Source organism: Strigops habroptila, chromosome 20 (assembly GCF_004027225.2).
Source record: "Strigops habroptila isolate Jane chromosome 20, bStrHab1.2.pri, whole genome shotgun sequence".
Classification (NCBI taxonomy): Eukaryota; Metazoa; Chordata; class Aves; order Psittaciformes; family Psittacidae; genus Strigops; species Strigops habroptila.
Window position 1 is genome coordinate 3,808,441 of NC_044296.2, and position 63,972 is coordinate 3,872,412.

At 49.0% G+C, this 63,972-nt stretch overlaps 3 protein-coding genes across 10 annotated transcripts; 1 reads left to right on the top strand and 2 right to left on the bottom strand.

The window, feature by feature from the left end:
• The first annotated feature begins 4,556 nt into the window (after nt 1-4,556).
• DUS3L (dihydrouridine synthase 3 like) lies at nt 4,557-11,661 on the top strand. 2 transcript variants are annotated; one of them, XM_030509313.1, is made up of 13 exons: nt 4,557-4,638; nt 4,773-5,058; nt 5,751-6,335; nt 6,946-6,987; nt 7,086-7,238; nt 7,540-7,656; nt 8,006-8,071; nt 8,148-8,258; nt 8,791-8,887; nt 9,407-9,482; nt 9,762-9,950; nt 10,025-10,153; nt 11,481-11,661. In XM_030509313.1, the coding sequence occupies exons 1-13, from the start codon at nt 4,589-4,591 to the stop codon at nt 11,551-11,553; spliced, it is 1,974 nt and encodes a 657-aa protein (XP_030365173.1). In that variant the 5' UTR covers nt 4,557-4,588; the 3' UTR covers nt 11,554-11,661. The 2 variants fall into 2 exon arrangements, with proteins under 2 accessions (XP_030365173.1, XP_030365174.1); XM_030509314.1 differs by lacking the exon at nt 8,006-8,071 and having other exon boundaries at nt 4,575-4,638.
• Nucleotides 11,662-12,958: 1,297 nt separating this feature from the next.
• TIMM44 (translocase of inner mitochondrial membrane 44) lies at nt 12,959-25,085 on the bottom strand. Of its 2 annotated transcripts, none has more exons than XM_030509315.1 (13): nt 24,921-25,085; nt 23,844-23,951; nt 23,177-23,347; nt 22,664-22,744; nt 21,610-21,759; nt 20,814-20,953; nt 20,245-20,330; nt 19,039-19,131; nt 18,462-18,586; nt 17,506-17,556; nt 15,677-15,766; nt 15,107-15,217; nt 12,959-14,320 (listed from the first exon to the last, which is right to left on the bottom strand). In XM_030509315.1, the coding sequence occupies exons 1-13, from the start codon at nt 24,948-24,950 to the stop codon at nt 14,201-14,203; spliced, it is 1,356 nt and encodes a 451-aa protein (XP_030365175.1). In that variant the 5' UTR covers nt 24,951-25,085; the 3' UTR covers nt 12,959-14,200. The 2 variants fall into 2 exon arrangements, with proteins under 2 accessions (XP_030365175.1, XP_030365176.1); XM_030509316.1 differs by having other exon boundaries at nt 23,177-23,342; nt 24,921-24,974.
• Nucleotides 25,086-26,073: 988 nt separating this feature from the next.
• Nucleotides 26,074-52,250, bottom strand: HNRNPM (heterogeneous nuclear ribonucleoprotein M). Of its 6 annotated transcripts, none has more exons than XM_030509307.1 (16): nt 52,001-52,244; nt 47,686-47,855; nt 40,688-40,740; nt 39,865-39,872; nt 39,685-39,778; nt 36,983-37,180; nt 36,442-36,595; nt 35,390-35,439; nt 34,687-34,747; nt 32,642-32,743; nt 32,026-32,070; nt 31,583-31,657; nt 31,023-31,121; nt 28,026-28,807; nt 27,717-27,768; nt 26,074-26,621 (listed from the first exon to the last, which is right to left on the bottom strand). In XM_030509307.1, exons 1-16 carry the CDS (start codon nt 52,198-52,200, stop codon nt 26,458-26,460), a joined length of 2,307 nt encoding a protein of 768 aa, XP_030365167.1. In that variant the 5' UTR covers nt 52,201-52,244; the 3' UTR covers nt 26,074-26,457. The 6 variants fall into 6 exon arrangements, with proteins under 6 accessions (XP_030365167.1, XP_030365166.1, XP_030365170.1 ...); XM_030509306.1 differs by having other exon boundaries at nt 39,661-39,778; XM_030509310.1 differs by lacking the exon at nt 40,688-40,740 and having other exon boundaries at nt 39,661-39,778; nt 52,001-52,250.
• Nucleotides 52,251-63,972: the final 11,722 nt, after the last annotated feature.

Genomic DNA, 63,972 nt, shown 5'->3' on the forward strand with positions numbered 1-63,972 from the left:
GAAGGAATTGTTCCTCATCTCCATCTAAACCTCCCCTGGTGCAGCTTGAGGCCGTTTCCTCTTGTCCCATCCCTTGTTCCTTGGGAGCAGAGACCAGCCCCCTCCTGGTTCCATCCTCCTGTCAGGCAGTTGCAGAGAGTGAGAAGGTCCCCCCTGAGCCTTCTCTTCTCCAGACTAAACCCCCCCAGGTCCCTCAGCCGTTCCTCATCACACTTGTGCTCCAGGCCCTGCACCAGCTCCGGTGCCCTTCTCTGGCCCCGCTCCAGCCCCTCAATGTCTCTCTTGTAGTGACGGGACCAGAACCGAACACAGGATTCAAGGTGCACCCTCACCAGTGCCAAGTCTCATGGCCTGAGCACACAAGAGCACCCAATGTGCACACACATGCACTGATGTCAGTGGGTAGAGGCAGCCCCACTGAAGGTGCACCCAGGCAGGTCCCAGCAGCAAACCTGCAAGGAGAGCCCCTGGGGTGAACAGGAACATGCACCCCACTGGTGAGCAGGGCAGAGATCAAACCCTTATTCATCAATGACGGGAAAAGACACCAAAATAGAAGCTTGGGAAGGTTCTGAAGCTATTTGGGAAATGAGGCCAAATTTGACTAATAGCTTCAGCCAAAATAGAGAAAATAATTAGAAAAACATTGAAATGTGTAATTTTTAGTTCTTCTTTTCTTATTTCTTTCTTTTGTAACTCAAACATTTTGCTTCGGAAATGATGAAACATTTTAGTCCCAGCAGGATCTTGGAGCATTTCTCCCAGTGAAACGGGAATGTTTGTTGGGTTTGTCGCTTACTGACTGAGTTAAATGTCAGGAGGAAACCTCAGTGTTGCTTTTCCATGTAAAAATACAAATGAGAAACATAAAACAGATTTTATCTGGTGGTGCAGGGCATTGGAAGAGGCCAGCTAAAGGCTTGAAGGCACCTTTCCTGTCCAGATCCTCCACTCCCCTCAAGTCCCAGCAGAGCCAGCCTGCATGGAAGAGCAACAGGGAAGGTCAGAGATGAGAGTCCCTCTCAGGAGCCCAAGGAGCTGCCCCAAAGTGGCCCTGAGAGCATGAAGGGACATCAAAGGCTGGTGTGAAAAGCCCCCTCAGAGCTCTCAGCGTGGGAGAACCGGCGCCTGCGCCGTGCCCAGGGGCGCTGGGAAGCCACATCCTGCCTCTCCTGTCACGCAGAGCAGCCCCTGCCAAGAAACGAGTCTCTCCCGTGACTGGTGCTTTGGCTTCAGCTTGTTTCAGGGGCTGATGAAAAGACTTGGGGTCTTCTCCAAGCTTTGCTAATGAAGGGCTGAGCGCCACAGCCAAGAGGCTCAGGATCCCACACTGCTCCCACCACCCCCACGTGAGCCCAGATGTCCTATACGTTTCCTTCCCTCGCTCCTTCCTCTGTTAGGAATCCCTGTCCACACACCCCATCTAGATGGTGCAGATCCAATGGTTTATTAGCATGGTTTCAGGAAGGAGCATTCCTGCCATAGGTAGTGCAATATCCACAACAGACCCTGAGCTCCAGCATGCCGACAGCTTGTCCCAAAACCATGCAGGCCTTGCCCAGATAGTGACCTTTAACTACTCCATCCCTGGGCCAAGCGCTAAGTCAGCTCTCTGAACAGCTCTCAAACAGGCCTAGAGGGAACTACAGCAAGAGCTGTTTGTCTAAATCCATCACACCACTGCCTGCCCAAAGCCTGGCTCAGCCCTTTTACAAGCATTGGAGGAGCACAGCCCATTTCCAAAGCATCCCACCACATGTCTTCTTGGAGCAGACGTGGCACAGCGGCTTTTGGGGTCCTGATGTGGGGTATGGAGACCCCTGAGAGTGTCCACATGGAGCTATTGGGAGGAGACTGAGACCTGGTGGTTACGGCAGGGAGGGAATTGGGAGCTGGGGCATGAAACTGGAGAGGGGAAACATTTGAGCTTTCATCTTGGAAACAGCTTCCTGATAGTAGATTTATGAGCAATGGGAATAGTCTCCTTTGCAGAAGGCTGGAAGTTCTGCTGCATGGGGCTTGAAAAACAAGACTGGATTAAAGAAGTAGACAGCAGACATGAGGAATGGATTTTGTTTTGACCAGAAGATGGATAGGACCCAATGGTTCACTTCCAGCTCTAGCTCCCCTGCCCCATACATCAGCAGCAATCTCCCACCTGCCTTCTGTGGCGTTTGCCCATTTCACAGTTACCCAGCAAAGGTTGTCAGAACATTCCTGCATTGCTCTGAAAGGCATCCAAACAAGTGTGAGCAGCCCAGGTTTCCATCCCAGCTGTGGAGGTGACCTCTCAGCGCTGCTACAGAGCCTCATTTGTCAGCTAACAAATGGAGTAGCCAGAACCAGGGGCTTGACACATCCGACCCTGGTGCGGGAGCCCGGGGAAGGGGCAGTTTCATTAATACACGTGTCTTGTTTAGCTTGGACGTTGAAGTAGGTGAACTTTTCCTGCCTTAGTTCTCCCTGTTACAGAGATCACACTTTCCTGTAATCAACCTTTCCTTTCTTTCTGCTTTCTTGGCCTTTCCCAGTTGGTTCTTGGGTATCGCTTTTCTTCAAAGCCGCTTTAGTGCTGCTGGAGGATATTGAAGTGACAATTCTGGCGGTCCAAGCACTACACTCACCCATGAAAGCCATCCAGCTCCTCACTCCCCCGGCCCCTCTTCCAACCTCAGAATGGCCTGAGACCAGCAAAGGGGTGAAGAAGCTGAAGCAGCCACCAAGAGCAGCACCTCCCTGTACCAGACCCCCTGACTTCCTTCACCTCCATCCTCCACCAGCCACAGGTGAACACAAAGCTGCTCTGCTGCGCGTGGCTGAGCCCTTGTCGCACTGGCTGAGCTGATGCAAACGCAGCCTGTGTGTGGCTGGGATTCGGTGCCCAGGAGGCTGTGGCTGGGCTGGCAATCCCAGGCGATCTGTGCTCCAGGGTCTGTTGGGAAGTTTGCCCAAGGCTCAGCCTCATAAAGCTGCCCCCAGAAGGGATCAGATATGAGAGTCTGTGGCCTCAGCCGAGTGCAGCGAGGCCAAAGTGCTCCGACTTCAGGCTTATTGCCCCACGACAACAGCAGTGAAATCATTTCATTAATCCCCAGGGCCTCATTTCCTCCCTTCCCGCCCTCAGCCAAGCCAACACTTAAAATAGCACTTTGCATTCCTCGTGTTTCACTTCCAAACTAATGAATACCCCATCAGCCCAAAGCTCTTCTCACCAGCAGCCTGGCTTCATCATGCAACCTGCCCACCCTTGGCAATGGCAGAAGCACCCTGCCAGGCTCCCAGCCCTTCCCAAAGGACATTTCTGATGGAGAGTCCGGAGAGAACCGCACTAAGGCAACAGAAAACAGGAACACACTGAAACTGCAGCCCCACGTGCCGGCTCACCTCAGTCCCACGTGCACACACACAACCCTCATACGCTCATAAACCAACCCAACACTGAGGTAATTCCCCAACACCATGAGCAGAGCTGCTCTTCACCAGCTTCTAGCAGCACCTAAAGGCAACAACTACACATCAGCATCTGCCTCCTCTTGCACCACGATGCAGGACTGAAACCACACTCATGGGAACAAAGAGGTTGTTCCTGATATAGCTAAAAAGGCCTGGCAAGGCCCTTCGAGAGCAGGGGACAGGAGAGATGTTTCTTCATTTGGACTCCACAGCTCTTTCTTACCGTCTCCATAGTGCGATTCAACAAGGCTGTGCAGCTGATGGAGCAAAGGGATGGATGTGAGCCTAAGCTGGAAAGGAAACTTATCCAGGACTGCCCCAAACACATCACCCCATGAGCCATCAGGTCCCCCCACTACGGACCTTCCTTATAGTGCAGGCTCAGAGGATCACAGATGTTTGTGTGTACAGGGACTATGGACCAGGAGAGGCTGTAATGAGTGCCCCAAACACACAGGGCACATGTGGCACCTACAGAGGAGGGAGCAGAGGTCTGCGTGTGCTGTCTCACACTCAGCATGAACTCCCACCCATGGACCAAGCACAAGGGCAGACTTCACACTGCATCCAGCCCCAGGACAGCACCATTGACAACCACCGGGAACATGTGGCAGCACCTCAAGCCTGGAGGCAGGTTTGTGTCGGCTACAGCCCGTGTCAGAACAAACCCAAAGCCGCAGGGGCAGAGCAGCCTCCTCCATCCACGGCAGAGGAAGGCGCGACGGCACACAGCAGGGAGCACAGCTCTTCCCATGGGAACACAAAGCCCTCCCGCATCTCTGCCGGGCTGAGCTTGGAAATGCTTCCAGAGGGTGATGCGGGAAATCCTATTGCTGGGACAGGCGCAACAGAACCCTGCCCGTGGCACAGCTCGGTGCAGGGGGAAGGTGCTCAGCCCCGGCTGAGCACCCAAACCAACCAGACCTTATATTTACTGCTTAAACCCCCAAACACTCACGACCAAACCCTCCCCAAACCTTCCTCCCGGGGTAACCGCTACAAACACCCCGATCCCGCCGCCGGGCGGCCACGGAGCCGCCCTGAGGCAGGCGCTCCTCAGCCGCCCCTTTTATAGCCCCCTCCTGGCCCCGCCCCCGTGACGTCGTCTCCAGCGTCATCGCTGCGCGCGGGCAGCATGGCGGCGGTGGTGGCGGCGGCCCCGGGGGTGGCGCCGGTTCGAGCCCGGTGAGTGCGAGCCCAAGGCGGGCCCGACCCCCCCATAACCCCTCCGGTACGTGCCCGGCCCCTCCGTAACCCCCCTCCCCCGGCCCCCCAAACCCCCGCTCCCGCTGGGGTCTCACGGTGCTGCGCCCCGGCAGGTTCCTCACGTCCAAGGAGCAGTTCCATGCGTACCTGCGGGACAGGGGCGAGCCCCGCGGCCAGGGCGAGGAGAAGGAGAAGGAGGAGGAGGAGGAGAAGGAGGAGCCCCCCGCCAAGCGGGTGAGGACAGAGGGCATCGGTCGGGATGAGGAAAGCCGAGAGGATGCTGGAGCAGAGGAGAAGGAGCCCGTGGAGCGGAAGCGGGCGCGGGGGCAGAACAAGAGCAGACCCTGTGTGAAACCCAACCACTACGAGCAGAACCGGCTGTGCCCGTCGGTGACACAGGTAGAGCACGGGGAGTGTGGGATCCGGGTTGGGATGCTGGAGAGGGGCTCTTCAGCAGGGGCTGGAGCGATAGAGTGAGGGGTGATGGGTTCAGACTGGAACAGGGGAAGTTCAGGTTGGAGGTAAGGAAGTTCTTCCCTGTGAGGGTGCTGAGGCGCTGGCAGAGGGTGCCCAGAGAAGCTGTGGCTGCCCCATCCCTGGCAGTGTTCAAGGCCAGGTTGGACACAGGGGCTTGGAGCAACCTGCTCTAGTGGAAGGTGTCCCTGCCCGTGGCAGGGGCTTGGAGCTGGATGAGCTTTAAGCTCCCTTCCAACCCAAACCATTCCATAACTCTGGTCCCTTCCTGCTCAAGGGCTGCATTTCTTTTTAAGCACATTGAAGATAGTGCTGCTCTGGGGCAAACTCTGGGCAGGGAAAGTGTAGCAGGGGCTGTGCTGGCTGGGAGGAATGAAGCAGGATGAGCTGAGTGGGACAAGTCAAGTTGTCCCACTAAAGCATCCCCAAGTGGGTACATCATTGCCCTTCTGCAGCACGCGCCAGCAGTGAGCTTCCAGGCAGCATCTCATGGGGCACCCAACGTCACCCAGGGATTGCTGGGTGCTCAGAGCAGCTCTGGGCCAGGGCAGACCCAGGCTCAGCTCGGTTTGAAGGTGCTCATGCAGAGGTTTTAACCTCCTCGTTCCTGTTGGAAGGGCTGTGCAGACAAGTGCTTCTTCGGGCCGCGGTGCCGGTTCCTTCACGACGTTGGTGAGTACATGGCGCTGAAGCCACCAGACCTGGGCCACCGCTGTGTCCTCTTCGAAACCTTTGGCAAGTGCACGTATGGGGTCACTTGCCGCTTCGCCAAGGCCCACCTCGGGGACAGCTTCCAGAACATCATCAACACGGAGCTGGCCAAGCAGTGGGAAGGGAAGGCGCTGGTGAGGAACAACCTCTCCAAGGATCTCCAGCACCAGCTGCGCAAGAGGAAGTTCAGCTTCAAGAAGGCTGAGGAGTTCCTCCGTGGTCTGGCCAAGCCCCGCGGTGACGGCAGGAAGGGAGGCAAAGCCACGGGGTGTTCTGCAGAGGAGCAAGAGGTGTCCAATTGCACAACACCCAAGGAGGGTGATGGGGACGATCCCGCATGTCCTGTGCTACCAGAGCAGGGAGAAGATCCCAAAGCAGACGGCTTGCAGAGTCCCAGCCCCAGAGATGATGAGGAGGCTTCCTCCATCCAAACAGTGGGCCCAGTGACAGATGAAGACGTGATAAAACTGCGGCCATGTGAGAAGAGGAAGGTGAGAATTTGGTTGAGGGCTGCTCTCTCTTGTGTACCTGATAAGAGAGCTCTTAGCTGGACGAGAGGCAGGCAGAGGACAGGGAACCACGTTACTGTCATGAGGAGAAGGATGCAGGGATGTGGTGTTGTCCTTGGAGGGGTGAGAACCAAGAGAAGCTGCAGCCCCTTGCACATGAAGGAGGGTTGGGGCTGAGCTGTCAGTGAGGGTGGGAATGGTCTGTGAGGAGAGCCAAGGCTGGGGCTGGTTGGTTTGTGTACTGCACGGTGCTCTCCTGGGTGAGAGCATTGCCTCCTGCCTCTCCTTCTCGTCACCTCCCTCCTTGCATCCATTACCCAGTCTTGCATCCTTCTATATCTGTAACTGCTTTGAGTTTCCTCCAAGCTGAGCAGGATTGAGTGGTTCAGGTTTCTGGTTCTTCTATGCAAATGATATATTCTCAGGGAATAGTTGAGAAACCCAGGAAACCACCGTCCAACAAAACGGTGTTTTCGTGGGTTATCCACTGAGTTTCACCCAAGGCAAGTGATAAAACTGCTAACAGAGCTCTTCCTGTTTAACCACTGCTGGTTCAGCTCTGCTAACGTGCTCCTCCATCCTTGTTTTCCAGCTGGAAATCCAAGGCAAGCTCTACTTGGCTCCACTGACCACGGTAGGTAGATAATTCTGTCCTTTCCTCACAAGTTGGTGTTGCCACGTTTGGAACAGAGCGAACCTCCTGACAGAGCATCTCTCTGCTGTCTCCTTCAGTGTGGTAACCTCCCTTTCCGAAGGATTTGCAAGCGCCTGGGGGCAGATGTCACCTGTGGAGAGATGGCTGTGTGCACAAACCTGCTGCAGGGCCAGGCCTCCGAGTGGGCTCTCCTCAAACGCCATCACACCGAAGACATTTTTGGGGTGCAGGTGAGTGCTGTCATCTTGACAACCAAACATATGATAGATCCTAGAATGGTTTGGGTTGGAAAGGACCTTAAAACTCATCCAGTTCCAACCCCCTGCCATGGGCAGGGACACCTTCCACTAGAGCAGGTTGCTCCAAGCCCCTGTGTCCAACCTGGCCTTGAACACTGCCAGGGATGGGGCAGCCACAGCTTCTCTGGGCACCCTGTGCCAGCGCCTCAGCACCCTCACTTCTTCAAATGATACCTCACTTCTGAGGAGAAAAGCTGCTGCTTGAACTCATGGCACTGTCCCTCTTTGGTAGCTGGAGGGAGCGTTTCCAGACACGATGACCAAATGTGCAGAGCTCCTGAACCAGACAATTGAAGTGGACTTTGTAGACATCAATGTCGGGTGTCCCATTGACCTGGTCTACAAGAAGGTAAGAAGATGTTCTGCGCCGTGGTTTGCTTCCTTCACTAGATGCTTGTCTTTTGCCTCATTCCTCATTACCTGATGTGCTCCTGTCAGTCTGATCCGGAGCTTCCAGTTCATTTATGAGCACTAGACTTCAGCGGGAAGGTGAATAAGCTGTTCAGGGGTGGTTGCCTGTCTCTGGCAGGAGCTGGGAGGGAAAAGGGCTGTGGGTTTTTAGTTGAAGAGTCCCCTTTCTCCAAGTCTTGAGATGCTCCAAGTCTTACTCGCATCCCTGAGGGCTGCTGTTGAGCCAGGAGGCTCTTCCCTATGGAAGGAGGCAGCAAGTCTTGCCTGTGCCACGTTGTGTCCTGCAGGGAGGAGGCTGTGCCCTGATGACTCGGTCCAACAAGTTTGAACAGATCGTCCGGGGGATGGACTCGGTGAGTGGGGGCAGCAGGAGAGGAGCTGATGGAGCCACCTCCTGCCCCAGCCCGGCCTCATTCTCCCGTTCTGCAGGTGCTGGATGTCCCACTGACCGTGAAGATCCGGACGGGGGTGCAAGAGAAGATTAATGTGGCTCATAAAATAATCCCTAAGCTCCGGGAGTGGGGAGCAGCCATGGTCACGGTACAGAGATACTTGCTGTGGTGCCTGGGGAACTCTGCTTCCATGTCCCAGAGCACAGTGTGGGGGTGACCTTACCCTTCCCCACAGCTCTTTCAAACACGTTTGGCCAGCTGCCTACTGTCTTTTAGCATTTCCTGCTAATAACAGAGAAGAATGGAGGTGCAGAGAGCATCTTCCTGGGTGCTCTGGAGCCTTGGATCCATTACAGGGGGAGATTGTTCCTTGCAGTGCTCTGGGAACAGAGGTTTCAGCCAAATAAGCCTCATTACAGCAGGGCTGGGAAGCGATGGGACCAGCTCGCGTGCATGGGGATCGGGAGTTCCTGCCCACAGTGAATATTCCCTTTCACTCAACAGTCGTTGCTTGCTCTGGCTTGCAAATAGCCAAAACATGACTCAGAAAACATCCAGCCCTTCTTCAGCCTGGGCTGGGCTGCAGCTCCAGAGGGATCCCTTAGCCCAGCCTGCTGAAGCCTGTTCCTCTGCCTCCTCCTGGGCATTCCATGAGGTCTCACTGTGACTTTCCTCCCCAGCTCCACGGCCGCTCCAGGGAGCAGCGCTACACAAGGAATGCTGACTGGGATTACATAGCAGAGTGTGCTCAAGTAGCAAGCCCCATGCCTCTTTTTGGTAGGTGTTGCTGTTGTTTTGTCATGCGGACTGAAAGCGCTGCATGTTTGAGCTTAAAGAAAGGTTGGAGTATCCCTGATGGTGGTGATGACACGATGGAGTGAGTTACCAGCAGCTCTTGTGCTGATGTGCCCGTGTGCTTGGGGCTGTGTGTGATGAGCACTGAGCAGAGGAGGAGATGGAGGAGGACAAGGAACAGGCACGACACCAACCACTTGGGTTTTAGCAGATGCTTTCTCCCGTGGGCACCATGGCACAGACAGTCCCAGCTAAACCTTCAGGGTAGGAGTTGAGAGAAGAAGAGAGGAGAAGGCTCTAATGTTCCCCTTATAAGGGAAAGGAATCACATACATCCCTGAGATGTTTCTGATTCAGAAACAGGAGCCCAGAGCCTCTTTGGGCAATCTGGCACTTGGACCCTGTGTCCATTCTGAGCTTTATCCCATGCTTGAATTAACTCACTTTGTCTCGCTCTCATGTATCACTTTGACCTCTGGCTTCTCCCTTCCTTCTGGACAGGAAATGGTGATATTTTGTCTTATGAAGATGCGAATCGAGCCATGCAGATGGGAGTCTCAGGAATCATGATCGCAAGGCAAGTGCCTGGGTTTCCTCTTTGCTATTGCTGCAAGAGTCCAAAAGGAATTGAGAAAAAAATACTTAAACCAACCCAAACCATGAGAAATTCCCTCTTGCTGAAACTCCTCTTTGGAAGTGGGTAAAATCAGTTTCCATCTGTGGGAACTTCCAGCCGCTTCCTGTTGAAATTGGGAAATTGGCTGGCAAAGAAGTGCTGGAAAGTCTCTTAAATGAGTTGGCATCTTCAGAAGCATCAGTCATGGCAATAACGATGCCTGTTGGGTTTTGTCTGCAGAGGGGCACTCATCAAGCCGTGGCTTTTCACTGAAATCAAGGAGCAGAGGCACTGGGATATCTCCTCCAGCGAGAGATTCGAGCTCCTCAAAGACTTCACCAACTACGGCCTCGAGCACTGGGGCTCAGATACTCAGGGAGTGGAGAAGACCAGGAAGTTCCTGCTGGAATGGCTCTCGTTCCTGTGCAGGTAGTGCCTCCCAGCTGAGAGGGAAGCCTGTGCCACCTGCACACAGCACACGCTGCCATTGCCTTCCATTGCAGGTACATTCCCGTCGGCTTATTGGAATTCCTACCTCAGAAGATTAATGAGCGGCCGCCCTACTACATGGGGAGAGACTACCTGGAGACACTGATGGCGAGCCAGAACGTGGATGACTGGATTAGAATAAGGTCAGAAAGCACTGAAGTTCATTTCAATTGCTACAAGGGACATCCCACAGTGATTTTGTGCGTCCTCCAGAGGGGTTGTCAGGAAGCAGCAAGGGTTAACCAGGGCTTTACTTCAAGGTTTTAACTAAGTTTGGAGCTGCCATGAAAAGCTCTCTCAGTCCCTGCATCAGCTTCAGCAGGTCATGCAGTACCTGCTGCAATCCTGACTCTAGCGGACCCCTCTCATGACACGCTGCTCATCCCAGGACAGATGTAGGAACCAAGGGAGGAAGCACAAGCATGGGGTGTCTCAGGCTTTCAGCATCAGCTCCCTGTGTGCTCTGCCTGGACAGTCCCACCCTGCCAGGCCCACATCCTGTTCCCATCCCCAGGCTGGGAGAGCTGAGCACGTTCCCCCTTTCTCATCATCTGATTTCTGAGTCCATGCAGCAAAGTGCAGGAAACTGGTTTTCCCCACGTCTACGAGTCCTCAGGCACTGGCTTGAGCTGCCTTTGGAAGCTTAGGGGCAGCTAAAATGAGAGCTGGAGCAGCCAGCTGCTATTTCCCAGCTCATGGAATCACAGATGAGCAAAACCAGAGCATGGGCACAGCCTTCTGTGGCTTTGCTAATCCTCATCCATTCTCTTAGCACTGGGACCAGCTGCCTAAAGCCACGTTACAAGTACAGTGAGTTTTGATCAGCGCTTTTAAATGCCATTTTCCAAGCAGAACCTGCCCACATGAGGCTGCACAACATCTCCTCTGGTCTTTGCAGTGCCATTTATAGCCAGAACTCCTCAACATTTTAAAGGAGTTGAGGTTTATTCCTTTAAGCTCATTTTGAGGAGACACTAACCAGAAGCAGGGCTCTCTGAGCACACTCCTGCTCTGCTTTTGTGCTGCAGATTCAGGCTCTTGCTGTGCAATGCTGTGCCCTGCTGGGCTACTCTGACATGGCTTATGGAAAACTTTAGCGATGCTGTATTGAACCAGCATCCAGGACGTAAGTTAAACCTCCTGGACTATAAAGCAAATGACTCTGCACTGAAAAGACGACGTGTGAAACAGTCATCAGTCTTAAGCTAAGCTAAATCTGAGTGTGGTAGAACTGGCTTACATCATTGTAGGATCTGCCCTTCATGCTTTTTGGCACTAAGAAGGTTTTGGCTCTGCACAAGCACAGTGAGGGGTGGGGAGGAGCTTCTCAGAGGCTGGGGGTGATTTCCAGGTTTGTTTGAGCCCTGTGACTGCACTCACCATCATTGCACAGCCCCCAGGGTACCAGTGCCTCTGTTGTACTGAACACAAACCTCACCTTGTCTCTGTTCTGCTCTTTGTGTCTTCCAGCGAGCTGCTGCTTGGCCCTGTCCCCCCCAGCTTCACCTTCCTGCCTAAACACAAGGCCAATTCCTACAGATAAGGCTGAGGAGGCCCTTTCCCAGGGCCTGGAGTCAAGAGGAGGTGTCGGGATGGTGTGTCCAGAGTCCCTTAGATGCTCTCTGAAAGGAAATAAAGCTTTATGTTTGTAGCAGTGTGGCTGCCTTCACACCCAGCAGCAGTCCCTGCCCCAAGTTCTGCTGCAGTCTCACAGCCAGAGGTGCCTCACTAGCACAGAACAAGCTGTTAAGTCACCAGGATAGAGGCCAGGAGGGATCTTTGGCCTCCAGTTCACAGCAGGAGTTGGCCCAACTCCCCCACACCAGACACTGCTCAGAGCAGGAGCAAGAGGCCTCTGTTCCTACCAGGATGGCTTTGGTAGTGCCAAATCCTCCCAAATACAAGGAGGGGATGTTCTAACCCAATCCCTGGGGTCCTGTAAAGCGCAAACAGCCCCAGCATCCTGTGATGGGATGTTGAGCAGGATCCAGTCCATTTCTGGGAGCACACAGCAGCAGGAATGTCTCTTCCTGCGTGTCACAGCCCAGGGAAAACAGTCCCCTCTGAGGGGGATCTACAGCTGCTTGTTTCCTATCAGGAGACTGAAGGACCTCACAGCACTGCGTGAGGGGGGGTTAGTGACACTGCAGCACTCCAGACAATGCAGCACAAATGCATTTACCATGTGGCACAAAGAGGTGCAGATGGAGCTGGGTCCCCACATGGCTCTGCTGAACCCAGCTGTTCTTTTTCCCCCTTAAAATGACTATTTAAAGCAAATAGCACTTGCACCCACAGCCCCTGAGGGCACCCCTGGCCCCCTCAATGCTGTAGAAGTGTGGGGAAGCAGAGTTTAGGGAATGGGGGGTGTTGGAGATTTAATGAGTCCATACCTGTGTGGGAAGGGAGGGAGCACAGGGGACACCAGGAAATGGTACTGGAGGTGCCAAAGCCCCTCTGAGCCCCACATCTGAGCTGTTAAAGGGCATCAAATCACCACCAGTGGGGCAGGAAATGGTGGGGGATCCCCTGTCCCCTTCCTGGGGGAGCCAGGACAGACCCACAGACATGGGAGCAGCTCCAGAGCCCTGGAACCTTCCACAGCAGCAGCCAAGACCCCTCCACACAGCAATGCCTTTGAGCAGTGCCACTGGGCTGCCAGCAAGCCCAGGCCTACCTGGTGCTACAGGAACTTGGTGCTGCAAAACACTGACAGCCCTATTTACAGCCCACTGTGACCTCCTCACTGACCAGTATTCCAGAACAATGGAAAATCCTCCTCCTGCTCCTCTCTTCAAACGGTCTGGACCTTCCAGGAGTTTGCTGCTTGTCATTTACTATAAATAAAACCTAAAAACCCATGAGAACTCATTATCCCAAGAGCTAAAACCACAATGAAGTTCCATTTCAAAAGGAACTGATCTGGACACTGTGAAGAGAAGGAAGAACTGGGAATGATTCTCTTTAATCATAATGGCAAGGAAGCGCTGTCCTGCATCACCCTGTTCTGTACACACGCAGAACACAGCAGCAGCTCACTCCTGTGACTTCCTATTCCCCCAGCAATATTCTCCCCCCCAGCCACACATCCCATAATGAGGCAGTTGAGGAACTGACCCACATCACAGCTCCCAAACCCAGAGTCTGTGTGAGGGTACCAGCAGCTCACCCCCCAACACCTTCCCATTGCCACGAGGGTCCCCCAGGCCAGGGGGGTGCTGTCCCCATGAGCACGAGTCCCCCTGGTGACAAAAGCCACGCTCAGGACACACTTCCCACAGGAGGTGTGTGGATTACACCCTCTTTTTTCATCCCATGTAATAAATACCTGAGCTCCAGAGGTGATGTTCTACCTGTTACTGCATTTTATTGACTCACGTGTTGCTGGTCTGTCCATTCCCACCCCTCAGCACCATCCTAGCACCCTGCCTGCTGCCCCCTCCCAGTTACAGCCTGTCCCCTCACACCATCACATTAACCCAGCAGAGAAAGGCAGTTGTGCACTCCTCAGTGGTACCAGTGGACACAATGAACACAACACCCAAACCAATGTCCCCCCTGCAAAGCTGTGGATATATGAAGGGTATCACTGCAACCAGCCTCAAGAACGTGCCTGATGATGCCAACCCCTCCACACCAAGAGCATCACGTGCAAACTTGATTGTATTTGGTTTGGTAAAGTGCAAGACACTGCAGCAAGAGAAGGCTTCTTGGTGCGACTCCACAAGAGTTAGCCAAGACCAACATGCCTTAAAAGCACCTCTGAGATCTTCTGGGGGATGCTTTGAGGCCACCAGAGGATGACAGCAGATGGGAATTAGACCTGGCACATCTCACTCTCCAATACCCACCTCTGTGCATCACTGGAAGCATTGGGAAACACACAGGAGCCAACCAGCCTCCTTCAGCCACGATTAAAAAAGGAGCCAACAGCAGCTGCTCGTGTCTCAGACCTTTCACTGGCAATCTCCCTACACCCTTACAGTGCCACAGCAAAGCGGAAGGCAGGTACTCGTCCAGTTCATGACTGGGATTGGCATAAGGAGGGCACACGGAACAGCCCCCTCTTCCCAAAGGAACCAGTCCAGCCTCTTGCCCTCATCCACAATCCATCCCCCAGCAGCCTGGTGTGAGTGCAGAGATGGAGCCACTTCCAGAGAGGTACAGGAAGCCCCTGGGTGCAGTTGTCCTCAGAGAACCTGCTCAGTGCTCGATGAGGAAATGTCCAGTAGCCTCCACGCAGCGTAGGGGTTGAGCTCATCCTGGTCTCTGCAGAGTGCCCACACGTACAGCATCCGCAGCACCTTGTCCTGGAAGGGAAATCCTGCTGTTAGAGCCTGGGGGCTGCTCACACACCTCACCCAGGGCTGATGGACACACGCTCCAGCCTCCTCCAGACACTGTCCTCATGAGTTTGCTCTAAGCCTGAAGGTGCTGAATAAGGACAGTGGTTGGAAACATGTTCCGGTGAGGAACAGATAAACCTTTAATTTCCAAACTCAGAATTAGGGTTTCCAACTTAGAATCACAGAATGGTTTGGGTTGGAAAGGACTTTAAGATCATCTAGTTCCAACCCCTTAGTTTGTAAACTTAAGAGCCTGGACTAGAGACAGTGGTTGCAAAAAGCCAAGTCTTTACTAAATGCATGTATTAAGCCAGTAATTTTCTCCATCCCCTGCAAATGAGCTGACTCCAGCTCCCACCCTGTTTGCCAAACATCTTTGTGCTCTCCTCTTACAGTGAGTGCCCTTTGTGAAAGGAAGAAGAAAAGACCAGGATCAGGTGGAAGCTCTGGGATGGAGTTTCAATGTACAGCAGGAGAGTCCACTTCTGTCCCAGAGGAGCAGAACTCATGGTGATAAGTGCAGGCAAGGAGTTAATGCTCAATAAATGGATTTTAACACTTTGACAGGAAGAAACAGCCCACACTGAGCTGCACCAAGGACCTAACCCACAAGGTGCAGTATTATTCCTCCCAGTCAATGCAGTATGTGTGACACCCCCTGCTCCAGATGCACCAAGATGAACCCTAACACCCAGGAAGACTAACAGGGGACTAAGAGGGAAACCACGTCCAGCTGAGAGCATTCCTTACCGGGTCACCTTCCACCACTTCCCCTTTCTGGTTCTTAATTACCAGCACGACCTGAGCCTGGAAAGTGATGATTAAAACTGGTCCCTGCTCCATCATCTTCCCCATGGCCAGCTGCAATGGAAGAAAATTCCATCAGGAAACAATTCCTGCAGATTAGGGTAAGAAGATCAAGTATTTAAAACCACTGCTCTGGCCTGACACAGGTAACATTGACAATGCCACCTTCTCCAGAGCTGAACCTGGGTATTTCAATCAGGTTATACCTTCTCCTCAATTCTAAGGTCACACCATTCAATATTTAAAGAACTTCTTGACTGCAGTGCAGAAAGGAATTGAGAACTGAGGTTTGTTTCCCCAAACCTTATAAAATAGAACTCTCTTCCTGCCTCTGTTTGTGGGGATGCAGAATGCTCCAGAGGATGTTGTTCTTCAGGAACTCTGGAGTTACCTTTTGGGGTAACCCAGCCAGTAACTACCTCCAACTTAAGTAAGAGCAAAGAATAAAGCCCCTCCTCAGGTCATGAGTTTCTAATTCATCCCCTAAAGTGAAATACAGAAAAGGACACTCACGTCAATGTTGTCAATGTCGAGAATCCTGGAGTGGAACTGGAGCCCCATGGCTTTGGCTTGCTGGATGGGATGAGCAAGTTGACTGTAAGTCTAAATGAAGCAACAAACTCGTGTTACACATTTGAATTTGTTCTGTCACAAAGAAAAAGGGATTTTCTGCTTAGAGAGAACCACCACAAATGACAATAAAAGTCAGGTTTTTGCAGATATGCTGAAGACAGAGGTCTTGCCAAGCACCAAACAGCTACATCAGATGCCCTGGGCTTCACAGAACCAAAGGCTCACTAAAAATCCCACCCTTCCCTGGCCAGAACACATCCATCCTTCACAACAGAGTGCACCTGAGAGCCACTGCACTTATGCTTCTGATTTGACAGCAGACAAGGAGCAGCAGTCTTGGAAACAAGCTATTTTCCTAATACCCAGCCAGCCCGGAGGAGCATTTCCTGCCTACCTCCCCATCACGGATCTTCTAACCTTCAGCACAAGCATTTAAATGCAAATATCCTACAGAAGTTACTGCTAAAGTCACCAGAGTGAAGCTGGAGTTACAGATCAGGGATGCTGAGGACAGGAGGCACAACCAACCACAAACTACACCCAAGTCAGTGTGCTGGCAGCAACCTGCAGCTCCATTGCATACCTGCAGCCAAGCATACCCCTTCCTGGTTTGTATTCCAACACTGTAGCAAGCAGGATTACAAACTTCACACTTGTGGTATGATTCCATTCAGAGCCTTTATCTCCTGGATTCTCACTAACAGGACTCCCATTTCCTCCCTTGGCTTATTTTAAAGATGATTCTTGACTTATGAGCTTAATTTCTATCTACAACTGGCTTCAAAGGGTTTGCTTTTCGTCTTCTGAACTGCAGTGGATCTGCTGCTTCCCTCTAGAGATTCGAGAGGAATTCTATGGTGTCACTTCACAGGTTGCTTGAACCAACAAAGAACTTCCTTTACTTTCAGATTGCTTTAAATATCCTGCTCTTACACACTGCAATGTTGTTACAAAGATGTTAATCACAATATTAAACACAAAGAATTGCCTCTTCCAGCTCTGAGTGGTGGTGACCAGTGAGAAAACACACTTTAAAGCATTCAATCCTTTCGAAACAGGACAAGCGTGGCTCTGCATGCCTGCAACACAATTACTCTGGAGCAGAGCGAAGAGCAGAATGTGTGCCTGTCCATCTATCTTGCCAGGAAAGGATCTGCTTTCATGAAGTTAAACACATAATAATAGAACCACTGAATTCCAACCAGGATTAGTCACTGTTTCAACAAGTGGTTCCAATACTGAAAATCTATCCCAGTACAAAACCAAACCCAGTTTGGGTACAACAAAACCAAACCCAGTTTTCTGCAAGGACATATCCAGGCTGCAGATTATCTCTGCAGCTTCAGCCTGCCAGGGTTATTTGCTGGGCTATTGCAGTGGAGCTGTGTTTGTATAGGGGCTCTAGGGATGACTTGACTCTGCAAGCAATGCTTCTGCACCTTCTCATCCCCTATTTGGGACACAGGCTCTACTAAAGCCCATCCAAATCAAGAAGGGCAGTGCAGAGCTGAGCCAGTTCCACTAGCTTGAGTTCAGCTCTAAATTCACTGTCTCTAAACAGCTCTCCACTCATAGCCAGACTATTCCAGAACTCCTGCCCATACACTTGACTGCATTAGTGTTTTATAGTATGCTCCCTGGGGAAGCAGCTGGGCAAAGCAGGTGAGCAACATCACAGATACAACAGCTTGCAAGCAAAGGTGGCACAATACAGCTACTTACAAGGGAGAATCATCACCTTTCCAGACAGTTTGAGTAGCTCTACTCACCGCTTCATAGCACCAATCTTTGAGGATATCAAGCTCTCCAGACATCATAGACTGAAAGAGAAAATGGAATAAAATAGGAACATTTATCCTTTTAGCTCATCCTATAATGCTACCTCATGACTAGGAGCATCATAAACACTTCTACAGGTGTGTCAGCATGTATCGAGTGAGATACAATCACTCCCTGCACTGTGTTTTAGGATGAGAAGATCACACTTTGCTCTCTCTTAGCATCTTTCTCTCTTCAAGCCTCAGATTTCCCAGTCTCATACAAATCTCAGCACAATTTCTGCTGTAGTTCTTTAATTCTGCTACTTTCACTGTCTTTCCAAACATACTGTTACAGTGAGAGGAACTATATCCATTACAGCTGAAGTCACATCCTTCAGCAGTGCTGTCCTCTGAGTGGTCCTTAAAAACATGAAGTTCCACATAACTTCCTCAACTAGGACCATTTCTCATGACCTGGTCTCTTCCCAAGCAGTCACAGACCACTTAGAATCCAGTAGCACTTACACACCAAATTCCTTCCCTTACCAGTATCTGGCAGCACCATTTGCCCAGTGCTGTTCATTCATAGAATGGTTTGGGTTGGAAAGGACCTTAATATCACTCAGTTCCAGCCCCATGCCATGGGCAGGGACACCTACTATTCACCTACTTTAGTTTGATCCCTCTGATGCCCATATCATTTCACATGGGAGAAGATGGTTCGTTGTTTTCCAGGCCAGAAAAATCTGTGCTGGTCTACCAAATGATGAAATATGGTTTTAAACTACATTGTTATGTGGGATCCAACTTCCTGTTCCCAAGGTTTTCTCATGTTCTGTGCAAAGCTGGATGCTTGAGAAGGCAATACTGTCATAGAATCATATAGAATGGTTTGGGTTGGAAAGGACCTTAACATCATCTAGTTCCAACCCCCTGCCACGCATCACACTGCAGCCCCTCCTCACCTCCAGGACATTGGGGATTATGTCAAACTCGCACTGCTTTAAGAACCGGTCTTTGTCAAAGGATGGATCCACTTTGAGTATCTCTGTCAAAACCTCAGACATTTCTGTCTTCGAGAACAATCCACCTAAAAAACAACTCAGTGAGACTGGTGGCACGACAACTGTCACAGGGAACAAGGGAAAGATGTTTGGGGAGACACCAGAGGGAAGGAGAAGGCACTTAGGACCAACTGCAGGCTTTAAGTTAAGCTTGAGCTTTATCCCATACAAACACTTGTCATGGCACTGCACGTCTGATCCAGTAGCAGGCTGCTACTGCATGATACTGATCCATGCCAAATACTGTGAAGCTCCAGAATCACGGAATCATGTCATGGCTTGTGTTGGAAGGGACCTTAAAGCTCCTCCAGCTCCAACCCCCTGCCATGGGCAGGGACACCTTTCACTAGAGCAGGTTGCTCGAAGCCCCTGTGTCCAACCTGGCCCTGGGAACACCTGGAGGACAACAGCAGTAGCAGGCACCAGAGCAGAGCTGAGAGGCCAGTGATGCTCTTCCACAGCAAAGGTGAAACGTTACCTATTAAGTCCGTGACTTTGTCTGTGACAGCTCTGGAAGCTCGAATGAATGCATTATCACTCTCGTCATACTTCATCTTCATCTCAAAGAACCCTGAAAGGAGAGGAGCTGTGAGCAGCAGGGTCCTTCCACTAAGAAACACCACGCAGTGGGTTGCAGATCAAACCTGCTGCTTCTCTTCTAAATCACTTCAATGATTAACAACTATCCATTTCAAAAGTTTCTTTCCTCCTCAACTTCCTGCAACGTTCTTAACTACCAATAACTGTAATGAGGAGAATGCTGCTTTCTCTGACTGCAGCTGCCAGAAACTCTGGACCTTCTATGCAGATTTCCAGGTAGAAAACACACCAGACTTGCTCACACCAGTAACAGCCTCCTTACGCCCCTGATTTGGTCTGCTACAAGGGGTAGCAAGATGTGAAACCAGCACCAGAAAGTTTAACTGGGGCTGTGTGTCAAGAATAGAATCATAGAATCCCAGACTGGTTTGGGTTGGAAAGCACCTTAAAGCTCATCCGGTTCCAACCCCTGCCACGGGCAGGGACACCTTCCACTAGAGCAGGTTGCTCCAAGCCCCTGTGTCCAACCTGGCCTTGAACACTGCCAGGGATGGGGCAGCCACAGCTTCTCTGGGCACCCTGTGCCAGCGCCTCAGCACCCTCACAGGGAAGATCATTCAGTATGTTCAGGGTTTGCATTAAGCCCAGGCAGAAAGCAAAGTTCCACATGTTCCAGAGTTCTAAGCAGATGACAACAGAAACCAGCTCACTCAAGGCAAGATCTTTCCTTGCCACAAGCTCAAGGTCAGGAAGAAGTGACCTGCCCTCTCCCTGCTGACATGCATGCATGAATGCCCTGGCCTCTTCCCAGTGCCAGATGGAATCTGACTAGAAAACAATGGGAAAAAGAAGAGAGTTCAGCTCATTAAGCAGTGCTGAAAGCAAGATTTGGTACCTACAGGGAGCAGGGACTCATCAAAACCAACCACTGACTGAGGAGGGGCCCGAACATAGGTGGAGCAGCTTGGAAAGCTGTGCTGTTTCAACCATGCCTGCCTCCCATTTGCACCACCTCACAGCAACAGCTACAACACAAGAAAGGGCTCTGATTTGCATCATGTTGCACAGATGGCAGGAGATCCAACCCAGCAAGAATCACAACTGGGAAAGCAAGGTGCTTCTCTATTATCTTTGGAACACTTACTATTGAAGACCACGTTGTTGTCCTTGAAATCTTTCCACTGCTGATACCACTTTGAGTCTTTGTGCAGCACCACGCCCATGGCCTCCCTAGAAAGGGCACAAGACAGGGGTGCTTGTGAACAAGCAACTTACAACTGAGTGAGAATAAGAAGAACAACCTAAGGAGTATCACTGCAGCATCACTGAGGCTGCCACACCACAGAAACACGGCTTAGCGTGGCAAGGCAGCAGAGGAAGCAAAGGAGCTCAGACTTAGTCCTGCCAAACGTAATTCAACAGCAAGATGTTAGAACTGAGGAAACAGGACGCACAGGCCAGCCAGGATTTCACATCAGAGCCTTGTGTACCCACTTTAGCATTTAAATGCCCAGTTTTGCTATTGCAAGGTTCAGTATCACCATCTTCTGATGGAAATCTGCTTTCAGACCTACCTGTGCTGCCAGGTCAGGCCTCACCCCACAGCCTCACTTCAGCACTTGGATTTTAACCAGCCCTGACGTGTAGTTAGGTGTTAAAGTCTGTAATCCAATTAAAAGAGGAGTATAACCCCAAATGCCATCCCATACTTACTCATTAGCCTCAAATATTCGCTCCTCTTTAATCTTCTCTCCTGAGAACTCTGTTCTTTTCCGTAGGCGCTCCGGACGTTTGTAAGGACCAGTCTGTCCTAAAACACTTTCATCTATTTCCTTCTTAACTGTTTCTACTCCCTGAAAGGAAAATATCCCCATTAGGTTGATTTACTGTTTCCATCCCCATTTCCCAGAAACTGAGAATCACTTCTGTTGAAGGAAGAAATAAATACATAGAGGCCAGAGGTTATTCTTCTCTTCCTTAGTCACCAAAAGCTTCTTCTGCTGATGTCTGCTGGCACACACACCAGTACCAAGGCCTTCTGCTTAAAAAGTCAACAGTCTAGAACACCAAATGGATGGTTGCATTGTATCGACCTGAAGAAAAAAGTCCCATGTAGTAGAATCATAGAATGGTTTGGGTTGGAAAGGACATTAAAGCTCCTCCAGTTCCAACCCCCTGCCACGGGCAGGGACACTTTCCACTAGAGCAGGTTGCTCCAAGCCCCTGTGTCCAACCTGGCCTTGAACACTGCCAGGGATGGGGCAGCCACAGCTTCTCTGGGCACCCTGTGCCAGCGCCTCAGCACCCTCACAGGGAAGAACTTCTGCCTTATATTTATCCTGAATCTCCCCTGTTTCAGTTTAAACCCATCACCCCTTGTCCTATCACTACAGTCCCTGATGAAGATGCCCTCTCCAGCATCCTTGTAGGGCCCCTTCAGATACTGGAAGGCTGCTCTGAGGTCACCACACAACCTTGGACACAGTCAAACCTTACAGCTGACAGGTACCTGAGAAATAGCTTTGAAGGCTGCTGTCCTGCCCAGTTTCTCTCCTCCTTTTGTCACTGACTCTGCAGACTGCTTTGCTGTTTTTGCTGCTTCTTCCACACCTTCTTTTATCTTCCGGCCAATATCACTCTTACTGACTTCATCCAAACTCTGCAAGAAAACACAACATGAAAGAGAAGCTCATGTCAGGTGAAACAGGAGGAAACTCATATCGAGTAACTCCCCTTTGGGCATTAGGAAGTCTTTAGCATTCACACAGGACAAAACTAACTCAACCTAAGGTGAACACACAGCTACATGTCACAGGGGAGACTGACTGGGACACTATGGCTTGGAACTGCAGCACTGTCCAACACCTCTTTGCAGAACAACAGATTGAGCTGCTCATGGGACCACACACATTTGTAATTGCTGCTACACAGAGATTTTAATTCTTTTTTCTCTTGACATCAAAGAGAAGGACCAATGATGCCAGAGTTAAAATAGCAAAGCCCTTCCCCTTGAAATAATTAGGTGCTTCTTCAGAGCAGGCACAGGAGCAGTGGAGATGGCCCTCTGCTATGTAACTCTTCCTGCACAATCAGGAAACACTCTTCTCAATCCCCACACCTTCATATCCATCACTTCAGCTGTGTTTCAGAGCCAGGACCTTGTATGCAAGAGGTTAAAAGGACTCTGCCAGTAGCTGGTCACCCTTTCATTCTGCACTGGCACATATCAGATCCTCAGGGATCTTGGAATTCTCACCAGCAACAGGCAACCAACCCTGGATGGGTCACAAGCCACAGCCTCAGAGGAAGAGAAATGACAGGGTGATGATACCAAATGGTTTTCCCTGGTTATCAATGGCATTTGGCTAATGAAGATATACTTCATTAATGAAGTACCTTCAACAGCACTGAAAAGATATCAGTTATGTCCACATCAGCAAAGAGCTTTATATCCAGCTCATAACTACACACAGCTAAGCCACACCAAAGCACATTTAGACAGATGGAGAGCGAAGGAGCAGAGCAGAATGTGGGGACCGGGTTCTTCCACTGCTGCCTTTTACCTCTTTCACTGTCCCAGTTATTTCTTCAAGTTTCTTTTTAATCACTTCTGAGGTCTTCACTGTTTCAGATTCAATAGTTTTCTGTGGGGAAAAAGCCATGCTGCATGTAACTATGAGGACAGAAAACACTCAAACCCAGTTTAGCACATAGCAGAGCCCCTTAATGCTGTCACTGAGAGCAAAAGGGCTCCACCTGGGGGAGCACCTTCCTTGAGGAACTAGTTTAGAGGTTCATTTATGCAGCTTGTGCTGTTTATAGTTCTTCAAAGAATACAAAAGAAGGGTTTAAATTCTAATGCCTCATTCTTTCATCTGCACATTATTTGGGAAATCCAGTGAAGGGGCTGCTGGAAAGATTTTCCACTTAATACCAGTATTTCCAGCCAAGCAGAACTCCCCATAAGAACAGACATGCTGAATTCAGTTCATCTGCAGAAAGATTCAAATCTACATTCCCAATGGTAACAGCTCAGTGACTGGGCAACGAAAGCACCAAAGGAATTCCTGACTTACATATTTCCTCCTTGCTTCTCGAAGAGCATCAGATTCTTCCAGCTTTTTAGCTTCATCTCGGAATTTCTTAATACTTTCTTTCATCTCCTTGTTTTTTGCTAATTCCTGTTTGATGTTCTCCACAAACCCTGATATAAAACCTTTTCTTCCTCCAGAAGCGTAGCATCTGGACTAAAGAAAAGCATGCCATGTTGTAGGATCCAAAGAGACATTAAATGAGGCAGGAATCAAAGCCAGCAGGTAGATTTACTTAAGCCAAGCACTGAGTCACTTCTAACAGAGTAAATGTTGTAGAAAATATAAAGGCACCTTGAAAAAGCAGCAGCTTAACCTCAAAAGAGCCAATGTCCAACACAGTTCTAATGCCCTGGGAAGTACATCTGTACAGCCATTAAAAAAGATGCTTCTCCAGAGGAAGTTTAACTCCAGAGGTTAGTTCAGGCTTAAATAACTTGGTCAATGAAGTTACCAGAGCACCACTCCTGAACTCTGTCACTTGGACTCAGTTACTACAACATCCCTGGAGGTCACCAAATACATCTCAACAAGTAGAAACCTTCAACCTAAAACTGGTGCTTCTCAGAAATCCACCCACATCGAGTAGATCAGTGCTCTAATGAGAAAGCACTTCTGGCCTGAAATAAGAAGAAATCAGCTGTTAACCAACCTGATGGGTCTCTAAGCCAAGCGGGCTCATGCCATACACTGTACCCCTGGGGACTGCAGGAACTGGGTATCTTCTGGATATCAGCCATATGCCATTGATGAGGCATTTCTGCAACAAAAGGGTAAGGTTTAGCGTACAAGATGACAGCAGCCCTAAAGAGCCAAGGAAGAAACAAAAGAACACTGCAAACAGACAATATTCACTGGGCTTCTGGGAAAACATCCTAAGTGCTGCCAAGAAACACTGGAAGGTGGTTTTAGAACCATAGAATCCCAGAGTGGTTTGTGTTGGAAGGGACCTTAAAGCTCATCCAGTTCCAACCCCCTGCCATGGGCAGGGACACCTTCCACTAGAGCAGGTTGCTCCAAGCCCCTGTGTCCAACCTGGCCTTGAACACTGCCAGGGATGGGGCAGCCACAGCTTCTCTGGGCACCCTGTGCCAGCGCCTCAGCACCCTCACAGGGAAGAGCTTCTGCTTCAGAGCTCATCTCAGTCTCCCCTATTTAAGTTTTAAGGTTGGGCAGAAAAGACCAACCACCTCCACCGCCCGTCATGCTACAAAACGGCTTTTAAAGCCACAACCTTTGCTTTCAGCTCAGCACCGGGCACAAACTCGTATAGATTTAAGCTTCTCAAGATGCCGCTGGCGGAGCCGCTCCGCGCCGCGGCCGCTCCGTGCAGCCTCCCCGGGAGCTCCCAGGCGGAGCCGGGCTCCACCGGCCCTGCGCTGAACGGCGGCAGAGGAGCCAGGGCCCGGCTCCCCCCGGCGCCGCAGCCCTCGCTGCGGGCCTGGCAGACCCCCAGGCAGGGCCCGAGCCGCAGCTCCGCTCCACCGGCAGCGCCGGGGCGGCTGGGACCGGGCCGGGAAGGGAGCCGGCACCCGCCGCGCCGAGCACACCCGCGCGGCCCAGGTCGCTCAGCCCCGCGCTCCCCCTCAGGGTATCCCCAGCACAGGGCCGCGGCCCCCCGCTGCCTCCCGCCGCCCCACGGCGCATCAGCGTCCCGCGGGGCCGGACCGAGCCCCGGCGGAGGCGGCTCCAGCCCCAGCCCCGGCCCCGGCCCCGGCCCCGCTCTCACCCGACACCCGCCGGCCGCCGCCGCCGCCATCTTCCAGCGCAGCGTGTGACCTTCGGGCGGCGCCGCGCAGTGGCGTCACGGAGCGCACCGGCCCCGGCCACATGGGCGGGAGGCGCGGGGGGAGGCGGCGGTTCGCTGTGGAGCGATCGTGTGGGAGCGTTTCCCGCTTGTGCGGTTCCTGACGCGGCTCTCGCAGCGCCAGGGAGCGCCTGGAGCGCTGCGCGCGGTGCTGGGTGCCCGGCGCAAGGACCTGGAGCTGCTGGAGCGAGGCCAGAGGAGGCCCCGGAGCTGCTGCGAGGGCTGGAGCAGCTCTGCTCTGGAGCCAGGCTGAGAGAGCTGGGCTGGGGCAGCCTGGAGAAGAGAAGGCTCCTGAAGGGGACACCTTAGAGCAGCTCCAGTGCCTAAAGGGGCTCCAGGAAACCTGCAGAGGGGTTTGGACAAGGGCCTGTAGGGACAGGACAAGGGGAATGGCTTTAACCTGCCAGAAGGGAGATTGAGATGAGCTCTGAGGCAGAAGCTCTTCCCTGTGAGGGTGCTGAGGCGCTGGCACAGGGTGCCCAGAGAAGCTGTGGCTGCCCCATCCCTGGCAGTGTTCAAGGCCAGGTTGGACACAGGGGCTTGGAGCAACCTGCTCTAGTGGAAGGTGTCCCTGCCCGTGGCAGGGGTTGGAACTGGAAGAGCTTTAAGGTCCCTTCCAACCCAAACCAGTCCATGGTTCTATAAATCCTGTCTTGGGCATAAAGCTTCATCTCTCCTGCCACAAGAATTCCCCCTCAAAAAGAACCACTTTCGATATTTGTGGTGTTAAAACTGTTGCAGGAGAAGGTGAAATATTCCACCTTCTGCCTTCCCCTGCTGCACCTCACCCTGCTTGAGACCTGAAAACCTCCACACTAAGGAGTTGTTTTAAATCCCTTTTCAGTTCAGGCCTTCAGAATGGCACTGACACAACTGAAGGTAGAGGATATTGTATTTATTATTCCACTATTGCCACTGGAGCAAAATGAACCACCAGCCTTTTGCCAAGAGTGGTCATCACTTAGGTGTGCACACAGGACAGGGAGGTCCCCTGCACCCTAAAGCCATCCAAACCCCAACACCAATGTGCAGCATGTTAAAGACACGAGGGAGAGGAACAGTCTTTTCTTGACACTTCACAGGATACAAGTTCTAGTTTACTGAGGTTACAGAGAGCTTTGCAAGCAGAGGAGGTGCTGCCAGGAACAGATGCTGTGTCTGAAATCTTGAATTGCATTTATTATCAAAGTCATACTGTTTACATCTGTAATGTCAACGAGATGCCACAACTACAAAAAAAGATTGTGCACATTGCAGTTCCAATGCAAAAACCCAGTAAAATGGAAATCCATTTGTTAAAAAAGTACTTAAAATTACTCCAGAAAGCAACTGAATCGGTTGTTTTTTTTTTTAACACCTTTACATCCAGTCAAATTAAAATGGTTAACAAGGAAAAAAAAAAAAAAAAAAAGTACAAATTCCAAAACTGGGGGAGCAGTGTTAAAAAGGCAATTCCTTATTAAGCATTCCTGTCGATTCGCACGTCGATCTCCCTGCCCCGGAGCTGGATCCCGTTCATCATGCGGCAGGCGCGCTCCGCCACCTCCGGGGACTCAAACCTCACCACCCCACAGCCTTTGGACTTCCCATTCTCCATCTTGATGTCAGCGTACAGCACATGGCCTGGGGAAGAGAAGAGAAGGGGTTTGTTGAACCTGGGAGGTGCCACCCAACCCTCTCTACCTTTAGATATGCCCAGTGGTTGGTTCTGGTATCTGAAGGGGGCTACCAGGATGCTGGAGGGGACTCGTCATCAGGGCTGGAGCGATAGGACAAGGGGTGATGGGTTTAAACTAAACCAGGGAAGTTCAGGTTGGATCTAAGGCAGAAGCTCTTCCCTGTGAGGGTGCTGAGGCGCTGGCACAGGGTGCCCAGAGAAGCTGTGGCTGCCCCATCCCTGGCAGTGTTCAAGGCCAGGTTGGACACAGGGGCTTGGAGCAACCTGCTCTAGTGGAAGGTGTCCCTGCCCGTGGCAGGGGGTTGGAGCTGGAGGAGCTTTAAGGTCCTTTCCAACCCAAAGCAGTCTGGGATTCCATGATTCTATGATTTAGAACTTCAAGCTGCAAGACAGCTTTCCCAAGCTGTTGTTTTAAAGGAGTGTTCTTGCTTTAAGAGATGAATTAATTCAAAGTGGTTCTCTCAATTCTCACTCCAGCAGCAGCAGGTGAATGGAGCAAAGCCCACGGCAGCCCCGTCCAATTTCACACACCCTCCACATCACAACTGATGAGGTCAGGGCTTGGTTTTGCCATCAGACAAGCAGCACAACAGATCAGGGAGCAAGGTCTGGGCACAGCAACCAGAAAACCTCCCTGAAGCTGCTCTCAACAGGCAGTAGCTGAGTTCAGAATATTAATTCTTTTCTCTGAGGACAGTTTTGCCTGTAATTGTGTTCCTTTAGATGCAACATCTGTGCAGGTGCTTTCCAGCAGTTCTCAGGACTTCCACCTCTCTATTCCTGTCCCTCTCTGCGTGATAAACCAGCCCAAGATGGAGAAGGGCACAAACACTTAAAGAAAGAGCGTGTTCATGGATTATCAATTGCTTCCCAACCCTCAGAACAGACATCCTTACATAGCTTGTCACAGGTTAAGATCTAGTATTTCAGTAAGTCTGAGTGAAATTTCAGTTCAAGATACTGGTGTTGGGGACACAGAGAGCCAGTTGTTGTTGTTTAATTCCTACTCCAGAGTAATAACCAGCAATAAAATAACTTACCGCATTCATTAAATTTATCTTTCAGCATTTTCCATGTAAAATCAAAAGGCAGCTGTGAAAAGAGAAGAACAAACCATTAGTGAGGAGCTCCTGAACAACTCGCAGGCACTGCCAGCTCTTCAGAACACGTTTGCCATCCCGGGACAGAGCTCTGATCCCGTTAAGGAAATGGCTTCAGCTCACAACAGCTTGAACTGCCCCTCTGGCTGCAATCAGTACTGGAGGTTGTGACTGGAGCACAGGGATGAACATGTCAGTTCTGATCAATTGCACGATGAGTGAAGGACAGGTAGGAAAGGGGCTACTCACGTTTCTCACAAATATCTGACAGGCTTTCCTGGCCACCCCAGCTGCAGGTCCTCCAGTTCCTCCAAGGGAGCCTGCAAAATTGCCTGCAAAGTTTCCACGTTCCATGTCCATTGTTCTTTCGAAATTGCTTCCCATGGCCAGTCCCATTCGCTCTATGCCTGCTCCCATGCCCTGCCCCATAGCAGGGCCCATCCTCTCCATATTAGTGGCTCCAATGCGCTCCAAGCCCATCCTCTCCATGCCAGCAGCTCCCATACGATCTAATCCTATTCTTTCCATAGGAGTGGCACCTATGCGATCCAAACCGGCCGGCATCCTCTCTATCACCTGACCCATTCCAGTTCCCATTCCAGCAGGGACCATACGCTCAATGCCTATACCCATTCTATCCATGCCAGAGCCCATCCGTTCTACACCTGATCCCATTCTGTCCATAGTGGCGCCAACGCGGTCGATGCCAGCACCCATCCTCTCGATGCCAAAGCCTATGCCAGAGCCCATCCGTTCCATGCCAGATCCCATCCTCTCAATAGCTGGGCCCATCCTCTCGATGTTGGGAGCAATGTGATCTATGCCCAGAGGGGCCATTCGGTCAATTCCTGACCCCATCCTCTCCACGTTGGAGCCCATGCGATCTAAAACAAGCCCCATCCTGTCCATTTCTGAGCCTACTCTCTCCATCCCATGCCCCATCCCGGAAGGTATTCTTTCTATTCCCGAGCCCATACGATCAATGCCAGGTGCCATCCTCTCAATCCCAGGAATGCTGGCATTTCCACCACCTGGAACACAACACACAGGTTATCAGTAATCACACAGTGACAAACCACAACCCTAATGCATGCTGAGGTGACCGAAATGCTTTAAGCTTCCTCATCACTCAGAAAAGCAACTGCACACCATGTGCTCTGCTGCTGCAGGATGTGAAGCAAAGGCTTCTTTTGGATGGTAAGGAGGGTTCTGTTGTTGATTACACACACACCATCATGCCTACAACCTGTTCTAGGCCAGGTTGGATGGGGCTTGGAGCAACCTGGTCTAGTGGAAGGTGTCCCTGCCCGTGGCAGGGGGTTGGAGCTGGATGATCTTAAGGTCCCTTCCAACCCAAACCATTCCATGATTCTATGATCTTGTCCCAACTATAGTTGGGTCAGAGGAAAGTTTATCTGTTCACTAAGGAGCTTAACTTGTGTACACACAAAGAAAGCCTTCCCCCCAAAAAGAGACAATTCTGAAGGCATTTGCAAACCTGGGAGAAGATCAGGTGGCAAAAGCTGTATTTAAATACACTCTTAGCTGGTACTGTCCTGTGCAGCACACTGGAGAATACACAGCAGGAGTAGTGGGTGATTTAGTAGCTCAAATTACAGTTCAAATACAGACTGCTTGGAAGAGGAGTGAAGCCACATCCTCCTTGCCATACAGCTCAAAGACTGCTTCTGCCAAGGCAGGGAGAGACTTCCACAAGCAAAACTTCCCCAACTCTGAGAGCCCTCTTATCACCAGGTCTCTGAGAGAAAGAAAGCCATTCCCACACTAGAACCACAGCACAATGACTGTTACAGTCACAAAGCATGCTTGGCCTTTTCATGTGCAAAGAAACACAAAAAGGCTGCCTGGGCCATAAAACGTAAACTAAACCGGGGTTCTTGCTATATAAAATGCCTTCACTGAGTTGTCCTGACTCTGCTGCAGAGTCTTTGCAGTGATTCCTGCAGTAAAAGGATCACTCCTCTATGGTTTAGGCCATTTTGTTGTCGCATGAAGGCTCTGAGCTTATCTAGCAAATGAAGTTTAGCACTGCAGCACTGTAAGAAGAAAATCATGTTGAGTATGATTCCTGTTTGAGGGGAAAAAGCCTCGAAGAAAGTGTGTGCTTCAGTTACCTACATATATTTAGTGAAAAGAAACAAGATACCGACTTGAGCCTATGCTCAAGGAAACCAAAGTTACCACATTTACAAGCAGCACTTGTCCTGCTTCAGTAGTAGCTTCAATAACCCACACTGATTTGGGGTGAAGTGACATTCGTCCTGCTGCAAGTTGGCTTTTTCTTTTAAGTGAAGAAACAGCAGCAATAAACATGTAGTGTTTCTTCAGCTGGAAGCCAGCAGAGCTGTGGTTTAACCACTTGGGCGTCTATAGTCTCTCAGAAAAGGGCTCAACCTGTGCAGGCAGAGCCAGCTCTCAGTTATTAAGTGTTACAAATCCACCTGCTTTGAGATCTTTGGGTTCAGCTTTGTTTCAGGAATTGGGCAGTTTTGAGCAGGAAAGAGTAGGATTTGTCCCCACTGGAAAGAGATCACCTTTCCTTGCACACAAAGGCCAATTTTAGAGGCATCTCAGTTGTATCAGAAACTCAATTTCTTTACCAATTAATTTCAAGTTAACAGAGCACAGCAGTGAGAGCATCACCAGAGCTGTGTGTACACACAGCACAGACCCTCAAAAGTGCCAGTTTACACATTCCCTATATTGACAATCTTCCTTTTCCCACTGGGATTCAAAAGGTAAGACAGAAGAACACTAATTTTAGTGCTGCAGATGAGTGTGTTCTCTTCAATCAGCTGAGTCTGTACCAGATTCCCAAAATGTCTGGGAAGAAGGGAAGGAAATTAAGGTTTTGCCATATTTTTCCTTCCTACTGTCTAGGCTATGTTTTAGGGACAGGATTGGGTCACAGATTCACTCAGAACCTTCCTCTTTGCCACACATGTATACAGGAGTTTAGCATGAAGCCTCAAGACACGAAGGAAGGTGTCACGGCTGTCCAAAGGCTTCCTGTCACATCTGACATCCCATTCACAGCCCCACAGATCCCTGCCAGTGTATCCACCTGCCTCCTGTGCAGCTCTCAGAGGGTTGAGCAAAACCAGACTATCACGGCAAAAGCATATAAAATATAGTCTGGTTTGTTGTAACACCACACACCCAATTTGTACGTACAGTTTGGGTAGGAGAAGCAGGTAGTGGAGGTGCATAGCTCAGTGTACTCACCTATTCCTCTCTCCAAGGTATCTCCAAAACTACGAGTCATTCCCATTTCATTTCTTCCAAATTCTCTTTCGAATCCTCCACCCATGGCACGATCCATGTCTGCAAAGATCAAGTCTGAGATGTTCTACATGGCTCTCAAGAGAATGTTTTAATGTGGCATCAGTTTTAAAGATTATGATCAAGGCAAGCTTGTTATAATGTTCTCCTGAGTATTTTATCATGGCTTCTCGAGATCCAAAACCCAACCCAACACAGGACTTGTCTCTGCATGGACAAACACATTTGAGGTGGCCACTTGGCTCTGGAGCCACCTTTTGGTGTGTAAAGAGAGAGCAGTTTCTCTCTTCCTAAACTAGTCCTTAAAGATAACCCCAGTGAATCACTTGTGGCCTCTGAGCTGCAGGAAACAAGCGACTTGTGGACATCCCATCAGTTGTGAGCTTTGAGCTCTTCTCCCAGTAGAAGCTGAGAAGATGATGACCAGTGTGAAGACTCTCCCCAGCATGATGCTTTCAGAGCACACAGCTCAGGAGTGGGATACAAGAACCCCCAATGCCTACCGCTCATTCTGCCCATGTTCATTCCAGCTGGGAAGCGGCCGATGTTCTCAATGCCACCGAAGGGACCTTCCATTCCTAAAAGAAAACATTTTTCAGGGATTCTTTAGCAACACATTTCAACTTACCCCCACACTTCCCCCACCAGCTGCCTTCACAGAACATTCCCATGGGCACCCAGACAACTCCGTATCACAGACTCACAAACCCCAAAGTTTGGTCAGACTTTGGTCCCAACACACGACAAGAACACTGGTTGTGTTTTAGGTGAGGTATAACCCCAGCCTCATCCACCTACAGCAGCTTTATTCCTACTCACAAAGGAACAAGTTACTACTAAATCAGTGATGAGTTCAGAGAACACAAATGCTGCCAGACACACACAGCTACATTTACATGACTCGCAGAAAGCCCAAGCTAGAGACATGCCAAAAAACACAGCTTACCTCCCATTTTATTCATTCCAAAGCCCATGCCTTCCATTCCCATTCCTCAAAATAAAAGAGAAAACTTTATATAGCAGGTGTAATTCTACAACACTTAGCCATTAGTAGAAAACAGAGACCATACAACATGTCCACAGCTTACATGGGATAACTCTGAGGAGATTGCAACATTCCTTCTCAGAAAACAAAGCAGCAAAGGGGAAAAAAAACCCATAGGCATTTATCAATTGAAAGCTGAATGTGTGCTACTTTTTAGGTGGCTCTTTCAAACTTGTGCTATTGAAACATATCCTCAACAAAGATTTGCAAGCCCACTAATCAGTGTTAAAAGTGAGAGATGGTTTTCAAAGTTTCCTGGATTATTTGCAGTGTCTGCTGCTCATGCTCAAGAGTCAGAAAATGAGAGCTGTGCCTTGACCACGGTGAAAAAAAAAAATGGAGCAGTTGGTTAAATTCAGGTTTTCATTATCAAGCTCATGACTTAGCCCAACAAAAACTCATTTGGCTTTAACACTCCTAATACACTTTGACTTTTTGTGTCGGCAGAACAAAGCTAGCTACCTTCTACACAGCTTAAAGCTCTCATGAAACAAAAGCATAGGAGTAATCTTCTTACCTCCAGGTCCCATGTTGCCCATTCCCATGCCTTTGTTTAAATGATTTGCATCAATAGGTTGACCTCCAGGTCCTAATCCCATGCCAATACCACCAAGACCATCTGAAGAAAATATTCAGATATCAAAAAAGCCTTCTTTCCATAGTTTGACAAAACAGCAAGTTTTATTCTTAAGTAATTGACTTCTATTCTCCAAAAAGCTTGCTGTGTTCCCACTTTGGGGCATGTACTTAAAGCATGAAAGTGTAGAGTAAATCAGAGTAGATGTGTCTTGAAATAGACTAAAAACTAGCTCAATTTTTCCTCATCATCCAGTTTCCATCTTATTGCTGAGAAAACTTGCTTGGTTGGTTGGTTTTAAGCTGACTCCTGAAAAATAACTGGCTAGAACACTGCTTGTTTTGTGCAACTCCTCAAATCTAAGGAGAAGAGAGTGGGCAATTTAGGATAAAGATCTTCTAACCTTTGCACAATGTTACCCTTGGCTGACAAATGGTTTATTTCCACCTTTGCCAAGGTTCTTTCCTTATAGAATTTAACCACAAAGTTCAACCTATGGTTCTGACAGCCACCTATGGAATTCAGAGCACACAGCCAGCCTCTTCTCTGAGCAAACAAAGCATATCGTTCCCAGGCAGGATTTGGAATCTTCCTGCACCCAATTGAATTAAGGATTCCCCAGTCCAAAGCAAGAAGAAAAAAGCCCTCAGATTTTCCTTCATCAGGAAGAAGGAGTTCTATGCTTGCACTTGCATCAAACACCACCTTAATGGCACTCTTTGCCTATGAGAAGAGGACTTCCTCATTTCCAGCTCAGCATAATAAACACAGGAAGTGTTGAATCTTGGTTTAAAACCAACGCAAGGTACCCCTTCCCCACCCCATGAAAGGCCAAGAAACAGTTTTCCATTGGTATTTCTTGAGCTTTATAGAAAGAGAATGAAACTGGAACCCAGGGACTTGCTCTTGAAGAAGAGGTACATCATTAGAGAGAGTCAAGGCAGCAATAAACCCCACAAACAATACTGCTGCTGCTGAACAGAGAGACACAGAAAACTAATTCAGGGATGGGTTGGTTGATGATCACTACAATTGTGCAAGTGAGCAGCACACCACAGGTTTGGTTCCCATCCTGAAGGAAACAGCAACCAGCTGAATGAACAGGATGACCTTCAGAGCCCCACTTCACATTTGTGCTGTGTTTAAACACATGAAGCCTGTGTCCTCCTGTCTTCAGCTCCTCCCTTCCAACCCAGACTCTTCCTGTTCAATACTTCCAGTATCTCATCACAGCAGGGTTGAAGCTGGAAGGGACCTCTGGAGGTCTTCTGCTCCAAGCCTACCCGTTCAAACAGGGCCACCTACAGCTGGTTGCCTAGGACCATCTCCAGACAGGTTCTGAGTACCTCCAAGGATGGAGACTCCGCAGGCTCTCTGGGCAACCCATGGTTCCAGTACTCAGTCAGCCCCACAGAAATGGTTCTCTCTATTCAGATGGAGTCTCCTGTGTTTCAGTTACTGCCTCTTGCCCTGTCACTGGGCACCACTGACAAGGGCCTGGCTCCCTCTTCTTTACACCCTCCTTCAGGTATTTATATACACTGATAAGATCCCCTTTAGAAATCTGAAGACCTGGAAGATTCTCAGGTCCTCAATTCAGCCCTTTCAGCTGAAGAACACCAGATATGAAGAATACCACCCCACAAAAGGAGGTGCACTTTTCCCTACTAATTACTTTGCCATTAAACCCCAGTATTAACAGTGGTTTTACAAGGCATGGGGGTCTCTGAATTGCAACTGAGAGATTTGGAAGCCTTGAGCATCCTGTTTCAGACAAGCTTCTAGCTCTGAGCTGAGAGGAGTATCCAAAAAGACAAGACTGAGCAGCTCTTCTTTACTATTTCCCCCTTTGATATTAGTCAGACCATTCGGATCCCAGCTTTCCAAAGTCTGAACTAGAGTCTTACTGGGGCTGGGATCAGGCCCCAGTTGCTGAACAGCAAAATAAAACCAGTAACATGTTCAGTCATGGAAGAGAGACTTACGAGGGAGTTGCTGGGGTCGTTCTGGAGGGAAGAAGTCTCCTTTGGGAAAGGCTCGTTCGTCCTGAAGACAATTCAACACACGGAAGTTTGCAAGAAAAGGAACAAATTAGTTCTTGCCCTCTCCCCCTTTTTTCTTTTAAATTAAAACACAGAAACTTCAAGGTAAAGCAGTCTTCACCCTATTTCTGATTGTCCTTTAGCAAAACAAGCATAATTAACCCTCCCTGATGGTGTTGACATCACTAGGAATTAAGCAAGTCAGACTCATGGAATGGTTTGGGTTGGAAAGGACCTTAAAGTTCATCCAGTTCCAACCCCTGCCATGGGCAGGGACACCTTCCACTAGAGCAGGTTGCTCCAAGCCCCTGTGTCCAACCTGGCCTTGAACACTGCCAGGGATGGGGCAGCCACAGCTTCTCTGGGCACCCTGTGCCAGCGCCTCAGCACCCTCACAGGGAAGAGCTTCTGCCTTATATTTATCCTGAATCTCCCCTGTTTCAGTTTAAACCCATTGCCCCTTGTCCTATCGGTACAGCCCCTGATGAAGAGTCTCTCTTTGGCATCCAAAGTCACACACACACACACACGTGTGTGTGTGTGTGTCCCACCCCAATAATTCAACCCAACCTTGAAAGCACACATCACCCAAAGCCAGGAGCACATTTACCACTCCAGAAAGCAGGAAGAGTTTGAACATACTCACCATTTTTACATGCATTGGTCTGTCAAACAGCAGCTGCCCGTTAAACATCGCTGTGGTTTCATTAAGGACCATTGCTCAAGACCTAGGACCGAAGTCTTAAAGCTTTAAGCACTGTCTGACGCAGAGTACAAAAGCCCAGTCAGAAAACAGCACCTCTCCAGGACACTTCTTCAGCTATCAGTCCCACATTATCAAATACCCTTTTGCTTTCTCCAGAACAAAAAAAGCTTTGAAATCCAGTTAACTGAATAGTCAAAGAACGGCTTTTTCAAAGTAAAATAGGAGGTAAAACACACTCTTCTGCTTAAGTTCATCAAGAGATCACTCCAAATGTGACTCCAAACCAGTCTGGGTGTTCAAAATGTCTCATCAGTAACTTTAGCTATCTAAAACAGGAGAAAACAGGCAAAAGTTCAATGTTTCCAATTCAACCAATAGCCAAATTTGGCAGTGTGCCACACTAGTGAATCACATGAAATTGGCTAAGCCTCACTCCCACAACACTTCACTTACAGGGTGCAAATGCAGAATGCAATTAACATTCAAACAGCACCCAGGGGAGGGGAAAGAGGGAAATGTTTTCCTCCTTTCCATAGCAAAGCTCATGCACACAGCAGTACCTGTACTTTGTTGCAGTGTGGTTTGGGGTTTGTGGATTGCAATGTAGCACAGCAGTCAAACCATCTTACACAGCAAGTGGATTTGGTGTTTCTTCCTTTGCCTCCACCACAGGAACTGAAGACAAATCCTTCCTCAGAAATTGCATTTTAATACTAGCTACAAGCTAGAGAGAGAAATTGACTATTTGGGCTAGAAATACATATATCCAGGTAGGAAAGAGAATCAGGTTTGTTATTGATCCTGAGCCTACAGCAACAATTCTTTCAAGATGGACTTTCTTGTTCTCCAGTTTTCCTTTCATTTTCCACCCAGTGCAATAGCTTCCATCCAGGGCAATATCCTCACTTGTAATACTACAGTTGTGATTTTCATCCTGCTTTGTTTGCTATGTTACTTGCCTACTGTTTGCCACCATTACTCTTCAAGGATACATATGGCCTGAACAGCCTCTATAGCTTGCTCAAAAGTGACAGTGCCGATGCCACGACTTTTGCCATCTTTATCTTCAAGTATGTCTGCCCGGACCACAACTCCAGCCATGCTGAACACCTCTTTCAGTTTCTTCCAGCCAACCTTGTAATCCAACTGGAAGAAATATTGGAAAGAGGAGAAAGATTTCCATCAAAACCCAGTTTTAGTGCTCCTTAGTTTCCTTTCCTGCTATCGGGCAGCTTCAGAAACAAAGTCTTCACACAGATAGGATAACATTTAAATAGCATCAGGAATGCTCCAGAGCTTAATGCAACATGTTGGGCTTTGTTCAAAAATACAAGTTAACAGACACTGTAGCATATAGGCTACATCTTGATTTACAGCTTCACTAGCACAGAGCATCAACAAGACTAGCCACAGAGTAAGTTCCTACTCAGTTTGACTGGAATAGAGCTGAAAGTCTGAGGCTTTTCTTCTCATTCATTACATTTAACTCTGTTAAGACCCAGCTATTCCATTCAGGAATCACACAGCACTTACATTTGCAACGAAGACAGTGCTCCCAAGTCTTCCTGCCTGTAAAGCATGGATGATCTCATTGGGTATGTTAGGGTTGTTGAGGATACTGGGAGGGATATTGATCATGCCGGGGCCACCCGGGCCTGGACCAACCCCCATTCCACTGGCTGCTGCCATGACCTTCTGCATCGCTCTCCTGGCGTGCTCCCCATCAGGGTCCTGCAGACACAGAAACAACACACTCTGTTTCCTCTGCACTCCACTAAGTGCCTGGGCATTTACTGGCATGGCTAAGACATGCAGAAGAAGAAGGGGTTTCCCTTTACCCAGGGCTACCTGCTCCCTAGAGACCCGCAACCAACCACTTCACCCATCACTGCCACCCCCCATAGTTTATCTTCTCCTAACCAGCATGTCAGCACCTTTCGAGTTACCCCAACTCATGCACTTCCACTGACTCTGAAAGTGTTTATCTGTTATTCTATTATTCTATTATTCAAGACCAACAATAAGCCTCAGTTACATCTGTTCCAAACACTGACACACACAGAATGGCATTGGAAAGACTTCAGAAAACACATGCCAACTAACTCTTGGCATCCGCAAAACCACGCAACAACTCATTGACCTTGCAGTTGGACTTCCTGACAAGCCAAGATACAGTGTCTACATCAAGAAGACTGGTTTTGGCAATGCTTCCCCCACCCCCACTGGCTTTCTAACCCCAAAAAACCTTTTAATGCATCCCCCTATTACTCCATAATCTCACGATTTCAGGACATGCTGAAGAACAAGAAGCAAAGGATGAAGAATCCAAGGAAGGAAATAAGATTAATTCTTGTCATTTTATACCCAAGTGACCGTAAGCACCTTCACAATAAAAGGTGAACTTGTTGCTTAGGTTGGAAACCTCACACTGTATTCAGTGAGCAAAATGCACCAGACTGCTGAAGAAGGTGAAACGTCAAATAGAATCACTCAGAAATACAGATTCTTTTAAAATAAAAGCTATTTGAGTTAATTTGAGCCTTGATCTGAATTTGAAGACTAAACAGCACATTTTAAGAACAGGAGCAAGAATAGCTTTGACATGAGTGCTTCAGCTACAGGAAATCACAGCAGTCTGAGGTGGAGAACACATTAAAGTGAATCAAGTCACTTCTCACGTTTAATTTCCTATTTCATTGTTAAAATAAGGTATCATTTGAAACCAGATTAGCTCCAATAGAAAGCAAGAGGGGTTTCATACAAACTGAAGTCTTCTGATCAGGGAAAGGGCATCATCTATTCTGTTTTTATTATGTCACTTGAAGGCCTTCATGCTCCTCAGCAGTGAGACAGCCAACAAGGAGCAGTATCTACCAGACAGTTGGCAAAACTGATGCCAATGGTCATCCAAAAACAACTTCACTCATTCCACAGAGTCAGAATGGAGCACAGGTTGTGAAGTCCCTAATACTGGTAAAATGCTTCTTCACTGATTTCAAGCATCATTTCAGTTTGTTCTGTTTCAGACAGAACTATTCAAGTATGCCAACCGTTTCATGAAGAGCTGGGCAGGTTACACCACCTCTTCTCATGGCCTGATATCAAAGGGCAACCTGGTATCAGTATTCCAGTACTGATGGTGGATCATTAACAGGAAAACTGACCCAGGCACAGCCCATTCTCAATGGCTTTTTCTTCCCCGGACTCCTTAGAAAAGCCAGTGCCTGGTGACTTCCAGCTGCAATCAGCTTTTTCTAACCTTCCATTTCAACTCTTCTTCCCTTTAAAAGCAGTGAGAGGTCACCAGTGCCAGGAGGTGGCTTATTCCAGAAGCAGGCTGCTGCTCCCAACTTAGGAAACCTGACAGATCTGAGAAGTGCTGCCACTTGCTGTCCCATCCTTGTTCCCAAGTGCTCCTCAGACTATAGCAAGAAGCAGGTTACTAAGGGAATACCTTCTGCACCCAGTTCTCTGGGTTATACTCATGCAGATGTCTTTCACCCCACCATGAACTGGGCAGGGCACAAGAGGACGTGGAGCCTGCTTAGCCAAGAGCATAGCTCACATACCCCAAGGCCATGTCAATGCCAGCTCTGAAGTAAATCCTTTTTATTGTTGTTTAGTTGAATATTCAATGCAGCTACAAGTTCCAAACTGCTGGAATAAACCTTTAAACTTGTCAGTGGTCAAGAATTAACTCATGGCTCAATTGAGCATGTCATACTGGTTGACAATAGCAAAGCCATTAAAATGGAAATAAATCTTTGAAGGATGTCAGAAAACAGCTTGTTCGATGCATTTGTGTGTAGAATACATTCCTTAGGATGCAGAACTAAAAGGGAAGGCAGTCAAGAACAAACAATATTTATGCAGGTTTCTTCTTAAAACCACTAAACAAGAAAGTGTTTAGTGGTTTCTTCTTAAAACCACTAAACAAGAAAGTGTTTAGTGGTTAGACCTGCAGTTAAAGCCAAACTCTTGCTCTGTCCAAGCTCTGCACTGTGACCACCAGCACCTACTCTTTAAATCAAGCTTAGTCTTGATCATCATGTTCAAACGCAAGCTCAGCAGTATGTGCCAATGGTAAAAAGCAGCTGACTGTGGTTTTTCAATCCTATTTGATGAGTCCTAACTTTTGTCAGTTATTCTTATCTACAAATGCATAAGCCATAAATGCAAGAACTACCCCTTCACCTTTGAATTCAACATACTGAAAGAACAGATGCACGTCTTACTTCTTTCACTTTCAATGGTCTTCCACCAAGACTATGCTTGTTCAAAACCTCTGCAGCCTTTTTCATGCTTTCTTCCATCTTGAATTCAACAACACTGTGGGGATACAAGATAGCTAAGAACCATTGCTGATCTTTGAAGAGTTTCCTCATTTCTTGCTATAAATTCAGAAGTGAACTTACGCGCATCCCTGGTGAGGTGATTCCACAGGCGAGGAACAGGGAGGAGGGAAGAAAGAAGAAATCAAGTCAGTAAAAGCACAACACACACAACTTGTTTACTTTGCTTTCAAGTCAAATCACATTAGTCAGCCCTAGTAGCAAAACCAAATGTAATCTTACCCAATAAAGCCTCCAATACTTGAATTCCATAAGATATAATTTGTGTTAATGGGGTTAAACTGTCGATTCTGAAGTTGGAACAAAAAGAACTAAGTCCCGATTCTCCAAGAAAAATACCACACGCTTCACATGACCTGATCTTCCCTGGCATCCAGCAAAGCCCTCAGCATATTCTCTAACTCTAAATCCATCTCCTTCAGTACAGGTAAGTGTGCTCCTAGTGGGTTGTTTCCCTGTGAGATACTGTCACTGGACTAAAGGACTTAAGGACCTATGAAGGCACTATACATTTATGCATAGGAACTGACTTCCTGGCACAGGAAGTGTACTTACAGAACCTGCTCTTGCACACTAGCCTTCCAAATTCAGCAAACCACTAGAGTGACGTTATCCAAAACACAAGGATTACGTTAAATTCCATACCACTATACGTACTGCTAGGGTCCATGGGTCATTCAAACAGCCAACACCAACTGAACACAGTGGAAAACCACCCTAACACTGATTACAAGGCCCCATCCCACCTCCTCCCCACCCCAAAAGCAGCTTTAAGCAATCCTATGGTGTAGCCACTAACCATCCACACTCTCTACCTTCCTGACGCCACCATACAGTTACATTTGGCATGTAGAAAATCCACAGAAGAAAGCTCTCAAACACTTACCCTTGACTTTCCTTCAGCGTCCATTAAGAGCTCCACGTATGTTACCTCACCAACTACAAATCAGATTCCAGACGACACATATACCAAGGGAGAAAAGCCAAGAAAACAATGGGAATTTAGAACAATCAACAACCGTGTATGGAGCCTCTGCCTTATAAGCAAGCCCAGAAACACTCCATGTTCTCTAGACCACAAAACTGGACAATTACAGGTATGCAGTAAAGTCTTAAAGCAGTTAAATATGTTCTTGATCTTCCTCCACTTCAAAAGCCAGCTATTGCCACAGAATCTCTTGCCTTGATCTTTAGTATTCACTCCTTACTCGAGGCAACCCAAATCCATAGGAAAGTCTGCAAGAACAAGTCTCCTTCACTTCACTGCTATGAAACCTTGCCTCCACAGTCCAGGACTTGAAGTTATTTGCTTTTCTCTGGACTTAAAGACCAACTTCCACACAGGGAGTCACACTGAACCAACACACAACTGACTACCTATTTATTTCAGCAGGTTTTCAGCCTTTTGTTCAGCCAAAATCAAGTCCATTTCCCAGCCTCAATAAGTAGTATGAAACAGTTTGACGTATTTGCTCTCAATACAAAACCATCTACAGCAAAACACACCGAAACACAACATCTGCACCTTTCCTCCCAAGATCAGGATTGCCTTTTTAGGACCACAGAATCACATCATGTACCTCCAGAACATAACTCCGAAACGGCTGCTGCTTGTGAAGTGACTGGCATACAGAAGGATCATGGAAGTAAGCAGGTTTTTACTTCTTTCTGGTTTTAGAAGTCCTAGTTTTTCCGTTTGAGACAGGAGGATTCCAAGTTGCATTAGCTGAAAGGTGGAAAGCAGTCTGTGGAAAACCACTACCCAGTGTGAATACTGACAACATACTTTGAGTAGGGAACTGGAATCTCACATTCAAGAGTCTAGCTCTTAGCAAGGGACAGAGGGAGGAAGAGGTGACCTGACCTCCCACAGGACGAGTCATTTGTAGGACACCCAGTGTCATGATGTAGAACGAACATCCTGAAATGTCTCTGTCAAAGCTGGAAGATTTGTGAAATCACCACTTTAGCTCCTTGTGTTTTATTTAAATACATAAATAAATAATAAGCAATAGCAGCATTCCAGCCAGAGAACAGTTCATGGAATCCCAGACTGGTTTGGGTTGGAAGGGACCTTAAAGCTCATCCAGTTCCAACCCCCTGCCACGGGCAGGGACACCTTCCACTAGAGCAGGTTGCTCCAAGCCCCTGTGTCCAACCTGGCCTTGAACACTGCCAGGGATGGGGCAGCCACAGCTTCTCTGGGCACCCTGTGCCAGCGCCTCAGCACCCTCACAGGGAAGAGCTTCTGCCTCAGAGCTCATCTCAATCTCCTCTCTGGCAGGTTAAAGCCATTCCCCTTGGCCTGTCCCTACAGGCCCTTGTCCAAAGCCCCTCTCCAGGTTTCCTGGAGCCCCTTCAGGCACTGGAGCTGCTCTAAGGTCTCCCCTTCAGGAGCCTTCTCTTCTCCAGGCTGCCCCAGCCCAGCTCTCTCAGCCTGGCTCCAGAGCAGAGCTGCTCCAGCCCTCAGAGCATTAGCTAGAGTTAACTAGGGAGAATAAACAAGCTCTGATCCATTCATGTATTTGAGGATAGCATTTGAGACTGGTAGAGAGTAGTAAGTCCCTTTGAAAGGGACAGGGCAGATCAGAGAGTCTCATTACTACCCATAGCTCCACTACCTAAACAATATTCCCTGAAACAAAGCCTAATGAAATGAATTCCATCCTATGATGTGATCAATATGGGATGTGATCAGTATGGGATCCCATAGCGTACACAGAATTGTTTCCACAGCCTCTGTAGTGAAAGGGGCTGCACTGTAACCAGCCCTCCTGGTCTAGTCCTTGCTAGGTACATGGCAGCCAGGCACCAAGCCCAAATATTTAGCATTACCAAGACATTCTGAAGCCATCCATTCCAACAGCAGCAGCCAGAATTCAACCCAACTATGTTCATAGAATGCAAATATCATTCATCAATGTATGTAGTAAGAAATTCCCCAATCACCTGCAATATCAAACCACTCCATCCCACAGAGGCCAAGAAGCCCCTGGATTGAGGGCTCTCCTCTCCCAGCCACTAATGGAATTCAGCTACAATTCCTCCTTCAGATCCACACAAACACTTCCAAAGCAGTTTGCCAAGCTTGAACATATTAAATACAAATCTCTGCCCTCTGAGCCACAAGGTTTCAGGCGTCTGGCACAGCACCACTTGTCCATCACTTGCAAAATCTCTTCTGTGCCACTTTTGCTCAGTGCTTCATGTTCAAGCCTTATAGAGACCTCTAGTAAAAACTAAATGTACGTCTTGAAGTAGCTGTTCTCCTTCCAAGGAGATGCGAACTTCCTGAAGAGCCAAATTAAAGAAGCAAAAGTGGAACACACAAGTCATGAACCAGCTCAGTAACTGAGATACCAAGTCCAGAGTAGAGAACTACTGCAAGAAAAATACCTTCATTCTCCCCCCAAAAAACCCCACACAAAACAATTCAACATGACACTTGTTCCAAGACACTATTGTTTGAAGCTGACAAAGGAAACTTCTTTAAGAGCCTGTGCTGGGTCACATCTGATTTGGCTTTTTCTAGATCCCAAACCACTGGATATGGGGATACAGCAGCAAGAGCAGTCTCCAACAGCGCACAGGCAATAAAGCCATGGAAAAGTACCCAAAGCAGACAGCCCAGCACTGAACCACTTCAGAGGGCAGATGTAGTGCCCAGTGATTCAGGCAGATTTTCCTTCTGCTAGAGAACAGTTGGCTTCTATGAGGAAACAGATCCTGGATCCACATTGAAGGAATTTCATTCAAGCACATGAGACTGTTACTTAAGGAACTCAGATTTCTCATTGGAGATAAAACTTGCAGGAAACACTAGCTGCAACTCAATGCAAGTATCATGAAGGAACACATTCCCCATTGTGTCTTTAAAGCTTAACTCAGAGCAGACTGATGTATTTCTTTCTAAACCTCAGACGTGAGGAAGTTCAGAAACTCAGAGTTTCCTGAACAAGGGACTGAAGCAGAAATCACTGCAAGAACTCAAAGAATAAACCAAAGGAATCTTCAGCGTTACTTATTACAACCATTATTCCCCCCCCCCGAAACTTTATATCCATTTCCCAAAGTTTATCTGGACAGAAAGCGAAGCTGTTCAAGCCAGGCTGGTCTGTCAGAATTCAGGTACTCTCCAGTGACTGTTGAAGCTCAGATGAGTTTGTCCATACGGTGACTTGAGGCATGGCTCAGATGGCTCCCCCTGGCCCTAAAGACAGGGCAAGTAACTGAGATACAAGTTCAGACACAGATGTCGACCTCAAAGAGTCTTAAGTTGGGCAAGAGGAGTTGAATAGTGACAAACCAAGCAGCAATGAAAGATGTGAAAGGAGCAAGTCTTAGCAAGAGGAGAAGCACAGAACATGAAGAAAGGATAAATGTATTCTATCAGTTATTTCTTTGGCCTAGAGGGTCAAAAGTGAATACTAAATAGAGAAGGAAGACTCTCAAGACATTACCAAAACTACATGGATGTCTCATTCTCTTCTGAAGTAAAAAACTACAAGGAGTGTAACTGATTCAAGAGGACCCCGTGATCAGGAGCCCAATACTTCCAACATGAGGCAATTCAGAGGTGGTCACAGCTCCTCTTTCATCTACAGTTTAAAGCTCATGACAGGCAACCCCTAAAAAATTATGCGGGGGCTCAGGTTGGGGAGAAGGAAGAGAAACACACTTTATACACATATAAAACTGTAGTTAAATGAGGAGAAGGAAAATCTTCTTCCTAAAGTAGAGACAGAAGAGTTCACAAGCTATTCTTTTACAGTAGGGGAAGGGAAATCTCATTTTCGCATGAGAACCCAGGGAAAAACATGGATGATTTTGGCTCTTTAAGAGCCCAAGCAGGAAAGAGGAAGTGAAAAAGCCCATTGCAGGCACTGGTGAAGAACAGTGCCTCCTGGAAAAGATGGTTAAGGCCAACGACATTAAAGCACATCTCCTGAAAGTAATGGGGAACGAGTGAGATGGGAGCAGCACCTCCACATTGCTTGGTTGTCCCTTTCTCTTTACCCACCTAAAGCTTCAGCCTGCAAACACACCGCACTAGAATCCCGGGCACCCAAACGCAGGGTCTCTCCAGAGCAGCTGTCTGCAGGTGCTGCAGGAACAGAAGTGATCTCCAGTGGTAACACCCGGGAGCAGTACCTACCTCTGGATCGAGTACGATAGCAAGAGGTACATTTTAGGAGGCCACAAAGGTTCCAAAAGTTCCTGGAGATGGAGCAGGAATGAAGGCAGCACATGAAGTTCAGCAGCTGCTGCTCTTCAAAGGAAGTTTAAGATGGGAGAGCTTTGTGGCTTCTCTTCTTTCCCCAGGTTTTGATCCGATGAGGGACATGCCTGCTCCGTACTCCAGCTCTGCCCTACAGAATGGTGGGTACAGCAATGCCAACACCAAGAGTCTCTGGGGTGTCCCGCATCCTCTGAATGCAACACGAACGTGGCCTTGGCTGCAACTGCTCCTGGCTTTGCAATCGATGGGAACATAATTGTTGCCTCATTTCACAGCTAATCCTTCTTGCATTGTTTATCGTCTCACTGCTCTGCTCAGGAAAAAGGTTTCAAATACACAATTCTCTATTTCCTAAAGGAACCAAGAAATCTCTCAAATTCAAATACAAGGTCTTTTTTATCACGTGGTACCACCTCACTCACCCAGCTGCCATAAAGCATTACCACTTCTCTGCTTAAGACAGAGCTGTCTGTTGGGGAGACAGATTAAGACACATTCAATCATGTTTAGACTCCACTTCTCTGCTGCCCCATTCTCCTCCTGAAGCCATTCACCAACTGCCAGCTCTCGATGTTGATCATGTCACTTTAGTAGAAGTGCTCATCAGCCAATACAAGGGAGTTTCAAACAAGAACATCTTTTAATTTCATTAATAACTGTTGTACTGCATACCTGTAATTGAGTTTCACCAACAGATACACTGAAATGCCTGAACCAAGGCATTACTCTTGCGAGATGGCACCTTTAGAAGACTGTACGCATCTGAAGCGACCAGGTTGCAGAAATGTGAGCAGACCTCAAAGCTCACGTCTCCTAACCCATACTTACTGCCACAAACCAGCTGGAGGGGAACTCCTCCACGTTCAGCAACCTGCTATGCCAGTGCTGCCAACAGCTGAAGCCTTCACGACTGCCAAGCACTGGAGCAGTCCTGAAACACCTAGGTTTCCCCTTTGTGTACTCTTCCACGTGCTCCCCAAACCTGGAACGGTTGGCCTGTAATTCTTACACTTACAAAGCAAGAATTCTAACGTTTAGATTTTACCACAGCCACATTCCTGGTTCTTGGAACTACTATGCCTTGTATCGAGAAGTCCCGATTGAGCAAGTTCAAGCACAGCCCGAGAGCACCAATTTGTTAGAAGTCAGTGACTGATTAGAATGAATCACAACTACACAGCAGATCTAAACTGGTGGATTTGAACAAGCAGTCCCAAAAACCACGAACAATGCTTCCCAGGCTTTAGCATAACAAGCCCTGCAGACAGAATGAAGAGGTTTCAACGTTCCCCTAGGAGTATCTGCTGGAATGAGCAGCTGAACAGCAAGGCAGGAAACAATCTCACACCGGACTTTTCCATCCACGTGAACTGGAGAGAAACCACAAGACACTTGGAACGGAATTCAACAGAGTACTTAAAATTAGACATCTACACATACAGATGCTCCTATTAACCAATGGATCTTGGGCAGCAAAGTGAAAGCATAGTTTGAGGCAAGGGACCATCCATAATTAGGGCCTCGTAAAGCAGTCTTTAAGACTGTAATTCTTCATGTTACAGAAAACCATTGCTCAGTCTCAAGCATGGACATTCCACAGCCTCTAATTATGGAAGCTTCCCAGGGCTCACATCCTGACTGTCCTTACGAGACTCAAGTTCCATTTTGCCTCCAAAGACAAACATTTTCAAACCCTTTGGAAATTTGTTTTCCCCTTCATTAGGCCACACCTTGTGAACACATTAACTCTCATTCCTTCCCGAGTGCAAACACAAGTGAACACTAATCACTCTTTAGGACAGATACGATGTATTTTAGCAGTGACCCACAAGAGGAATGGTTGCCTTAGTTACTCTTAAGTTGTTCTGAATCATTTTGATGATGGAGAAGCCAAGTATTTTCTTGCCACTCCACTGCATTTCCAAGGTGACTTCAAAATTAAAGAAGTTGGGCATCAGCTTAAAGAAGCAACACTACATTTAGACTTGCCACAATGTGAGTATCAGCTCAATGCCTTCATCGTCTCCAAAAGATGACGATGCTAAAGTCAAACTAAGGCAACTCCCATTCCCATGGGACAGTTAAATCCAAGTGGGGAAGGGGGAAACACCATGAACACCATTTCCAAAGCCCTGACTGTCTTGCAGCACATGCCAAAGCACAAACCTCCTTTTTCTTTTGTGCAGGTCACCCTTAAATATATTTTACTGCGACCAAATGGCAGGATGGATCTTTATCTAAGCACAGATCACTACGAAGCTGGGGACACAGCTATATAGACACACACCAGGGCAGCAGGAAGGAACTACCTTTATTACCCAAAAGACAGTAAAATGCTTCAGGAAGTTTTGTTGCATGTCAAGGCTAAAACCTGATAAAAGTCTCATTTCCCCCCCTAAGAAAAATACTCTGTTAGATCTCCGATGAAGCACTATCAGCTCTATGCCAACATGCCTAGAAAGGAGCATCCATCTGGAAGGCTGCCAGGGAGCAGATGTTGTGCAATACCCAAAAAGGCTTCGGGAAGACCTTTTACGAAGCTCATGGCACTAAGTCCACCCAGCACTTCAAGTGGTAAGTTTACAAACAAAGTCAGCCACAAGTAAGATGACAGACATCACTTGGCCACCTGAGTTGTACATTACCTTTCTCTTTGACCAGGTCTTTCAGAGACTGCCACTTCACATCAAAGGGAATATTTGTAATAAAAGCTCGGTATCTCTTAGCAGGATTAGCATATGGCTCAAAGCGATTTCCTCCTCTTTTGACACTTTTCTCTTTTCTTTTTTCATTTTGGCTTGGTCGTTCACCTTCACTGCAAGCAAAGAAAGATAATCACACACATTAACTACTCTGGCATTGGACCAGCGTCATACCACCTCTGGGAACAGAACTTGTTACATTCTTAACGCTACAGCAAAACTTGCAAAGTTCCATCCATTCATCTTTGCACAACTGGACACCTCTCAAAGCTGGTGCGTGCAGCACCAGAGCTACACAGTGGATTGTAACAAAGATTTCCTAATAGCAGACAATTTATGTCTTGAAGACCCACTGGTTCCTCCCACATTTCTCCAAAGTAACTCAAGGCTGCTATTTCATAAGCTAAATCTCTTTAAAGCCGACCAAGCCTCAGTCCATCTCCTCGTGACACTCCGGACCAGACAGTCCACCCTATGTATGTTTTCCTCAGCCACTCCACTGCTGAAACACCAACTAGGTCAAGTAATTAAACACCATTCAAGTCAAGTAAAAACTGACCCACCAGAACTGCAGAAGACACTAGAATTATCACAAAATAATCCTGGATCTAACTGAACACTCAGGTCAATGACTCTTACCTCAACCCACCTTTTTTCCCCTCTAATTAATACAGGTTTTGGATGACAAATTCAAAGCCCCTGTGCATTCCACCCAACAGACTGAACAGTGCTTTTAACTACTTCAGAATCCAGCTCCAACAGGTCAAAAATGAAAACTCATTACAAGTTAAGACTATTTCTCAACCAACCTAGTGACCCTCAGGGCTCAGCAAGGCACAAATGGTGAATAACAGTATTTAAAACCCAGGAGAATAAAACACTTCAGCCTCAGCCAGACACGATTTCCTTCGCTAATCCAATTCATCTCCTTGTTCACTTTGTGCTTATTGAGAAGATGCAAAACCACCTCTTCAGAAAGAATTCAGGAGAACACAGGAGTCAGAAGAGCTGGTCGAGTTTCTAAAACTTGTCTGTACACACACTGAGCTTCTGCTCAATTTAAAACCTACAAAGTCCAAACCACATCAGGAATACTGGCTCTGATGTAAACACGCTCCTGCACCAGCACTGCCCAGGCCCTTAGAACCATTTCAATCACTGCACAGATACAACAGCCTGCAGGGGAATAAAGGAAACAAGTACACAGACAGCTATGAAGCTCTGTATTTGAGCAGGTTCCCTGTTTTATCACTTTTCAGCCACAAGGATATGCTACAAGCAAACACACAACAATATTGTACTTTCTGGATAGAGCCAGAAGCACAAACAGAATCTGGCTCTAAGCATGGCCATCATCTATCACTTCACGTCAAGAACATGTTCTGCATGCAAGTAATAAGCTGGAAAAGAGATCTACTCAAATAAAAGGTGCTTTTTAGTTACATACAGTATTTACTTCACCAAAAAATGACATTTGTTAGACCTTCCCTCACTGAACTTCTTTAACGCATCTGGAGTAATGAAGTAATTAAAACCCTAAAAATAGATTAAAAATAGGATGATCCTTCTAAGACCTTAACTTCTGTTTGGCTGAACAAATAACACAACATTTAGTGCTTGTATGAAAAGCTACACCCCAGGTTTTATGGTTATTCCTCGCACTGGAACTAGTTACATTTCCCCTGGGCTGAAGTGCTGTATAACATGCTCTGATGTGGTACAATGCAGGCCTTTTTTGCAGTCCTGCATTTAAGGTTCCCAAGTCAGCTCCAGAACACTTCATACCTGGAAAGAACTCAGACAAACCACAGTACCTGCTGTTAAAGACAACCATTAAGGTAGAATACATTCCTTATTCAGCATAACAAAACCCAGCCAGGTCAAAAGGAAACTACTGCAGCTGCAAAGTTGTTTTCTTCTGCAGGATTTCAGCCAACTCCTCCAGGGCTTTCACACACAGGGACAAGGACAGGCACAGGTCCACAGAGATCGCTTAAAAGATGTGGTTACCGAGTGTGAAAACAACTGTTTAGAGCTTCTTTGAAGGGAGTTGTAGACAGCAGAAAGGAATGAGCCTCATATCACCTCCAAAATACACCATGCGAGTATTTCTAAGTATCCCTATCCCTAAGAAGGGCAAGGGAGATGAAATACCTACAGCAGCTTTGCCCATCCCGAGAAGGAACCACTCTGAGTAACAGGGATCCATTTAAACCAAGGCTAACACAAGATCTACAGAAAATAATGTATTTAAGGGGTTCTTTTTAGAAGATCTTTTATTTACGGTGGGGTTTTTCCCTTGGGTTACTAAAGAAAACTTCTCCCCTTTGTGATGTGTGTAGAAGGAGGAACTGAAAGGATAGCTCTTATTTCCCCCCAAAGAAACAAACTATTATGCACATTCCTCCCCATATTTTCTTGAACATGCTACCTCCACCCAACAAATGTCCCAGAACTCACTAGGAATCAAAACCCATACAGGCACATCCTCCTTCCTGCTCGAGGACACTGAAAATACATTCATGTGAACACTGGTGTTACTACAGTAGACACGTCAGCTTTGCCACATGGAGCTCAACGTGACAGATAGAATTGTACCTGGATAAAGGAAAAGCTCTCTGGAGAGACTCTGAATATAAGGGGGGCCGGGGGGAAATCAGAACAAAGTAGTAGAAATCTTTACTTGTATGAGGAGACTATTTATTCCTGAAGTGTAAGCCAATTCTGACTATGCATTAGCTGGAGCTGCAGTCTCTGCTACAGTCACCACGAGCTCTGAGGTGTAAACAGAACCCAAGACATGAACATCCTCCACGTACCAACTGCCCAACAGGACGAGAAGAGAACATGATGGGAAGATCCTGACTAATGCATTACATGTCATCAGAGCACGAGCCATGGTGGCAGTGGGATCGGGACATGCCTGTTCCTGCCCGGCAGGAAGAGTTGTGTGTGCTGGTATTTTTTTCGGTTGCCATAAGCACAGTTTAACTATTTTGTGTTGCAAAAAGATAGATATGAACATTTTATTCCAAAAAGACCTCAGAAGCTGATTACCCTCCTGGTCTTGTGAAACAGCACCCACAAGCTCCAGCAGCAGAGGCAGATGAGAGTGGTTTCCCAACTCAAGACACCACCATCTCCCCTCCATACCCAGTTAGTAACTGGGATAACTACAGACCCCCGAGCTGGCCTCCGTTACCCAGATCTGTGAGCTCTGGGTCAGGCTACAGACACACCACACGTCTGGGTGTAACAGCCTGCAGCAACCAGCAGCCCAACGGCACACAGGTATGTAACACACCTCAGGAACAAACCTGACCTCGAGTCTCAAACGTTACTCACAGAACATCAGGTTCAAAATCCTGATTCTTATCTCCACAGCATTCAAGGCCTGGGGCCAAAAATTAACTGGGGAAAATGGGTTCTTCATTCCACAGATTTAGTATTAGCTAACTAATAGCTTTGCTAAATATGAAGTTTTCCAGGATTAGGTTACATGAACACAGGATGGCAACAAGCACTTCAAGCTTTTCCATCTCCCCATCTACAGACCCACAACTGTAACCCCTGCAGATTTCTTTTTAAGTCTCTGTAACATCGATCGACACTAGACACACAGCCCGCCCTTAGTGCTTGGCATCCCCTTCATGCTCTTCTCTCGATGCATTTGTGTTTCATATTCCAACCCACTCCACTCATAATCATCAACCACAGAACTAGAGCACACTTTGCTTCAAACCCTGCAGCGGTATGAGCCCAGGTCGATAAGAGTTTAACTATTACAACTTACTGTTGGTGGAACAAGAAGTAATGAACTCAGGACAATCCGGCGCCTCTAGGAGAGGGTTTAAGCTGCCCACTGAGGCCCAGCACAAGCACCTCCCAAGCGGGACGGGCAAACACCTCCAGGACCTCCTTGGCGGCCGCACACCGCGGCCTGGCAGTGCACAACGCGCCCAGCCTTGGCACCGGCTCCTTCCCCGCTCCCACCTCAGGCTGCGGGAGCCCCCGGACGCGCCTCCCCGGTGGGCAGGCCTCGCCCGGGTTCCCGGGCGCACCTGGAAGTGAACAGGGGCTCCAGCCCCAGCAGCGGCGCTGATCCCTGGACAGGCCCCGCCGAGAGCACCCATCGAGCAGCGGCGGCGCCCCCGGTTCCCCGGGTTGGGCCCGGGCCAGGCCGGGCCGGCGGTGCGGGCAGGCCGCATGCGGCGCTGCAGGCCCAGGCGGGAGCGCGGTCACAGAGTGGCCCCCCTACCTCTTAGGGGGCGGCCCCACAGCACCCCCGGCGCCGTTAGGTGGTTGCGGAGCCGCCGCTGTCGCCGCGGCAGCCGCCGGAGCCTCCACTTTGCCGCCGGCGTTCTCCGTGGCCGCCCCTACCGCCGCCGTCGCCGCCATTTTCCGAGCGCTGCGCCTTTGTGTGAGGAGAGCCCGCCCCGCGGGCCGCGCGCGAGGCATGCCGGGATGGCGCCGCGCATGCGCACTGCGGGCTCCCGCTTCCCGCGCACGGCTGAGGGCGCGAGGGGGAGGCACCGGGGGTCTGACCCGGCCCCGCCCGCGGGGCGGGTGTGTCTGTGCTCAGGGAGACACGGGTGGGAGGAAGGGACCTTAAAGCTCCTCCAGCTCCAACCCCTGCCACGGGCAGGGACACCTTCCACTAGAGCAGGTTGCTCCAAGCCCCTGTGTCCAACCTGGCCTTGAACACTGCCAGGGATGGGGCAGCCACAGCTTCTCTGGGCACCCTGTGCCAGCGCCTCAGCACCCTCGTTGTAAAAAAGTTTTTCCTCACATCCACCCTGAATCTCAGTTTAAAACTATCACCGCTCGTTCTACCCAGAGAAGGGAATGGAGCTGGTGCAGGGCCTGGAGCACAAGTGTGATGAGGAGCGACTGAGGGACCTGGGGGGGTTTAGTCTGGAGAAGAGAAGGCTCAGAGGGGACCTTCTCACTCTCTGCAACTGCCTGATAGGAGGATGGAGCCAGGAGGGGGCTGGTCTCTGCTCCCAAGGAACAAGGGATGGGACAAGAGGAAATGGCCTCAAGTTTATTGGGATGAGATTGTATTGTATCAGGGCAATCATATCTTGGGCTGCAGCAAAAGGAGTGTGACCAGGAGGTCGAGGGAGGGGATTCTGCCCCTCTGCTGCGCTCTGGGGACACCCCCCTGCAGTCCTGATCCAGCTCTGGGGCAGCAGCACAAAAGGGACGTGGAGCTGCTGGAGCGAGGCCAGAGGAGGCCCCGGAGCTGCTGCGAGGGCTGGAGCAGCTCTGCTCTGGAGCCAGGCTGAGAGAGCTGGGCTGGGGCAGCCTGGAGAAGAGAAGGCTCCTGAAGGGGAGACCTTAGAGCAGCTCCAGTGCCTAAAGGGGCTCCAGGAAACCTGGAGAGGGGCTTTGGACAAGGGCCTGTAGGGACAGGACAAGGGGAATGGCTTTAACCTGCCAGAGAGGAGATTGAGATGAGCTCTGAGGCAGAAGCTCTTCCCTGTGAGGGTGCTGAGGCGCCGGCACAGGATGCCCAGAGAAGCTGTGGCTGCCCCATCCCTGGCAGTGTTCAAGGCCAGGTTGGACACAGGGGCTTGGAGCAACCTGCTCTAGTGGAAGGTGTCCCTGCCCGTGGCAGGGGGTTGGGACTGGATGAGCTTTAAGGTCCCTTCAACCTAAACCATTCCATTATCCTTGCCTGGACAAATCCTTACCTCTGCAAAAGAACCGAGCTGAACATGTTATTCAACCCGATGAATTGTTTTCTGCCTTCAAAGGCATTTCCATTTCATTTCTTAACGTTGAAAATACTGAACTGAAAATATAAATTTAACTGAAAATTTTAAAATCTTGGGAGTTTTTTTTAAACAAATTGCAGAATTCCACATCTTGCTGTCGGATGCTGTTGAACTCATCTTTGCAGGACTTGTTCCTGCCATACCAGGCCAGTTGTCCTGACGAGCGCACAAAGCCTTGTTGGACTCTATCACCCAGCTCAAGGCACAAAGTCAAGCAGTGAGGAATATTCACCCGCAGACCGTGAAACAAGTCTTGCTCTAGTGCTTTCCTCCACTGGAGGGCAGATCATGCACAGGCATGTGCAGGGTGAAGGTGACTGTCCTGTTCAGACACAAGGAACCCCCAATCTGCTTCATTCGGACATTTCTGAAAGTCAATCAATAAAATAAGAAACGAGGAAAGCCAAATTTGTTATCTGCACCTCTGAAATCAACCCAGGTTTGATATCAGCTTTACTAATGAGAACGATCATATGGGGTAGCTGAAGGTCCAGCCATTCACAAGCACTGGTTTTCTTGCAGGAGGAGCCTCCTCATGCCTGGGGCATGCAAGTTCTGCGTTGAGTTTAAATGCAATTAAGAGCATGGAAGACGAGAGCAGCATTGAGCTACCCAAGAGGCACACACAAGCATTGCATGGACATGCAGGGAACAAACTGGAAAAGCCAGAGTTCAGCTGGACTTGGCTGAGGACCAGAGGCAGAAGGAACAGTTCAGCATGTGAACGCCTTACCCTTCTCCCGTCTGCTCCAGGTTTATAAAGAGCCATTCTCTGCCACAAGACAGATGAGGTTTATCTTAGTGTCCCTCCTCTTTTCCAGGTACAGAATCCATGGTGCACCTCACACAGGCTGCACAGCTGAATTATGATGCCTTAGACCCCATCATCTTCTGAACCTGAAACTCATCCTGCCCACTGCAGAGTTAAGGACCTTTAAGGCAGGCAGCCAAATCGGGTCCAAACTCATTTCCACCTGCACATTTCACTGCACCGCCAGGCCCCTGCATGCTGTCATGGCCAAAAAGCCACACACACTTTCTGAGATCCACCACTTGCATCCATGGAAAGGCAGAGCTCCCTTCCTTCCTGCTAGGGGAGCCAGCATTCCCAGAGGATGATTTTGGAGCCGATACCCACCAACAAGCTGTTGTGTCACATCGGATTGAAGATGCTCTCACAGGATGCAATCCCATAGCTGGCACAATGGTGGAGGCCCTTGATGCAGTAATTCCAAGCATGAACTTAACCACCTCCCCAGAAGTGAGGAGAACATCTAGGAAGCTGTAGCCACCTTCTTGTCTTACCCCTCCTTGGGCAAAGCCTTGCAAGATGCAGGTGTTTGCACTTGCCAAGATCCATCCATGTCCTTCTGGCAGATGTTTTCTAGCAAGCAGCATGGGTCACCCTGCAGCCAGCAGACCCAGGCAGGCTGATATGACCAGGCAAGCAGGAGACAGCCTCAGTTCCATGCTGAAATCCGGGCTACTTTACATTCAGAACCTACTTACTTACGTTAATAACAAAACTGTGCATAGCAACCAGTGCAAAAGCACTTGAGCACCATTCCCATAGGTTTCCAGAGGCCTCGCCTTCGAGCTGTCACCTTGTGGCTCTCAATGTATTGGTTTCTTCTGGAAGTGCCTTTCCCAATGCATCCTGGCTGTCCCGTTGGAGGCTTCTGGACTTCAACCACCTGAAAGCCCCACTCACCTCTGCAAAGCTCGGGGCTGTTGGGTTCTGCTCTGAGGGGTGCTCGGTGCTTCGATAGCTCCATTTCCCAGGTTCACAAGGGGAGTCTCCCCAAGTGGTGGAGCCTCACAGCCTGCCAGGAAATAATTACTCACTCCAGCAGTCAGCAAAAATCCCTGCCCAGGGTTCATCATACACAGTATTTCTGCAACTGAAGCCCTCACAATCAGGGATGGAAATACCCCCATGTACCAAGATAGAACAGAGCTCTGAAAAGAGGATGTGGGGACAGCAGAAATGATAACGTCTCTCTCTGCCAGCTAAGAAGGGGCTGTGGCTGTCACACACACAAACTTGAGACTCTGAACAAGGCCCCTCTCACAGGCACGTGGTGCTGTGCTGGCACCGCTTGGCCACTTGGTAGCAGTTGCCACCAGTGCTCCACTGTGCTCTTTTGAGGGGGCAGGAGAGAGGGAGGGAAGGGGTTCATCCAACCACTCTTGGTGGGATGCTGGAGGTGGAGGAGTCCGTGGGTGTAACAGGGCTGTCCAGGGAGTGATCAGACCTGAACCAAGGTGCCCATTCCACGCTTAAGCTTCTTGGGAGGGAAGTTCAGAGCAGGTCCAGAGGAGGCCACAGAGCTGCTGCGAGGGCTGGAGCAGCTCTGCTCTGGAGCCAGGCTGAGAGAGCTGGGCTGGGGCAGCCTGGAGAAGAGAAGGCTCCTGAAGGGGAGACCTCAGAGCAGCTCCAGTGCCTAAAGGGGCTCCAGGAAACCTGGAGAGGGGCTTTGGACAAGGGATGGAGGGACAGGACAAGGGGAATGGCTTTAACCTGCCAGAGGGGAGACTGAGATGAGCTCTGAGGCAGAAGCTCTTCCCTGTGAGGGTGCTGAGGTGCTGGCACAGGGTGCCCAGAGAAGCTGTGGCTGCCCCATCCCTGGCAGTGTTCAAGGCCAGGTTGGACACAGGGGCTTGGAGCGACCTGGGGGCTGGAACTGGATGAGCTTTAAGGTCCCTTCCAACCCAATCAAGTCTGTGAGTCTATGACCTTCCACAGCAAAATCAGAAACCAACAGCCTCTACCGCCAAAACCAGGAGAAGAAACAGCAGGCAAAGTCCTTCTCCTACATCACCCCATAAGCAAGGGCACCAGCTGCTCCAGTTAAGACTTGGTCTCCCCTTTGAAGCGGCACATGTGCACGGGCAGACACACACAGAGAGGCCATGGAAACTGCACTCCTGAGAGAGGAAAGGCAAAGGAAGATGCAGCAGTTCCTCTATGACTACATGCAACACATGGGACTACGTGTGACTACGTACATGGAGTCCCACGGGACTACATACATGGGACTACATGCAACACATGGGACTACATACAGTGCACAGGGGAGGCTATGTGTATTTCTGATGTTCTGTTCTGTGTAAAGGCTTCTTTCATGACACAGGCGCAGTGCTGGAGCTGTCTCCCACACAGCCACCGACCGGCATCTGTCCCCGAGTCCACCTGCTCCAGGAAACACTGGGAAACAGCCCCTGCCTGTTCCTCAGAGCTGCTGCTGAACCGTGGTCGTCTTCCACCCGACCAGTCCCTCCGCCTGCTCTGCCTGAGCAGAGGAACCATCTGCAGCTGCCAGTCCAGGCTGCACCCATCTGCCCAAGGGAAGGATTTAACCCGTCTGGGCCTGCACTGGGGCTGACAATGCTTGTGTTCTATAGCCTGGGCTGATCTGCTCCACTTCTGTTGCCATGCAATGGAATGCCTTAATTTTGTATTTAATTTTGCAACTATAGGTGCCTCAGCTTTAGTCTTTGAGTTGCTCATCACTTCCAAGTCAAAAGGAGATGCTCCGGTAAACAACCTTTATTTCTGTCATTGAGAAGCAAATCTCCCACTTTCTTGTAGGGAACCCCACAGAGGAGGACCTCAGTTTCCCCTGCAGCCCCTGTATGGGTGTATCCCATGCTGCTTCTCACCTGTGTGAGTGCACCTTTCAGCAGCACCACAGTCACCCTCCTTTCCTCCTTGCTGCTGTTGATGGAGATGGAAAGGTTTCACCCTTACCAGTTGGGAAAGGCCATTTACAGCCCTTCAGATGCCCCTCACAATTAGCCATTTTGGACAAATGCAACCACTGTTTGTGTTACTGCTGCCTTTTACAGTGTGTCCAATGCTTTGCAATGGCTGAATGCCACCGAGGTAGGAATGGATTCCATGGGGATGAGCCCATGCCCCCGTCCCTTGGTGGGCCAGCTGAGTGTCACTGCAGGAACAGGGGAGAAGGCTGGATGGTGTGGCAGGGGCAGCGCGGGAGCATTGCCCCTTTGGGCAGCACTGGGAGCCCAGATGAGCTCAGCCCAATTGTCATTTTATGCCAGTGGGGTCTTGGGCTGTCCCAGCCATGAGGAGCCTCCCAGAGGGAGGCAGAAGCCCAGTCTGGCATCTCAGTGGAGCCTGTGAGGACATCCTGGTTCAGATGGAGGTTTGGAGCTGGCCCTCATGTCTAGCAGCAACAGGGCACAGGAGAAGGGGCTGCAGCATGAGAGCCTGTGGGGAGGCTCTTGGGGTGCTGAGGACCCAGCTCTCAAAGAAGAGGTCAGAGGGGAAGGTGGGATGAGGTGCTCAGTCTGCAGCATGGCCAAGAGATGTGAGCAGCAGTCACAGCCAGTAGACAGGATGATGGCTGTGGACCACTGTGCCCTGTGCAGAAAAGCAACATGGATGATGCAAGGGTTGAGGAAGATGGGGGAACAGCAAATGGGAGGTCTTTATCAAAGTGGGTTCTTTTGGAAGAAGACACAGGATTGCAGGGACAACCCCTGAGAAGAAGGTAATGGGGGTATCCACCTTCCAAGGAGGTGTCAGTCCTCCCTTGTGTTCATGCCAACAGGAGAGTCCTGCAGAAGTTGGTTTTCTTTTACATAAGAAGGCATTTTTTACAAGAACAGACAGGAAAATTGGTCACGAATTGGTTGGCGTGGCCAACGTGCTGCCTGTTGATGACACCAAAGGAGAAACGTGCAGGGTGGGGAAGACAAAACTATTTGAATGAAAAAGTAAACAGAATTCAAGAGATTCGAGTAAAGGCAGAGCAGCCACAGTGCTCAGAGGTGACTGATTCACTCTGAAGTGCAGATTCTTCAGACGGGATTTTCTCTTTGTGGGAGTCCTCCTTTCTGGTCATGCAGCCAAAGACGTGCTGAGGTTGGCTGGGCACCCTCTGGGCGCCTCCAGCCCAGTTGCTCCACTGGAAGGACTCCCACATCCTTGCCAGATGTAGGCTGGAGGTGTTCTCCTCTCCGGCCTCAAGCCAGTCCTGCAGATCCAACCCCTGCCACTGGGAAACTGGGTGGGTGTCCCCTGAACCAGAACCACTGGTGATGTATCATCCCAATGTATTTGCTCAGCAGGAGGGGAATAGCGGATGGTGATTTCTATTCTGCACCATGCAGGCATGACAGGCTTGCACAGACCAGAGCCCCCCCCAGACCACTGCAGACCAGCACAATACAGGGAAAGAGGATGCACAATTCCAGCCATCAGCATGCTGACCCCTGCAAGTGGCAGTTCAGCCACACAATGTCAGCGATGCATGTGGTGTTCCCCTACACGAATGCATCACTGATTTTACCTCTTTCATAGAATCATAGACTCACAGACTGGTTTGGGTTGGAAGGGAGCTTAAAGCTCCTCCAGTTCCAACCCCCTGCCACGGGCAGGGACACCTTCCACTAGAGCAGGTTGCTCCAAGCCCCTGTGTCCAACCTGGCCTTGAACACTGCCAGGGATGGGGCAGCCACAGCTTCTCTGGGCACCCTGTGCCAGCGCCTCAGCACCCTCACAGGGAAGAGCTTCTGCCTCAGAGCTCATCTCAATCTCCCCTCTGGCAGGTTAAAGCCATTCCCCTTGTCCTGTCCTTCCGTCCCTTGTCCAAAGCCCCTCTCCAGGTTTCCTGGAGCCCCTTTAGGCACTGGAGCTGCTCTAAGGTCTCCCCTTCAGGAGCCTTCTCTCCTCCAGGCTGACCCAGCCCAGGACATACAGACATTCGCTGAGTGATCTTCACGGTCATCTTAATTTTGTTGCAAGATCATTATAAAGATTGATAAATGATCCTTTGTAAAATACTTTGAGCTCTTGGGTGGAGCACCCTTTGGAATGGCAGAAAGCATTCCTTCCGTCCCATCTCCTTATTTAATTATGTAATAGGCACAGGAGAGACAGATTCCACACACATACCTCTTTATCTCCATAGACTGTCTTCTCCCCTCCTCTATACATTTACGTTGTAAACTCTACCTTTGATGGAGGCTGTCTCTTAAGGAATCTCAACACTTCCAGGTGCATTTCTCATGATATAATGTGATGGGCTAATTATTTTTCAAAGGGGGACCAAGGGTTTCTGCTTTTACCTTTGCTGTAAACTGAGCTCTGAATGCACTGGGAGAATGAAATTGGAATCTTAACCCGTCCGCAGTGAGACTGAGACTGCGAGGCTGAGCGAGACAGGAGCTACAGAGCAGGTTACTGCAGCTGCTGGAGCAAAATATGTCAACAGCTCTATGGTGATGGGCTCGGAGCCAACTGCAGTTGGTCTGTGGGTTTGAAAATTAGGCGCCAAATGGTTGTTTTGAAAAAGCCACACGGGGTTTGTTTGCATTGGCTGGAGACCAGGGCCAGGTTCTATGTAATACCAGTGCGGAGGAAGAGCGTTGCATGCTGCCCTCCCACTGCAGCAGCAGGCATCTAAGAGATGAGCAGAGCAGAGCTGGGATTCTTCCTGGCTGATAAAACTCAGAAGAGCTGCGTTTCGGAGCCAGTCCTCATCCTCCTCCACTCTCCAAACTGCCAAATGACTAAAAGATTAGGGGATTGCTTGTGGTAGGAGGGAACATGAACTCCTGCATGCATAGGCTGCATAGAGTCTCTTATCTTTGGATCCCCGACAGTATAACTAGAATGAAATTCAGCTCTGTATGTGAAAGTCAGAACTCATAACATTAGAGGTTATTTGCCCAATATTTCATTAAAGGGGGTATGAATAATCCCTTCCCAGGGACACTGTGGCTGCCCCATCCCTGGCAGTGCTCAAGGCCAGGTTGGACACAGGGGCTTGGAGCAACCTGCTCTAGTGGAAGTGCCCCTGCCCACGGCAGGGAGTTGGAACTGGATGAGCTTTAAGGTCCCTTCCAACCCAAACCAGTCTGTGAGTCCATGATCCTATGATCTGAGATTAATTTTGCTCTGTAGCTATATAAATAGCAGCTGGTTATGCACACAAATGCCCCTGGCTCCATCTCCGCAGACTCCAGGGCTGCCGGCAGCTTGACTAGAAGGAAGTGGTGATCCTGTTCTTACCTGGACACCTCATCTGTTTTCAGTGATGTTTTCACAGTATTTTACTGCAAAGAAATCTGCCTGCCTATTACTTTGAAAGAATTCCTTCGCTATGGGGACCCAGTGAGGGGAAGAACTCGGTAGCTAACGCTGCACTAAAGGCTGTGGTGTATCACACACTACAACAGTCCCTTTGCCTGTGAAGGTGCTGTACTTCACAGGCCATGAAGGAGTTGTGCTGTTGAAAACCTCTCCACTGCTCTTGTGTTACAGCCCTGGCTCTTATTAGCATGTGGTATTGTAAGAAAATCACTACGTGGAAAAGATTCAAAGTGGAATTGTGGGAAGTTGAGGGGCCCTGAGCACTGACACACACCACCGAGCCCCCCAGCTTCTTCCTAAATGGGGGGAAAGGGGAGGGGAATATTGGCGGGGTTTTCAATGAGAGTCTCATTTCTTTCTGGTCACATAAGACCAAGGTCTGGCTCCAGAACAAGAGTCTAAAGGGCCTGCCAGGCCCTCCTGACCATGAACATTGCTTGACTTCCTGCCACAAAGGAGCAAACATCCCAAGCCCAGACCTGAATTCTCCTCCTCAGACTTGATTAACGCTTCCCCCAGTGTGATACAGGTTTAATTCTGCCTCAATAAGGAAGCAAATGCTGTAGCACAACAATATTATTGTTCAAGGCTCTTGCCAAACATTGTATGCCTGGAATTAGAGATAAATATGCTCTCTACACATTACAGCATGATGTTTTGTCTTGAAAAAAATCCTTGTTCGACATACAGTCTGCTGTCCGTCTGCTTTAATCCACAACTGTGCACGGTGTTCCTCTGCTCTTTTTTAGGTATCTCTTAGCAGACTTTCTCATAGCAGATAAGGAAGATCTCATCCGTGAGACATGGCATACTATTCATTTTCTCTACTTGCTTTGGTGCTTTCTGTCCTGATGCTGCTGGATGCAATTTTATTCAATGAAAGATGAAATTCTGGAGCAGAAATCTGTGGCAAGGGACGAGTGCTTCTTCCAGACTTCCAGTCATTGCTAGCAATTTTTTAAGCACTAATGCTGAGGCTGGCTTCGATTTGGACTGATAGGAAGATGTTCTGTGCTGTCTGTTCAGTCCTTGCCCGTTCCTGAAATAACTGAAAATATCTGAGACAATTGATTAAACTCTGACAGGTTGTTCAGTGAGAAAAGGAACACGAGGCAGAGGGGAAGTCTGGCAACTACAAGAAAGACAGAAATAATCCTGCAAGACACACACATCATAAAGTGTAGGATGAGAAAGGGGAGGGCATGGCAGCAGCTGCTGAGAAACTACAGCAGTTGAGGTAAGAAGCAGCAGTGGAAATCCTAAACCCCAGATTTGTGAAAATGTCAGAGTCATTATGAAATCCCAGGCAGCATCAGAAAACTCGTTACACCCAACTATATACAGGAAACTGGTCAACCACTGAGAAGATGCTCTGCATCAAAGGGTATGTGAGCTTCTCCTTTGTCTTTATTACATACTCTAAGTAATCTATTAATTTATCTGATGGGAGAAGCACTCCCATCTGTGCTCTCTGATATCTGTGTTCTCTGATATCCCAAATACATGTTGATATGTTGCAAGTACCTTTGAGCTAGAGCTCTGGTACAGAGCCAGGGCACTGCCAAGTTCCTGACTTTGTATCAGGGTGGAACCTGTGCATGCACAAGCATCCTCCTGTGCTCTGCTTTCTACAAAGAGTAAACCTGATGAAGTGGGTGAGGCAGGAGCCTTGGTATGCTCCAGACAGGTTCCCAGTCTGAAAAGCCCAGGGAACATAGCCCCAGGGATTGCCACTCCAGTCAGGTAAGGCTGAGACATCCTTAGATTGTCCCTTTGTTAAACACTAAATAACTGGGTCACAGAATCCCAGATTGGGTTGTGTTGGAAGGGACCTTAAAGCTCCTCCAGCTCCAACCCCTGCCCCGGGCAGGGACACCTTCCACTAGAGCAGGTTGCTCCAAGCCCCTGTGTCCAACCTGGCCTTGAACACTGCCAGGGATGGGGCAGCCACAGCTTCTCTGGGCACCCTGTGCCAGCGCCTCAGCACCCTCACAGGGAAGAGCTTCTGCCTCAGAGCTCATCTCAATCTCCCCTCTGGCAGCTTAAAGCCATTCCCCTTGTCCTGGGCTTCTGAAAGCAGAGAGGGAGCTCATTATAAAATTGTTTTGGGTAGCACTGAACTCTCCAGGTCCTTAATGAAAACCTAATTGCTAAATATTGAGAGACAAATGACCACACGGACTCTCGTTCAACACTAACCTATATCGTCAGAGTGATCCCAGAGGACGAGCATTTGAACAGATGCTAATTCCAGGACTAAAGCAGGCATTGTGCTCCCTGTAAAACACAGTTGTCCAGTGGGCCCTCAGCTTTGGCACTTCCCCTCCTCCCCTTGATGCTTTCCTCTCCCCACCCCCCCTCCTTCCCAAACTGTTCTTTTTACCAGACATAGGAAAAGCGAACAAACGCGTTAACAAGCAAGATAGATACAAGGGTGCCAAGGATGAAAGCGTGGAAGTATTCCGGTTCCTGCTAAAGAAAGGGACCTCCTAAAACAATACAGAATACATCAGGTATTGATATTATTGAGGCATATTTCAGGAAGTGTATTTAGAAGAACAGATTTTACTGCAACACAGTTGATATCAGCACAAGGAAAAAAAAGTGCTAACATTAGAAGGCAAAAAATAAAAAACCCAACCCAAACCCCCCAAACCAACAAATCCTTGAAACATTCAAACTTTCTAAGCCATTATCTAAAAAATCTGTCAGACAAAATAATGGAGGAGTTTGGGGTGAACTTCATGAACAAAAGGGATTTACGTCTGGATTACATTAGCAATCAAAATGAGGCAAAAGGTTTAAAAGGATTTCCAAAATATGACAGATGCACGGAGTATCATGTCAAATCACAAGAGAAGAAATGAGCTAACCCCAAAATACCTATACCAAGGCTTGCAGCATTCCTACAGTATCTTTTTTTTCTGGCTTAACATTACTGAAGTTTAAAACTGGTCTTCCCTGGATTTGCTGAGGCTGGAAACGGCTTGTTGAGAGAGAAGAAGTTCATTCTAAGTGCAGGGCTTCATGCTCACACACAGATTTTTATTGTCGTGCTTTGCTCTGCTCGGGGGAAGGCAGAGAGGTTTGAAATGATGCAGATCGCACACAGGCAGCGCCGGCCAGGAGCTGGGGCTGGGGCTGGAGCTGATCCAGGAGCAGTTGGTTTCCAGTTCGCAGACAGGCGCCAAAATTCAAAAAACGCCCCGCACTTCAAATCCAAAGATGCGGATGAAAACAATGAGGAAGGAGGCGGCTCCAAGGGCTCCTGGGCTGTCCTTGCTGCAGCTCTGTGCCCAGAGCACGCAGATGGGGCAGGATCTGACC

Bases quoted from the DNA above. Each gene is read 5' to 3' on its own strand.
- TIMM44 (XM_030509315.1), bottom strand. From the start codon at position 24,950: ATGGCGGCGGCGGCGGCCGGCGGGTGTCGG. The intron at 22,745-23,176 runs GTAAGTCAGGAA...TTTTCCCCACAG, and splicing joins GAGAAGCAAGGAGGAAATAT to AAAACTATTGAATCTGAAAC. The intron at 15,218-15,676 runs GTGAGTGTCCTT...CTTCCATTGCAG, and splicing joins TCGACATTGACAACATTGAC to CTGGCCATGGGGAAGATGAT.
- DUS3L (XM_030509313.1), top strand. From the start codon at position 4,589: ATGGCGGCGGTGGTGGCGGCGGCCCCGGGGGTGGCGCCGGTTCGAGCC. The intron at 5,059-5,750 runs GTAGAGCACGGG...TCCTGTTGGAAG, and splicing joins TGTGCCCGTCGGTGACACAG to GGCTGTGCAGACAAGTGCTT. The intron at 10,154-11,480 runs GTCAGAAAGCAC...TGTGTCTTCCAG, and splicing joins GATGACTGGATTAGAATAAG to CGAGCTGCTGCTTGGCCCTG.
- HNRNPM (XM_030509306.1), bottom strand. From the start codon at position 52,200: ATGCCTCGCGCGCGGCCCGCGGGGCGGGCTCTCCTCACACAAAGGCGC. The intron at 31,658-32,025 runs GTAAGCTGTGTT...GTTTTCTTTTAG, and splicing joins TGGAATGAATAAAATGGGAG to GAATGGAAGGTCCCTTCGGT. The intron at 27,769-28,025 runs GTGAGTAGCCCC...CTCTTTTCACAG, and splicing joins GTCAGATATTTGTGAGAAAC to CTGCCTTTTGATTTTACATG.